The sequence below is a fragment of the Nicotiana sylvestris genome, chromosome 3, assembly GCF_000393655.2.
Source record: "Nicotiana sylvestris chromosome 3, ASM39365v2, whole genome shotgun sequence".
In the NCBI taxonomy this organism is placed as follows: domain Eukaryota; kingdom Viridiplantae; phylum Streptophyta; class Magnoliopsida; order Solanales; family Solanaceae; genus Nicotiana; species Nicotiana sylvestris.
In genome coordinates, this window is record NC_091059.1 from 199,931,440 (window position 1) to 200,003,528 (window position 72,089).

General features: G+C 39.9%; 2 protein-coding genes, 1 non-coding gene and 1 pseudogene across 4 annotated transcripts; 3 read left to right on the top strand and 1 right to left on the bottom strand.

Annotated features, from left to right (window-relative positions):
• Positions 1 to 16,105: 16,105 nt before the first annotated feature.
• On the top strand, positions 16,106 to 21,238 carry LOC104223766 (G-type lectin S-receptor-like serine/threonine-protein kinase CES101). Of its 2 annotated transcripts, XM_009775264.2 has the most exons (8): positions 16,106 to 17,435; positions 17,882 to 17,989; positions 18,076 to 18,263; positions 18,339 to 18,549; positions 19,069 to 19,306; positions 19,386 to 19,536; positions 20,014 to 20,097; positions 20,765 to 21,238. In XM_009775264.2, exons 1-8 carry the CDS (start codon positions 16,307 to 16,309, stop codon positions 20,774 to 20,776), a joined length of 2,121 nt encoding a protein of 706 aa, XP_009773566.1. In that variant the 5' UTR covers positions 16,106 to 16,306; the 3' UTR covers positions 20,777 to 21,238. The 2 variants fall into 2 exon arrangements, with proteins under 2 accessions (XP_009773566.1, XP_009773565.1); XM_009775263.2 differs by lacking the exon at positions 20,765 to 21,238 and having other exon boundaries at positions 20,014 to 20,421.
• Positions 21,239 to 22,626: 1,388 nt separating this feature from the next.
• On the bottom strand, positions 22,627 to 22,733 carry LOC138888798 (small nucleolar RNA R71). Its single transcript, XR_011406377.1, has one exon. It is a non-coding gene; the product is annotated as a small nucleolar RNA R71 (small nucleolar RNA).
• Positions 22,734 to 49,262: 26,529 nt separating this feature from the next.
• On the top strand, positions 49,263 to 50,963 carry LOC104211258 (mitochondrial arginine transporter BAC2-like). The gene is made up of 2 exons (XM_009760285.2): positions 49,263 to 49,725; positions 50,110 to 50,963. The coding sequence occupies exons 1-2, from the start codon at positions 49,492 to 49,494 to the stop codon at positions 50,815 to 50,817; spliced, it is 942 nt and encodes a 313-aa protein (XP_009758587.1). The 5' UTR covers positions 49,263 to 49,491; the 3' UTR covers positions 50,818 to 50,963.
• Positions 50,964 to 71,632: 20,669 nt separating this feature from the next.
• The window catches only part of LOC104242735 (mitochondrial arginine transporter BAC2-like), an 884-nt pseudogene continuing 427 nt past the window's right edge, over positions 71,633 to 72,089 (top strand).

A 72,089-nucleotide genomic window follows, 5' to 3' on the forward strand; every position in this document is an offset into this window, starting at 1 on the left:
TCCACTTCCGAGGGCCTATAGAAATCCTCCAGGGTCAGGTTTCCGGGGGAATCAAGCTTTTAAGAATGAGAGGAAGCAGAAATATACTCCGCTGGGAGAATCCTATACTACCGTGTTCCACAAATTGAGGCAGTTAGGCCTATTGAATCCTATTGAGCCCAAATTACCAAATCCCCTTCCTGAAAATCTTGACCCTTTAGCAAGTTGTGAATATTGTTCGGGGGCTCCCGGACACGATACCGAGAGATGTTGGAAGTTGAAGAATGCCGTGCAAGAGCTCATCAACACAAATAGGATCGAGGTTCAGGTTCCAGAGCCGCCAAACATTAATGACGATCCGTGCCGGTGAAAATAGTTCCAAAAAAAAAAAAAAAAAAAACAACAACAATTGGACGGCTACTCCTCTTCCTATCCGAAGGGAGTCTTGGTAGTGGGCTCTGATTTTTCTTTCTTGTTTTGGATTATTGCAGAGTTGTAATCCAGTTTTGTTTTAGTGTGAAACTCTGTTATCCCGTATTTTTGTAAAGCTTCTCTTCTTATTTTGTTTTGAGTTTATTTTTTTTCCTCTTTTCTTTCTAAACAATGCTCTTTATACTGATTCCAATGACATGACATGCATAACGGATCTTCAACTTAGTCTAAAAATCAATCTGGTTTCGAACTGGTTATACAAAAGGTCAATCACGATGACGAATTGGGATACGATGATAATAAAGCCTTCAAAGAGACAAACAGAGAGTTAAGCTAGTTGGAAGAGAAATCCAAGCCCAACTTAAATGACGCATAAGACATCAATTTAGGGGATGCAGACGATATCAGGAAATTTAAAGATGGACAGCAAGTGTTGAAACGGATCCTCCCACATCAGGCCAAAGCAAAAATGGCAAATTTGTCCCGAATTGGCAGTGGCCATCTATTGTGACCAAGATGTTATCCAGTTGCGCTTTATGTCAGAGAGATGTCGAGGGAAGATGCATCGACATTGCTATTAATTGTTGTTTGTTTGTTTATACTTGGCATTCATCGGAGAATGAAATGACGGAGGCAATTTTTTCTTCTATCCAAACATTTTAACCTTTGCTTCCCCTTTTGAGCCTTATCTATTCTTTCATACCCCTCTTTTGGAATCAGTAATGAAAATGAGAAAAAAAAAGAGAAGAAAAATATAATAAAAACAAAAGAAAAAAAAGAAAAAAAAGAGAAAAAAGAAAAAAAAAAGGAGTAGTGAACTACGTTCGACCTGATTCCTCAAAGAGGATACGTAGGCGCCTCACGGCTCGGTCATAAGGTAATAAAATAAAAAAAAAAGAAAAAAAATCAAAAGAAAAATCCCCAAGTAAGAAAACTGGGGCAGAAATTATGTTTCTAAATTTTGAAAAAAAAGAAAGAAAAAAAGAGAGTTTGATTCCAAGAATTGTAATACTTTACCCATCAAAGTTATTTTGAATTTTATATCCTTTTCTTCTAAAACCTATATTGATATCCAAAAAAGACCTCCCGATCAGTATCCGAGAGGTGTTAAGATAGGCAAATGAAAACCAAGAATAAAACGTCGGTCCCTGACTGAATGAGGATCATGAATTGAAAGAATTTATAGCCAAAAGAATTCCCGGCAGAGATAAATCTTATCGGCAACACTCCAATCCCAAGCTAAGAAAATAAGATGAGAGAGTCTTATCGGCGAAAACCTTCACAGGCGCCATAAGGCGACGTAAGCTGAGAAATACAAAATGAGAGAGTCTTATTGGTGAAAACCTTCACAGGCACCATAAGGCGACGGGAGTTGTGAGAAATGAGAGAGCCTTGTTAGTGAAAACCCCGCGAAGGGCACTATGAGGCGACAAGATAGATTGACGGAAAAGATCCGCATTTTGCGAATAATTGGGCACCTATTTATCCCCAGCAAGTGAAGACATCAGAAAGTTTGATCGACACAAATAGACTGGGTTGATTAATCCGGAATGCACAACATGATCGTTGGAATCGGTTATATCACCCAGATAAGTTCATTTTTTTCCCCATCATTTGTTCGGAAAGATTTTCTCATTTTTCTATCTTTTCATTTCTTTGTTTAAAAGAATTTTTCTAGAAATTTATGTTTTAAGGAAGGTCTTTCAGAGCTTACTACCAGTTGCCAAAATGGTACAATATAAAAAGTAAAAAAGGCAGGCAAGAGACAAGGCAATAAGGCAAAAGACGTTGGTTGCTAGGCCGAATAATACTGTCCTAAAATGGCAAGGAAAGTATGGGGAAGAGCCGGAAAAAAAACATGTTGAGGAAATTGTGAGCCAAGTTCCAAGACGATCCCCAGAGTACTCCGACCGAATATCGACCAAGCTACGAGGTGGTCGGACAACACAGAAGGGGAAGGGAAGAAAGGAAAATTCATCTTCGGCAAAATAACCTCCAGAAATTTTTGAGATACAAAATGGTGAAGGGATAAATGGAAAAACCATCCCCAGCAGAATGTTATCCCCAGCAAATAACATCATCCCCAACAAGTTTTGAGAACGCCGAACAAGAATAAGGGAAAGGGAACAATCATCCCCATCAGGAGTGACATGACCACTCGCCATATTTCAAAAAAAAAAAAAAAAACTAACTAAATTTTCTTTGATTTGAACAGGAAAATAAAGTGTCGATGATGGCCTAAAGATACGCCATAAGAAAGATCGCCAGAATTGGGGCAGAAAATTTTCTGCCACAAGTGGAAATTTTCTCGGAGAATCGAGGAAACAAATTCAAATTATTCTTTACCAATTAGGCGCCCACCAGTATAATGCGGGAATACATTTCTGTCTTTTCATTTCATGTTCTAGGTCACCCACCAGTATAATGCGGGTATGCATTTATGTTTTCATTTCATGCTCTAGGTCGCCCACCAGTAAAATGCGGGAATACATTCCAGTTCTAGGTCGCCCACCAGTATAATGCGGGAATATTTTTCAGTTCTAGGTCGCCCACCAGTAAAATGCGGGAATACATTTAAGTTCTAGGTCGCCCACCAGTATAATGCGGGAATACTTTTAAGTTCTAGGTCGCCCACCAGTATAATGCGGGAATACATTTCAGTTCTAGGTCGTCCACCAGTAAAATGCGGGAATACTTTATGTTCTAGGTCGCCCACCAGTAAAATGCGGGAATACTTTTAAGTTCTAGGTCGCCCACCAGTATAATGCGGGAATACATTTCAGTTCTAGGTCGCCCACCAGTATAATGCGGGAATACTTTTCAGTTCTAGGTCGCCCACCAGTAAAATGCGGGAATACATTTAAGTTCTAGGTCGCCCACCAGTATAATGCGGGAATACTTTTAAGTTCTAGGTCACCCACCAGTAAAATGCGGGAATACATTTAAGTTCTAGGTCGCCCACCAGTATAATGCGGGAATACATTTCAGTTCTAGGTCGCCCACTAATATAATGAGGGAATACATTTTGTCTGTTCATTCCATATTCTAGGTCGCCCACCAGTATAATTCAGGCATACATTTCAGTTTTCCATTTCCAGGTCGCCCACCAGTATAATTTAGGCATACATTTCAGTTTTCCATTTCCAGGTCGCCCACCAGTATAAGGCGGGCATACATTTCATTTTTCCATTTCCAGGCACCCACCTGTATAACGAGAGGAATACTTTTCAGTCTTATACTGCAGATTTTGAAGTCAGTAACCCCACCGGAAGGCAGAAGGTTACAACAAGAATCCCCAGCAGGAAACAATAAAAATCCCAACACCGGAAGGCAGAAGGTGGCAACAAGAAGTCCCAGCGCAAATTCAAGCGCATGAGTCAAAAGAAAGAAAAGACGCGTCTTGATGAATCTGATGAAGATAATCGTGTCCCAAGAGGAACAGCCAAAAAGCTTAATGAAGAAAGCCATGTCCCCAGCGGACCGAACAAAATGACGAAAACTGGTATTAAAAAAAAAAAAAAAAAAAAGGGCCAGAAGTCTTGGTAAAAAGGCACCAGAGGAAACACAAACCGACAAAAAGCAAGGCAACCGGAGCAAGGGAAAAACAGATAAGATTCTGTAATTTCCAGATAAGATTCTGTAATTTCTAGCTTAGTCTAGCTTCTTATTTTTTTAAGCATGGTGTAATAAGGAGGTCAGCAAACAGTAAAAGTAGCATGCAACAGCAGTAACATTGCAGTCCCATGGTAGTCCCAGCTACCAAGACTTCCCGAACTACATTGACCTGATTCCTGTTTAGCCCAGGATATGTAGGAAACCTTTGAAGCAAAGGTTCGGTCAAATCTTTTTCAAAAAATGCTTCAACAGAGTACTCGGATGGGCAAAAATCGCTCGCTTTATCTTTGCACGAAAACCCTTCGTGTCTCCGGGCAAAGAGGGGCAGCTGTAAGCACGTGATTTTTGCCCTATATGAGAATTACTCCCAAAAATTCAAAAATAAAATGATTTTTCTTTGGTGTGCAATTTGGTGATATTTTGAATAATTATTTGTATTTGTCTGTGCGTGTTTATTTGTTAAATTAATAAAAAATACAAAAATATGTCGCATTTGCATGTAGGATTTAATTCTATAATTGTTACTAATTAAATTTGTTTACAAAAAATTAAAAATTACAAAAATAAGCATCGTTTGCATTTTTAGCATTTAATGTCCAAATATACAATTTTATGCTTAATTATTACTTAATTGTGCGTTAATTGTTATTGGGAGTTAATTTGCGCTTTTATAACTTAATTTAATTCTTAATAATAGTTTAAGTATTTTTATAATTTAGTTTTAGAGAAATAAAAGAAGAAAAAAGAGCGAAAATATAAAGAAAGTCGGAATTGGGCCTCTTCTTCAAATTTAAGCCACAAGCCTAAAAAATGGCCCAATCTTCCCTACGACCCAGTCCATTTCGAACTGGGTCGACCCAGTCCATAACCCAAAAGACCCAAACCCCCTTTTGTCTTTCATTTTTACAAAAACAAAAACAAAACAAAACAAAAGAAAAAAAAAACAAAAACCCTAAAAAACCTAAAGAACACATCCGCCCCCCCTCCCTTTGCTTCTTCTTCTCCAAGTTTTCCTCACACCCCATACATGGCTGCCTCCCATAGCTTCGCCTGTCGTCCTCAGTTGCGACCATGCCGTCCCCAGCTCCACCATAACACCATCGTTGTTTTGGCTTCATCATCTTCGTCGAGCTCTAACCATCGTTGCCTTTGCTTCATCGTCTTCGTTATGGTGTAACCCACGTTGCCGCTGCTTCTTCCTCACTTCATGCTGCTGCGATATCTGCTTTCATCTTCCCCGTCGCCACTGCTTCATCATCGACCAAGAAGACCATGCTGCTGCTTCTCCGTCGCAGCTGCTGCCCGGACCCGCCATTGACGCAACCATTTTGCTCCCCGCTGCTTCTGCTTCAGCCTTCTTCTACTGCTGCTCGTCGAAGCTACTGCTGCTCGTTGAAGCTCCTGCTTCTCGTCGAAGCTCCAGCTGCCTCCGTTCATCACTGTTCATCGCCTTCTATCGCGTCTCCGTTGCTTCCATGGCCAAGTTCATCGTGGTCTGCTCATTTTATTCATCGTTGGTTCGAGCTTTGGTCGAGGCTCGTCAAGATTCATTGTTTGTTTGGTCGTTGTTTGTCGTTTCAATCCGGTTAGTAGTTTTTAAATTTTATTTCGTCTGTTATTTTGTTTTGATATTTTTCGAATCTAAAATCGGCGAATGTTTGCTTTGTTCATGTCTATGGTTAGATATTTGATTTTTTTGGTTTTGTTCATGTTCATGTTGTTTGTTAAATTAATTTTCAGATTTCAAAATAAAAGTTTAATTAGTTGTTTTCATGTTTATTTCATGTTTGTATTATTGTTTAAGTAAGTATTTGTTAGTTTGATGTTTGTTAGATTCAAATTGAAATTTAATCAACTATTTCTTCAATTTATTTCATGTGTTTATGTATTGTTAGAAATTGTTAATATTGTTAAGTTCAAGTTTAAGTTCATAATTGTTTCTTCGTCGATCTTGTTATTTGTTTAAAGAATTTAGTTGTATTAAAGGAATATATTGTTTTAATCGTTTAATCCGTCATGTTTTGTTGTCTTAAAATAGATTCATTCATGTTCATACTTTGTTTTGATGATCTTGAATCCGAATTTTTGTATAGTTTGATTTCTTGTTTACCATTTATGATTATTGCTTGAATTGTTCTCATAATCTTGTTTAAAGTTTAATATAAGAATTGTTTGTTGTAATGTTGTTAGAGTTGATTTTAAGTTCAATATGATTGAATTTAGAAATCTTCATACTTTGTTTGTTGTTGTTGAATCCGAAAATAGGATTGTTTGTTGCTAAAATATTGTTCAATCAAATTTTAGTTGTTCTTTGTTGTTCAATTTGTGTTCATGTGATTTGTTGTTGAAATGTTGTTAAAATCATGTTCATGTGATATTGTTGTTATGATGTTCATCCGTGTTCATATTGTTGTTTGAACATTGTTAGAAATTGATCATATTGTCTATATTTTGGTTAGGTTTGATTAATTGATGTGTTATAGCTGATGGGTAGTTTGGTAAATTTGTAATACGTTCAGGGGTAGTTTGGTAATTTCAGTAAGGTCGGAAGGGGTAGTTTAGGAATTGTACATTTTGAAATTGTTTATTTGAAGCATGGGGGACAAAATGAAATGGGGTGGGTTGTGATATGATTATTTAATATAAAGGGGGGACAAGATTTAAATTAAAGGGGAATCTTGCATTATTTTAAATAAAGCATGGGGGACAAAATATAATGGGGTGGTGTGATATATTTATTTAATGTAATGGGGATGAGTGGGAAGATAATGGGTTTGGTAGAGAAAGGGATTGATTTTAATTGATTTATGGGATGGGATATATATATGTGAAGTCTTGAACACAAGAAGAGGAGGGAGAAATACACAGACAGAAAAAAAAACGGGAGAGAGAAACAAATCTGAAAATAAGAGAGAGAAAATGGCTGAACATTTAAGAGATAGAAAATTCCGAAAAATATTTACATTTTCAAATAAAAAAAAACTAAAAAAAATTCTGTTTTCTTTTGTTGTTTGAAATCAGAATTGATTGTTGTTTCATAAAAGCTGAAGCTTTTTTTTTTTTTTGGATTACTACTCCACCGGTCTGTTACTGGGTTGTTACTGTTGCTGGGCTATTGTTGCTGTGTTGTACTGATTTTACTGCTGTTGCTGATTCTCATATTCATTTTCTTTTGCTTCCAATATCAGGTACACAACTGAAAAGCTGTTTATTGTAATCCGAAATATGAAGCGTGAATACATATGAAGAATGAAAATTTGAAGTTTTAATTTCGTTTTTTATTTCTTTGTTCCTTTTGTTGATTGTATTTAAGCTATTTCATGAATTACTAAATAATAACTGGAATAAGAAAATAATATCATAAGTTATTCTGTAATAAATCAGTTCGGCAAAATAGGTTAATTCACTAGTTATGAAGGCTTCAAGATTATAGGTTGATCATGAACAAGTAGCTAAATTTAGCTAAGACACGAATTTAAATTAAACATCGTAAATTAGGCATTAAGGCATGACTTGAGCTTAAGCAAGATTAAGAGAACGTTTAAGTCTAATAAACTTTCTAATAAGCTTTAGTAATTATGGTTAAATCTAGTTTCAAATGATTGTGAATAATTAATCTCAATAATTTTTTTTTTAAAAAAAAAAACAATGCTGAGTTTTAATCTAGCTATATTTGTTTATTTTGAATATTAGTTGTTGAATTTTTATTTTATTTATAATTTCGAAATTAAGAGTGAAATTCCTTTTTCATCAATATTTGTATTAATCAAGCAATTAGCATGTCATGTCTTCTTAAAATAATAAAAGCTAGTAATAAATTAGGATTTTCTTTCTTTATTTTAGAGACTCATTTTTATAGAAAAATGTAGTCGTTTTAAGATTTGTCCAAATAAATGAGATGAGCCTCGCTTAATGAAATGTATAGATTGCGGGGCCCTCAATAAATGTACATTTAATCGCTTAGAATTAGGGAGGAGCCGTTTTAGCAAATTTCACGGCCCTACCCAAAATAATGATACGCTAGACTCTTTAGGCGCGATTTAATTAATTTTACCTTCTTAAACTCGGATGCGCATTTCATGCGACCCAAATCTAAATCCTAAAACATTGAATAAAAATGTGTTCCGGATTGCGGGTGCATTTCATGTGACGTAATCCAAAGACATGTTTTAAACGATGTTCACAATTTTTTTTTTTAAAAAATAATAATAATAATAAAGTGGTAAAGAGTTAAAATTGGCACATCGGTTCATAATTGTATTAAAATCAGATAAATAAGCCAAATATGACAATTGAGCGACCGTGCTAGAACCACGGAACTCGGGAATGCCTAACACCTTCTCCCGGGTTAACAGAATTCCTTATCCGGATTTCTGGTTCGCGGACTGTAATATGGAGTCATTCTTTTCCTCGATTCGGGATTAAACTGGTGACTTGGGACACCCTAAATCTCCCAAGTGGCGACTCTGAAATAAATAAACAAATCCCGTTTCGACTGTCCTTTAATTGGAAAAAACTCCTTCGCCCTTCGCGGGGTCGGAAAAAGGAGGTGTGACAAATACAAAAAATAATTATAAGAAAATTCAATAAAATTGAAACAACAAAAGAACTTATGTATTAATTTTAGGCTAATTAAAAATTATATTTTTAAATAAACGTGATATTATTTGAGAGTCGGCCAAAAACATTCGGGTAAAAGCTAATTAAAATTTTTTAGTAGGGAAGATAATGTATAAAGAGGAAAATATAGATAGTGTGATGATGCTTTTATTTTAAATTTATTTAAAATATAGGAAGCAAATTATTAAATAATACTCAAAAATTTTATTGGTAAATTTGAACGATGAAAGAGTTCTGAGTAAGAGAATAACAATGTAAGAATACACTAAATTTTAAGCATAATTTTTATAAATTTATTGATGATTATTATTAGGGCCATAAGCAAGACATTAAGTCAATTTATAAGCTAATATAAAATTACATTACAATATAACAATTAAGTAATAAATAATGCAATAATTATAGGTAAAGAACAAAAAGAAAAAAAATTGTCTAAAAATATAGAAGGATAAGACTTATTTGAACTTGAGATGTAACACAAAGCGGTAGTAAGAATTTTGCTAAACTAATATGATTTATTGTGTTCAAACAAGATAGATCACAATGTTATATGTTTAATATTCTTTAATATTGTCCGTAAAATAAAATACAAAGTACCAAAATTAAGGGGTTGGATTATTATGGTATAGAAAAAGATAGTATGTTCTCCAGTACGAGACTTGAAAAATGATTTCATGTCTGCTTCTTAATTAATATCTAATAATTGTTTATAATTTCTATATAGAAGGTTTAATTTTAAGGTTATTTGCACATAATTCAAATTATTCAAATCACAATTTGACGTTGTTTATGTCCGCGCATCGCGCGGGTACTAATACTAGTTATATTAAAAGGAGAGTAGTATGTATTGTGGTTAAGCCAAGTGTCAAGCTAAAATGAAGCCACTTGGCAATTTTAAGACAACATTAATAATTAAAAATTATAAATAGAAACATAATTAATGGAAGTAGTTGATTTAATCTTATATATAATCTAAATAGATCTTAAACAAATCTAATCTATATATCTATATTTATATGTATATTGGTATCTACATCTATATTTATATTTTATATCTATATATTGACCCACTCATAGATTTTCTTATATATTAACTAGAAATATGGAGGTGAAAAATTAATTAAAAAGCTATAATAGAAACAAAATAAAAAATATAAAAAGACGTAAAGTGAGATAACATATGACTATTTATATTTTGGAGTGAGTTAAAATATAAAATAAAGTGGCGTCTTAAGAATAAGACACATAGCAAAGTAAGACAAAATAAATAAGAATTTAGGAAAGACTTAGGATAAAGTTAAAAGAATAAGAAGAAAATATAATGTATTAATTTGTATCACATTCGAAGATTTGAAAAATCTTCATTTTTAATTGGACTAATAAATGCCTAAAGTTATGGGATATTGTAAATCCTATTTAAAATTACTTTGCCGCTTTAATTTTAGGCATTTAAAAAAGGTTATTTGCAAGAAATATATATTTGAAAGGGTAACATTGAAAGAATTTTCTTGGAAGCCTACGTCCTTTTTCCTAATTTAACATTGAGTTTTTTTAATATTGTTAAGTTCTCGAAAAATCGAAAAATTTATAAGCCAAATTCCAAGAGAATATGTGTGTGCGCATATATATATATCTGTGTGTGTATAAATTATTACAAGAAAAAAACCACATTAATCTATAATGTATTGTAATGAAAGTAGCGGACAAGGATGCGAATAATTTTAAGTTATGGGTAATGTAATACATACAAGAAATTAAAAGAAAAAGAGAATATATATATATATATATATATATATATATATATATATATATATATATATATATATAATATAAATATAAAATTTGCATTGATATTAAGCCAAGTAACAAACTATTATAAAGCCACTTGGCAATTTAGGATAATTAATACTAATACTTAATTTAAATTAATTTTTTTTTCGAATCCGAATGAAAAAAAAGTGAATATTTTTGTAAAGATATTGTCTTCCCTATTTTAATTAATAAGATTTTAAAAAATTTATATTGAAAGATAAAAACAACGCCTCTATCTTAATTAATTATAAAGATAAAAATATAGGTATTATAAAAAAATACGATAAATTTAAACATTAATATGATAAGTAGAATTAAAAAATTAAAAGAAAAAGAGAATATATATTTATATATATATAAATAATTTCAATGTAGAAATATTTGGAAGGATAAGACTTATTTGATTTTTGAGAAGAGAAAGTATTTTAAATAATAACGAATAAAATTTGCATTGTGGTTAAGTCAAGTGACAAACTACTGTAAAACCACTTGAATATTTAGAATAATGTTAATACTAATACTTAATTTAATTTTTTTTAATTTGTATGAAAAGACGATGAATATTTTTGTAAAGATATCGTCTGCCTTATCTTAATTAATAAGATTTAAAAAAATAAATAAATTGAAAGATAAAAATAATGCCTCTATCTTAATTAATTATAAAGATAAGAATATAGGTATTATAAAAAATATGATAAATTTAAACATTAACATGAACAATAGACTAAAAGAATAAAGGTAAATAAAAAAATTTACTACAAGAAAAAAAACATATTTTTATTTATATTGTATTACAGTCTGACCTCTCTATAACATCATCCCTATTTAACAACACTTTACTATAAAAGTAAGCTTTTTTCGGAACCAATTTTCATGTTATGATATAATATATGTACTCTATAACAACACTTCTCTATAACATCCAAAAATATTCGGAACAAACGAGGCTGTTATAGAGAGGTTTGACTGTATAATGGAAGTTAACGGACAAGAATATAATAATTTTAAGTTATGGGTAATGCAGTATGGACAAGAAATTATGGGTAATTTTAAGAGATTTGAGAAATTTTTGTTTTTTTATTAATATTTATTTAATGATTATATATAACTTTTATCTGAAAGGTTAATATTTTAAAGTTATTTGCACATAAATCAAATAACTCAAATTAGAGATTTGTGTCCGTGCATCGCGCGGGTACTAATACTAGTTCATATATTAATATGATTTTCAGAATGGTTATATTCTTCTAATTTTATTTAATGTATCCAAAGGAAAATTAGAAAATAAATTTTATTATTTATTGTTTACTCTATCGTCGAATCATCAATAAAAGAAAGATTTTTCATATGTAAAATATTCAGTATTTTTTGGAGGAGCCTTTGAGATTCGTTCGTAGTATTAAGGTTTAGAAAATTAAAGTGCTACAGTTTCAAAACAAGCCCCGTACATAGTGATATTTCTTGCAAATATTAGCCAAGGAAGTACAAGAGAGGTTGCTTAGATGATCAGCACCTTGCACTCCCACCTGCAACTCCAGGATTGCGGATTTGAGTCACCAAAGGATTAATACAAAGGTGATCAAAGGAAAGAGGAATTAAAAAAAAATTAGCCACGGAAGATAAGCACAGGGTTCTTAATTTACAACCTTCTATTTGAAGGTGATAAGCTGTTATTATCATTTCTCTTGTTTATGATTCACAAATTAAAACAAGAGTTGATAGGAAACAGTGATGATTCAATATATTAGTGTGTTTGATCATAAGAGGCAAAAAACATGATATCCATTGTTGATGGACACAGTTTTTTTCTGGTCAATTAGTCAACTTGTAATTTTACTTTATTCAAAATTCAGCCTTCATTCCCTACACTACACGCATCGCTTGTTTTATGGTTAGTAGATATCCATGTGCATTACCTGTTCACTTAATTAATGAAGATTTAAGAAGTATTATCAGCATGGATTAGGGAATCTTCTTAACTATATAAGCCCCAATCTATTCCTTAAACTCCACCGTTTCTTCTGTTGCTAAAGTAATGATTCTAGCTTTTTCTGCATTATAGAAATATATATTAATATTATCACGGTTGGCAACCATCAACCTTAAGGACGAAAGCAAATTAAAATATAGAATTAAGTAGGGTCCTCTTCTCCCTAAGGATATATTCTCAGTATTCATATTTTCCAATCTCAAATATATTGTATTTTTCTAGTTGATGCTAATCATACTTTGAGATCTACCTAAATTCTCCACCATACCCGTTTAACAAAATTCACTTACTACATTAAATCTCGACAAAAAAAAAAAAAAAAGTAACTAAAGAGCCCAATTTATTCCTTCAACGCCAACTCTTCCTAGTGCGTGCTAAAGTGATGATTCTCTTCCCACGATAGAATTCTATATCTCTTAGGATTGGCAAATGGTAACCATCAAACTTTAAGCACAAAAGCTAATTAAAATATATTGTAACAGGGTGCCAACTAATGAGAGGCGGAGACACAGAATCGATTACCGGTTCAGCCAAAACTCAATAGCTTTGGTTCAAATTTTTATTAAATATGTATAAATTATTAATTTAGAAACCAGTAATTTAAAAAGATTAAAATCCTAAACCCAAAAACTTGAAATATTGTCTCTGTTTCTGTAATTAATTTAAGTTTGCACGCATATTAAGGAAAAAATATTTCATACTAAATATTTTTTTATTATCAGAGTTCGAACTCGAGACTTCTAATTTAATTCAACTATTATCCATGAACTAATGGATGGGTAGCGGATATGAAATTTAGCTCCCGTTGACCATACATTTTGGCTAATCTTTTTCAAAAAATAAATAAATTTGAGAACATTATTTGTTCATGAAATATGATCAGTTTTTAAATAACTTTCGAATTTTTTTTTAAGTTCCCACAAACTAGTTTAGGGTAGTTTTGGGTGAAATTTTTTTTCCACTCGCAAAACTTTAATTTTTTTTTTCAAATGCAATGCATGTCCAAACACAACTTCAATTTTTAAAAATTATTTTTCTAACATAACTTTTAAAACTCTTTTTTCGAGTTTCAACTAAATATATGCACAAATACCAGCTTAGTTAGTACTTAGTAATTGATAATCGTCTTCTCGGTCGATTTTTAAAGACACCATTGGCCTTTTGGCGACCCATGTGAATTATGGTGGCTGCCCCTTAATGCAACATCCATACTCTGTCACGTGCCCTCTTTTCCTTCTATTTAGCACAATCATTTGTACTCAACTATAATGTCGTGTCCTTTTAGTGATTGCTAATAATGATTTGAGATTTGCCTAATTAACCAAAGCACATGCTTTGAAATTATAACAAAATAAATAACGAAAGCGATAAAGAATCATCTGAGTCCACAAAAAGTATAAAGACAGAAAAAAGAAAAATAACTAAAAAGGCCATGAGATTCTTTTTTAATAGTACCAATTCCAAAATCTTTGCTTGCCTTCTTTTTTCTTTTTTTTTTTCTTTTCCAGAGAAAACAAGACTAAAAGTAAAAAAGTTGATTTCCTTTCGCGAAAATAAAAATGGAAGTTGAATTTGACATATCCCTGAAATAGTAATAAACGAGAAATTATGTTTTGGTATGACTTCATATTGTATTAATGCCACTGTACATATCTGTGCGAAGAATATAGTGATACTTCAACTTAATATCATTAATTTGGGAAAATGGAAGAAATTAACGTCGATAATAATCATCGCGAATCTGCATTAGTCGAAAAAGTAAATTTCAAATACAAAATATTTTAAAGAAAAGTATAATATTAGTTTAGCTTGTTATTTCTCCTATTAAAATCCATGTTATAGTGGGGCCAATGGGTAATGGAGAGGTTAAACCAGTTTCATCTACTAGGAATATGATTTTTGGGAGACAAATAAAGTACACCGACGTTTTGGGTTTTCTACTGAAACCAAGTCAAAGGCAATAATGCATATGATGGATGCATTGGTTAACTGTAGGTGAAAGAAATGACACATTTCTGGTGGATTTGGCCACATAATTTGTTCATGTCTTGAATAAGGTTCACAGAGTTGTTAACCTGAATTCTCTCTAAAGTATAGGATTTTAAGAAACAAACAAAGAAGATGGTACTTACAGAACAAATGAGTAGTAACATTGTCATATCAATTAGCTAAAGCTGTGACCTTAAGCGCTGTTCAAAGTAATTCTGGTCACTCTGTTGTCGATTGTGGATGTCCACAACTAAAATTAAAGAGTATTATCACTTTTAACCCGCGTCAAAAACTATTCACATTTAGTAGCTCAAAAAGTGTATAATTTTTGTATATAACATACAAAATGTATATATATAGAAAGAATATACAAATTCTATATATTTTTCGGCTATTATTTTTACAGTGGCTATACAGTGTTATTTTTCCTAAAATGAAGTTGGATTGAAAACTTACACCAAAGTGATGTGAAATTATAACAAGTTGTAAGTTGCACTTCAATTCTACACCTAGTAGGTTGTAAACTGCGCCTTAGTTCCTCACATTGATTTCAAATTGTCAATAAGCTAATCGTTTTCCCATTTTCTAAATGAATAGTGGCAAATTATTTGGGTAGCAAGTTGAACAAAGCACGAATTCTTGGGCCAAAACTGCTACTATGTCTTTGGTGAAAGTAGCCCAACTTGTAAAGAGAACTTCATATGTTGAAATGGGTTCCGATTGATTAAGGGGTCGCCGATCGTCATATTTTTCTTGTTTGAATTGAGCTTTAAGAGTATTAGGGTTAAGTTGGGCATGACATCACGTAGCCACTTTTAAGTATGTGGTTTAAAATATATCTATAATTTACAATGTATTTAAAGATTAGCCAATTTCGTTCAAACTTCACGACGCGATGTCCTAGAGTTTAAACCTCAAAATTCAAACTTCATGACATCATGTCCTAAAGTTAGAAAATTGTGTGCAGAAGTTCGAATCTTATGTCCTGAATTTTAAATTAGTACTTCAGAAATTCAGGATACTTGGTCCCGAATTTCAAATTAGCAGCTCAAAAATTCAGGGCACTTATAGCCTATTTGGCCAAGCTTCTCCAATCTTAGAAGCACTTTTTTTCAAAAAAAAAAAGAGTATTTTTTTTCAAAGTTAGAAGTGTTTGGCTGCTTTTGGGAGGAAAAAAAGTGTTTTTGAGGAGGAGCAAAAACAGAAAAAAGTAGTTTTTTCCAAAAGTACTTTTTTTTTTAAAGTACTTTTGAGAAAAATGCAGTTACAAACAGTTTTTAAAAACTTGGCCAAACACTAATTGCTGCTCAGAAGTGTTTTTCTAATTAATTAGCCAAACACAAACTGCTTCTCACCAAAAGTATTTTTGAGAAAAAGCACTTCTCAAAATAAGCTGATTTTTGCAGCTTGGCCAAACAAGCTATTAGTTCTGAAGTTTGGGTGAATTGACTAATCTTTAAATACATTGTTAATTGTTAATATATTTTAAATAGCGAGTTTAAAAGTGGCTATTGCTACACCAATTTTCAAGAATTTCTTTTTATAATCTCGGCGGCAAAAATTTGACCTTTGATTATTTGTGTTTTTTGAGCAATACACATATAGTTCAATTTACAAAAGATAGTTTTGTGATTTTACTATTATAGTGAACTTGAAGATTCATGCTTATTAATTAGGGTTGGCATACAAGAATTTAGTTTCCACTCGAAAAAATGGCAGGTGTGGAATTTTAAGCATACCTATAGAAAATCTGGTCGTCGATAGAAGTCAATGTCAACGCACATGTTGCTGAGTATGTTTTGGTGTGTCCATTATGAGTGCATTCATTAAGTGTAGATTAGAGAGCTGTGGACTGTAAGCTTTCCTTACATGGCTACCTACAAAATTCTGATAGTAATTTTCATCCTCGTGCTGTTCAGTCACTTCTCGCGTGCGGACTTGGCTGAAATCTCGAAGGAACAAAATCTAACAGATTACCAACAGTTATTCTCGGAAAGTAGATTGTTCAAAATGGAATTTTTCAGTCCCGGCAAGTCAAGAAACCGTTACTTAGGCATATTTGCTCGGCCAAGTCCTGATATGTACTCCGACGTTATCGAAGGGGGAGATGAAAAGGCTGTGTGGATAGCTAACAGAGACGATCCTCTAACTGATACATCTGCAAGTCTTATGATCGATCGCGATGGCAGATTAATGATTTCTCATAGTGAAGGAACTGTCATTTTGCTTAGTGCCACTCCAACAGCAGCAACTAACTTAACTGCTATCCTACTAGATAATGGTAATTTTGTGCTTAGGGACCTGTATTTCAATGGCTCCGGTCATAGAACACTATGGCAAAGCTTTGATTATCCAACCGATACACTTTTGCCTGGAATGAAGCTAGGGATTAACTTGAGAACTGGTCATAACTGGTCATTGACTTCATGGGCAACCGAGCAAGCACCTGCCTCAGGGTCTTTTACCTTTGGTCTTGACCCTAATGGTACAAATCAGCTGATAATCTTGTGGATGGGCAAGGTCTATTGGAAGAGTGGGCCTTTGCCTAACGGCCATTTTGGTTTTAAATATGTCTCAAACGCTGATGAGAAATACTTCATGTATACTGCTCATAATTCTGTTTATGGAAGGTACACGGTTAGTCCATCTGGATCAATTCAGGATGGTTTTGAAAGAAATAAAGTGTTTGGTAATTGTATCGATGGGATTCCTGATGCGGGCTGCGTGAAACAGGTATTGCCCCAGTGCAGGACAGCTAAAAAATATTGGTTTGAGCTTAGACAAGTTTACATGTTTGGAGATAGCTTTAAAATTGAGGAGAATTATACCTTGAGCCTCTCTGATTGTAAGGCCAAGTGTGAGAACGATTGCTCGTGTGTTGCCTATGCTTCAGTTGATAGTAACGATGGGACTGGCTGCCAAATTTGGGGAAACAGTTCGAGTTTTGTGACAGCATCTAACAGTCTAGCCAGAGGTGTTTTCTTTCTTACAAGAAAAGGTAATTCTTGTTTCTTGAGACCAAAATTATTCAATAGACTAATAGACTTAGAAAAACTTGTTGATTCTTATCCTGCATCGAACAGACATGATGCAACAATATTGCAACTCATATTAGGATTGCTTTATTCAGCTCAAGATAAATCGTTTTGAAAGGGAACCACACTAATATCACCAATCATCATTGTCTCATTTGCTCGTCGTTCCAAAATTTACTAACACTAGAACCAAGCTATTTTGTTCCAATCATGATGCTGCAGGATTTAATATCTTTGATTCCATCTTCATTTCAAATATGGCTCGTGCAAATGAACAACCACTCCTTACAAAATCTTGATTTTGAGGCTATTGGAAATTTGGATTTTCTAGAGTACCAACCATTATGATAGCATCATAGTATATATATTCCAAGAAAAATTATGTTGAGTGTTTACAATTTTTTGACAGATGAGAAGCGAAAATGGTGGATATGGCTGACAATAGCAGTGCCAATATTGGTATTGGTTTTCGCTTTCTCCTTATGCTATCTGATACAAAGAAAACTCATAGCAAGAGGTGAGCAATACATTCACCCTAGCACTAGTCCACGATGATATACTTATTTGTCTCTGAAATCTTCTACTTTTGCAATGGACAACTAGGCAAAGCCAGAGAAGTAGAGAAAGTGTTATACGAGCTAGCAGGTCCTAACGCGATTCCTGGCCAGTACAACGACAAGAAGTTGAGGCATGATATACAAATTTTCAGCCTTGAAACTATACATGTGGCCACAAACAATTTCTGGTCTGCCAATAAGTTAGGCGAGGGCGGCTATGGACCCGTTTATAAGGTAACAAGTTAAGAAGAAGCTTTTTGGCTTAAGCTGATCATTTTTAGATTTGCTAACTAGTGGCCAAAATTACAGGGGATGTTGGTAGATGGGCAAGAGGTAGCCATAAAGAGACTTTCAACAAGTTCAGGACAAGGATTGGTTGAGTTCCAAAATGAGATTAAGCTGATTGCTAAACTCCAGCACACTAATCTTGTTAGGCTTTTAGGATGTTGTGTTGAAGGGGAAGAGAAGATATTAGTTTATGAATACATGATGAACAAAAGCTTAGATTTCTTCCTATTTGGTATGGATTTCCAATTTCATGCCCTATTTTTTGCTTAATAAACCTTACTGTTAGGGTTGACAATTTGAGCCTAAACCCATTTGACCCGCCCAAGATTTGGCTGGTCATTGACCTGCACATTTGTTGAACTCAGTCCATGTTGATCCAATCCATTTCAACTCATCTAAAATTGGGCTGATTTTTAGCCCAAATTGATTCATGAATAACTTTGCTAAAATATCTTTTAAATAAACTTATTTTGTTTGATATATTATACATGACCATAACAAAAGAAAATAATACATATTAATTAAAACTTGGTAAGAATTGGGCAGGTTGGGTTATGACCCAAATTTTAGCCCAACTCGACCCAACCCATCTCAGCCTAAGTTACTTTTGGGAGAGTCAATGATCTGTCCATTTATTGACTCGGTCCATTTTGACCCGCCCAAAATCAGTCCAACGCTCCCATTTCACACCCCTACTTACTGTATATGAGTATATGATAACTAATAACCCGTTTCAATTTTGTATGAACAGATGCTAGCAGAAGAGATACACTAAAGTGGAATATCCGTTTGAACATTATTGAAGGAGTTGCTCAAGGAATACTTTATCTCCATAAGTATTCAAGGCTGAGGGTGATTCACAGAGATCTAAAAGCCAGCAATATTTTACTTGATGACAATATGAACCCCAAAATCTCAGATTTTGGTTTGGCCAGGATATTTGGAAAGCAAGAATTTGAAGCAAACACGGAACGAATTGTTGGTACCTAGTAAGTCCGTAATATATACTATAATTATCTAACAATGGAGCGAATTCATTTCTTATGTACTAAGTTGCTTTGTTTTCAGTGGCTACATGTCTCCAGAATATGCCATGAATGGCATTGTATCAATGAAGGCAGATGTATTCAGTTTTGGAGTGCTAGTACTCGAGATTTTGAATGGCAAAAGAAACAACAGCTGCTATCACTTGGAACGCCCACTAAACCTCATAGGATATGTAAGTTTCTCTCATTAAAAATCAATAATGTAGCACGATCCAGAGACAGATGGAGGGTACTCAATTGAAAAATCACTAAACTTTCAACGGATTTTAAAACTCAAAACCCATAATTCCAGAGTACAATGACTCCAGTGCTAAAAACTTAAAATGTACAACTTGTCAAGTTTACATTGTGGATCCGCCTCTGGCATGATCAGAATGTAAACTTGACAAGCTGAACAAGCTTTGGCGTAACTGGTAAAATTGCTGCCATGTGACCTGAAGGTCACAGGTTCGAGTCGTAAAAGCAGTCTCTTGCAGAAATGCAAGGTATGGTTGTGTTCAGTAGACCCTTATGGTCCAGCCCTTCCCCGGACGCCGCACATTGTGGGAGCTTACTGCTTAGTGCACCGGATTATCCATCCACCTCCGGCATAGTGGCATGATCACTCCCGACAGTGAAACTTGATACTTTGCTATATCAAATTGTCTCAGGCATGGGAGCTGTGGAAAACAGGCAGAGTATTTGAAGAACTAACGGATCCAATGTTGTCGAATGAATCAACACCAATAAACGAGGTAATGAGATGCATTCATGTAGGATTACTGTGTGTTCAAGCCAACCCTATGGACAGGCCATCCATGTCAAATGTGGTTACGATGCTCACAAGTGAAAGCTCGCAACTACCCATTCCCAAGCAACCAGCATTCTTCATTGAGACGCCTAGAGCAGAGACTGAAATTCGTGAACAACTTGTAAATTGTTCCACAAATGAGTTAACAATTTCAGATATGATCGCTAGATGACTTGTATCCCTCAAAATTGTCAATTTTATCAAGATTGAACTTGTTAGATTCGTTGCTAGCTGCATCAAGGGATGATGATTTGATTTTGTTTGTTTACTCTTCTTTAGCTAATATTGTTACTACTTATTAGGCTACACAGTACCTCTTTATAACAACATCGCTATATAACAATCATTCACTGTAAAAGCCAAGTTTTTTATGGAACCAATTTTCATAATATGTTTGTTATATTATATGTTCTCTATAACAACACTTCGCTATAATAGCCAAAAATCCGGAACAAATGAGGTTGTTATAAAGAAGTTTAACTGAATTTTAATTGCGGGTTGATATTAGGCTATATAGATGATATTTACAGCTTAATATTACCATGCTTTATTGTTGTTTTATAGGCGAATTGATAACAAAATGCTCTAATTGGTGTTCTTCTGCTTCGCAGGGAATAATCTAAGTAAGGAAGCACCACAGAATGTGTTGGAGGCAATAATGTGAAGAAAACACCCAATCAAGAAGTACCCGGGCACAAAGAAACAAAAATGGACTGAGTGAAATTCACCGCGACTGCGGTGGAACCGCGACAGATCAAGTAATCGAGGCAGAATGTTCAGCGTTCACCGCGGTCCTGCCGCGACCACGGTGAACTGTTCACGCGCCAGAAAGTTTGGGGACCAAAGTGTAATTCGGGGAAAACTTGTTCCAAACCCTTTTAAACTTTAGAAGCTCGCCCAAGACAAAAAAAAAGGCTGGTTTTTAGACTACTTTGGAGGCAAGAACAAGTGTGAGAACAACAATCAAACATTAGGGTTCTTCTATCTTCTCTTTGTTATTGCAATTACCCATTATGAATAATTTAGTAATTTTATCTTGTTTTGTTATGAGTAACTTATTTCTTAGTCTAGGGTTTTGATGGAACCTATTGAAGGATGAACTTCTTGTTATGTTAATATAGTTTGCCCAGTTTAATCTCTATTTGTTCAGCTATGTGCTTGTTGTAGTTAATTGACAGGATCCTCAATTAGTTGTGCCTATTTAGTGTGCATATCTTGGGAGAGAATACATATCTAGGTAATTATTGAACACCACCACTCTCAAAGTATATGAGGGATCAATAACCGAGGGTTTAAAGGCGGGATTAGGGATAACGAAGCCTTGAGTGCAATCTAAAGTGAGCTGTAATAAATAAAGCTAGCTAGCGTAACTTGGGAGAGTGCGTTTAGTAAATTGTCGTGATTACTCGGGAGAGATTTACGGTAATAAGAGTGCTCATGATTGATAGAGACTATTTGGTGAATCTATGTGAAACATAACCGGAAGGGATTCCATCAACATGGGAAATCATAACCTTAGAGCCTTCTCTTAATTGTTTACAACTTAATCATAGCTAGTTTTCAATTACTTATTTACTTTCTTTCGTAGTTAGTAGAAATATCATCAAATGTTATTCACAACGTTTGGGAAGTTGATTCCGTGGAAATTAGTAAGTCTAACAAGAGTAATTGATAAGTTAATTCCTTGTGGGTTCGACTCTTGGCTAAATACTCAGGTTATATTTGCAACGTCCGAGTATCCTTTTTATAAGGCATAGTTGGGCGTGATCAAATTTTGGTGCCGTTGTCGGGGAATTAACAGTGTTATCAATTACAATTGAAAGAAGTACAAAAACTCTTAGTGTAGTCAATTTTCTCTATACCCAATCTTTACATTGAAATTTTAACGTTTGTTGACTTGGTGTACAAGTGCATGCCTAGAAACTCATCGAGAACTGGTGAAGTATTTGAAGCATTATCAGATTTCGAGAAAGTTTTCAAGGCCTTGAATCGGGCCAACCGGAAAAGAAAACAACAACAAACAACTGAACAATTCGAATCAGACATGGGGGATCACATAGTAGAGCCAGCTACGCTGGTAGAGCTAGTGGCACCTCTTGTGCCAAAGGCTGCGCTTTATGACTGGGCACAACCCACAACTGAAAATCTGGCCACAACAATTTTAGTCCCGCAGATACAGGCTGAATCATTCCAAATCACGAACAACATGCTGCACTTGTTGCAAAACAAAGGACTATTTTCGGGGTCACAAGTCGAAGATCCTCAACAACACTTGAAGAATTTCCTGTCAATCTGCAAAACTCAAAGGCAGCCCAACGTAACTCAGGAAGCAATCAAGTTGTTATTGTTTCCGTTCTCAGTGACAAGAGCTGCCCAGACCTGGCTAAACTCACTCCCCATTAATTCCATAACAACTTGGGAGGAGTTAGTCAAGCAATTCGTGAACAAGTTCCACCCACCCAACAAGACTGCTCAACAAATTGATGAAATTTTGAGTTTCAAACAGAGACCAATAGAGACACTACATGAAACATGGGAACGATTCAAAGGGATGCTGATTATATGTCCGCACCATGGTATTCCAAATCTGATGTTGGGGCCGCGTTTTACATGGGATTGTCAGATAGCGTGAAGGGCAATGTTGATGCTTCAGCTGGTAGAGCATTTTTGAGCAAAACATGGAGAAGGCCAGAGTCTTCTTGACAAGATGACACAGAATTCGGGATGGACAACCAGGAATGCACCTATCACTCTAGTGATTCACTAAGTGCCCTTAGATCCATCAAACTCTATGGCTGAAAATATGGCCACCTTATTGACACAGATGAGTATACTCACCAAAAAGGTGGAAGAGTCAGGGCAGAAGCAACAGGTACACATCGTAGATACTACCAATGAGGGCTTGTGCACATCTTGCATTAGACAACCAATTGGTAACTGATAAGTAGGGATTTTAACGAGTTTCATGCTCCTTCTTGCCTATGCTTTGATTACAAATCGTTACAAAATAGTCCCAAAAGGCTTATAAGTTGTGCTTGATTGTATGTTTGATCGACAAAGTGACGAAATGTTAAAGATCGGCTCAAAAGGAGTGAAACCTGCTCAAGTATCAAAGACAAAGTAAACTGAGGGCAAACAGGCCTAGTGCGGACCCACAAATTCGAATGCGGCCGCACTAGGTGATTCAGAGAGATGGCAAAACCAGGCTTCAGGCAACGCGGCCACAGTCCACATTGCGCGGTCCGCAGTGAAGGTTCCGTAGCTGCACTGCCTTTTTGTGCGGTCCGCGGAAGAGAGATTCAGAGAGATGACAAAAACCAAGCTTCAGGAAACACGGCCGCAGTACACATTGCGCGGTCCACGATGAAAGTTCCGCGACCGCACTACCTTTTTGTGCGGTCCGCGGAAGAGATATTCTGAGAGATGGAAAATGCCAATGCGGTCCGCATTCATGGTTGTGCGGACCGCGACAGCTACCTCCGCGGCTGCGGTCCATTCTATGCGGATAGCAGAGCCCAAGTCAGAGAGCCCAGAATTGAAGTCCAAGAGCTTAGCGCGGCCGTGGTCCATTTTATGCGGCCCGCGCTGACCCCGCAGTGGTATTTTTGTCCAGTTTTTCCAGCCTAGTATAAATAGAACATTTTACCATTTTTAGGTCATCAGATATATCCAGAACTTAGCTGCGCTCGTGGGAACTTCATCTGTAGCCATTTTTGGCATCTTACAAATTAACGATAGATTCTTGTATTTTAATTTAGCATTTAATTAATATGCCTTGTTCTTAATCTATTTCTCTATTTTCTCCTTCAAGCATGAGTAGCTAAACCCATTAGCTAGGGTTGTGGCTCAACCCTAGTGTGGGTAATTGATGGGTGTTCCCATCTATTGTTAGATTGACTATGGGTGTTTGTTATTTGGGTCAATTTTATGGTTTAATCTATGAATTGGTGGTTGCAAACACTGGTTTGTGCTAAGTTAAGTTGCCTTTTCTTGAGAAAGAGAGCCTAAGTCTCCAAAATTGACCCAACACGGAATTGGGACGGACTCAAGAGAATTGATAGTCCCAATTAAAGGGTTAAGCCTCGAGAGAGTAATTACCCAACTTGAACCCTAGTTGCTTGAGCTAATTTGCCTACCCATTTGGTCTCAAGAGAGTCAATTGGGCAAAATCACTCTCTCTACCGAGAGGTGTGAGAGTGAGTAAAATTGTGCAACGGTTATAGCATAAGCCCCAATTATGTCAATCGAACCTTAGTAACATCTACTCGTCAATTAGCCACCTAGGTAATGTCATGACCCTAGTGCCCTTCTTCCCATTAGATACAACTTAGCAATTATCTCATAGCATAATCTAGTTTCAATTAATAGTTTGATAATAGTAGTTTATAATCAAAAACCCAAAAATGTATGGAAGTGACATTAGGAACAAATACACAACTCTAGTCTAGATAGATACTCGACTCCATTCCTAGCTTCCTGTGGAAATCGATCCCGACCCTTATATCGGGTAAAAGCTATTGCGACCCTTTCTTCCTACCTTTTAGTAGTGTGGAGTTGGCAGCGATCACTTTTTGGCGCCGTTGCCGGGGAGCTAACGGTTTTGGCTATCTATTTAGTTAGTTTTATGTATTGTTCTTCTTTCCTTCTTTGTTACTTACTTGTTTGTGTCATTACTCAGGTACCAACATGGCTTTAAACAACGCTAATGATCCTCTTGGAAACATGATAGCGGGGGAGGAGGTAGATGATCTTGAGCAAGATGAGGTGCCTCTTGCACCTCAAGGTCAACGGAGAGGCCGGAATACCAATGCTAATCCAAATGACAATATTCCAGACCTCCCCTGGTTCCTCCAAGAGTGGCTCCCAGAGTATTACCGAATCAGGGTTACGCAAGTGCTATTATCCCACACCGAATCTGGGCGGGCAAATTTCAGATAACCAATGTGATGTTGACCTTACTTGAGCAACGTGGGTACTTCACGAGCGCTGCAAATCAAAATGCTTACAAACATCTCAAGAGGTTCGTAGATACATGCTGGGGGAGCAAACAGACGAATGTGTCCGAGGATGCGTTGAGATTGAGACTTTTCCCGTTCTCACTTCGGGGAAAGGCATTGGATTGGCTCGAGAGACTTCCCAACCATTACATCACAACTTGGGATGAGTTAGCGGATAAGTTCATTGCCAAATTCTTCTCTCCTAGTCATATGGCGACACTTCGAGATGAAATATTAGCCTTCAAGCAAGAGCCAATGAAACCTTTGCATGAGATTTGGGATCGGTATAGAACGATGGTGAATGAGTGCCCAAATAATGATATGACCGAGGCCATGATCCAACAAACCTTCTACCGGGGCATAAATACTACAAATCAATGCATTGTTAACCAATTGGCCGGGGACAATTTTATGAAACTTTCTTATGAGGAGTCATGTGATGTACTTGATGAAATGACAGACACTTCTTCAGCATGGTAGAGTAGAGCAAATGTGCCTCAAGTTGACCCTACGGTTATCCATTTGTACAAGGAATTACATGATCACGGGCAAGCGATAACTGAACTTACCACTACAATAAATCAATTGGCTAAGGCACAGTTGCAACAAGTTCAGAATCCTCGCCAAGTGAATGCCATGGAGGGTGTTAGTATGCTTGTCAACAAGAGAAGGCAAAGGAGGCAACAAAATCAAGGAAATTCTGAGTAGTTTGTTGATGAATATGATGGGTGTCAAAATGATGGTTATGATGAACAAAGTGAAGAGGTACAATATGTAAACAACTATCAAGGCAATAGAGGCAACTCTTCAAACCAACAATGGCGACCCCAAGGAAATTGGGGCAATCAACAACAAAGTGGTGGCAATTGGAACAACAATCAAAACAACAATTGGGGTAATCAGAACAACAACCAAGGCAACTAGAATGAAAATAACAACAACTGGGGCAACAACAACAATCAAGGCGGGTGGAACAACAATGGAAACCAAGGCAACCGGGGGCAAGGCTTTCAAAGGCTCCCAATGTACCAACAACCGAACAATCCACCCCCTTTCCCTTCTCAAGGTCCTAGTTCTTCTGGTAATGATTTGGGTAGAATTGAAATGATGTTCGAGCAGATGATGAAGAGGAATGCGGATTCGGATGCACAGTTAGCTTCTCACAACTCCTTTATCCAAAACTTGGAGGTGCAATTAGGCCAAATCTCTCAGTCATTGAATACTCGCCCGAATGGTGCTCTACCAAGTGATACGGTAGTGAACCTGAAGGGTGGAAATAACAATCATGTGATGGCGGTTACAACAAAAAGTGGGAGAGGCGGTGATGTGAATGCCTCAAAGCAAAAACAAGTTGTGGATGAAGATGTTGAGTTGCGGGATGATGATGTACCTTGATTGTTGAAGATGTGGTTGAAGAGAATGTGAACAATGATGTGAGGATTGATATTGGTGAGGCCGAGGTAGAAACTCAAGATGCCATGAACCCGTCTAGGGAACACGTGATTGACATGCCCGAGCCGGTTGTGCCAAAAGCCAAGGCTCCTCTGCCAAGGCCACCTCCACCTTATCCTTAAAGGCTCGCAAAGCAGAAGAATGATAATCAGTTTAAAAAGTTCATTGACATGATGAAAAGCTTATCTATTAATATGCCTCTGGTGGAGGCACTTGAACAAATGACGGGTTATGCAAAATTCATGAAGGACTTGGTTACAAAGAAGCATTCTATGGACTGTGAAACTATAAAGATGACTCACCAAGTTAGTGCTATAGTGCATTCAATGGCCCCGAAGCTTGAAGATCCCGGTGCTTTCACCATTCCTTGCACCATTGGAAGTGTGGATTTTGCCAAAACTCTTTGTGACTTGGGAGCTAGTATCAATTTGATTCCCTACTCGATTTTCAAAACTTTGGGTATGGGGCAACCTAGGCTAACTTCAATGAGACTTCAAATGGCGGATCGATTGATGAAGCGACCTTTGGGCATTATTGATGATGTGCTTGTCCAGGTGGACAAATTTATATTGCCGACCGACTTTGTGATTTTGGATTGTGAGGTGGACTATGATGTTCCTATTATCTTGGGCAGACCTTTCCTTGCAACAGGGAAGACATTGGTTGATGTTGAGGCGGGTGAGCTCACTTTCTGAGTGGGAGGTGAAAAGGTCATTTTCCACGTTTGCAAATCTATGAAGCAACCCAATAGCACCGAGGTGTGCTCATTTATGGACCTTGTCACAACAGTGATTGTGGATAATACCAGTGCTATGATCAACGTGGAAGATCCTCTTGAAGCAGTGCTCTTGAACATGGATGTCAATGATGATGCTAGTAAAGTGGAATGTGTCAATGCCCTACATGGGATGGGCTCTTATTCTTATGAGCCACGGAAGCTATCTTTGGATCTTGATAATCAGAAAACTCCACCAACAAAGCCATCAATTGAGGAGCCACCGGTGTTGGAGTTGAAGCCACTTCCTCCATACCTCAGGTATGAATTCTTGGGTTCAAATTCTACTTTACCAGTTATTCTTTCTTCTTGCCTTACTAACATGCAGGTTGAGGCCACTTTGGCGATGCTTCAAAAGCGAAAAAGGGCAATTAGATGGACTCTAGCTGACATTTGGGAAATAAGCCCCGCATTTTGCATGCACAAAATAATCTTGGAGAAGTATGCAAAGCCATCCTTGGAGCATCAAAGAAAATTAAATGAGGCGATGCAAGAAGTGGTGAAGAAAGAGGTTATCAAGTGGTTAGACGCTAGTGTGGTTTATCCTATTTCTGACAGTTCTTGGACTTTTCTGGTACAATGTGTGCCGAAGAAGGGTGGTATGACTGTGGTGACTAATGACAACAATGAACTCATCCCTACTCACACGGTCACCGGGTGGAGAGTATGTATGGATTACCGGAAGCTAAACAAGGTGACCCGAAAAGATCATTTCCCATTGCCATTCCTTGACTAAATGCTAGATCGTCTTGTGGGGCATGCTTTCTATTGCTTCTTGGATGGTTACTCGGGGTACAATCAAATTTTAATTGCCCCAGAGGACCAAGAGAAGACAACTTTTACATGTCCTTACGGCACATTCGCTTTCTCTCGAATGCCGTTCGGATTGTGTAATGATCCGGCAACCTTCCAACGTTGCATGATGGCTATTTTCACCGACATGGTGGAAGATATCTTGGAGGTTTTCATGGATGATTTCAGCGTGGTTGAGGATTCTTTTGATGAGTGTCTGAAAAATTTGGATAGAGTATTGGCCCGGTGTGAAGACACAAACCTCGTACTCAATTGGAAAAAATGTCATTTCATGGTTGAAGAGGGTATAGTGTTGGGTCACAAAATCTTGAAGCGAGGAATTGAGGTTGACAAAGCCAAGATAGAGGTGATTTCAATGCTTCCTCCCCCTATTTCTGTCAAAGGGGTGAGGAGTTTTCTTGGGCACGCGGGTTTTTACCGGAGGTTCATAAAAGATTTTTCCAAAGTGGTACACCCTTTGTGCAAGTTGCTAGAGAAAGATGAAAAGTTCTTGTTCGATGAGAGTTGTATGCAAGCATTCGAGCTTCTCAAGCTCAAGTTGACTTCTACCCCCATCATTACTGCACCAAATTGGAGCTTGCCTTTCGAGATCATGTGTGATACTAGTGACGTTGCGGTTTGGGCTGTTTTGGGCCAAAGAATCAACAAGATGTTTCATCTGATGTACTACGCAAGCAAGACCATGAATGAGGCTCAAAGGAACTATACAGTTACCGAGAAAGAGTTGTTGGCTATTGTGTTTGCTACAGAAAAGTTTCAACCTTACCTTATGGGAGCCAAAGTTATAGTACACACCGATCGTGCTGCCCTTAGGTATTTGATGACCAAGAAAGACTCCAAGGCAAGATTGATGAGATGGGTGTTACTTCTTCAAGAGTTTGATCTAAAAATTGTTGACCGAAAAGGTAGTGAGAATCAAGTGGCGGACCACTTGTCCTGTTTGGAGGAGGAGGAGAGGCCTTGTGACGGCTTTGAGATCAATGATTCATTTCCCGACGAACAACTCCTTGCGGTGTCAATGAAGGATATGCCATGGTTTGCCGATGTTTCCAATTACCTTGTGACCGGAATAATCCCGTGTGGGCTCTCTTCTAACCAAAGGAAGAAGCTTAAGCGGGATAGTTTGGATTTCTATTGGGATGAGCCATACTTGTTCAAGATTTGCACGGATGGTGTGATTCGTAGATGTGTCCCGGAGAAAGAACAATTGAGTATCTTAGAGGCTTGCTATTCTTCACCCTATGGTGGCCATCATGGTGGGCTGAGGACCGCCTCGAAAGTTCTTAGTTGTGGATTCTATTGGCCCACCGTGTTCAAAGATGCAGGCGATGTGGTGAAGAGGTGTGATGAGTGCCAAAGAGCGGGCGGAATTTCAAAAATGGATGAGATACCTTTCAATACGATTCTAGAAGTGGATATCTTTGATGTTTGGGGCATCAATTTCATGGGTCCATTTGTTAGCTCTTGTGGGAATACTTGCATTCTCGTGGCGGTTGACTATGTCTCAAAATGGGTTGAAGCCGTGACTTTGCCTAATAATGAAGCCCGAAGTGTTGTGGCATTTATAAAAAGAACATCTTCACAAGGTTTGGCACTCCTCGTGCGATTATTAGTGATGGGGGGTCTCACTTTTGCAACAAGGCTTTTGACACGTTGCTTTCCAAGTACGGTGTCAATCATAAGGTTTCTACCCCCTATCATCCTCAAGATAGTGGTCAAGTGGAAGTCTCCAACAGAGAAATTAAGAGCATCTTGTCAAAAACTGTCAATGCTAATAGGACCGATTGGTCGAAAAAGTTGGATGACGCTCTATGGGATTATTGGACGGCTTACAAAACTCCGATTGGTATGTCTCCGTATCGGTTGGTGTTTGGAAAAGCTTGTCATCTTACGGTTGAGTTAGAGCACAAGACCATGTGGGCTTTGAGGAAGTTGAATTTGGAATGGGATGTTGCGACAAATCTTCGTGTTGAACAACTCAATGAGCTCGATGAGTTTAGATTCCATGCCTACTCAAGTTCATCCTTGTATAAGGACAAAATGAAGTACCTTCACGAAAAATATGCTTGGGGTAAGGAGTTCAAGGTTGGAGATATGTTTCTCTTGTTCAATTCCCGGTTATGTCTGTTTCCGGGTAAGGTCAAGTCAAAGTGGAGTGGGCCATTTGAAGTTGTGTTTGTGACCCTATTTGGTGCTCTTGATCTAAGGAACAAAAATGGTGAAGTTTTCAGAGTTAATGGGCACCGGGTCAAGCATTATCTTGGAAAATTTGATGACAGCCACGTGGTGACACTTCTTCATCTAAAGTGATGTGATGGTAACATGCGTCGTGCCACGACGTTAAATCAGGCGCTTCTTGTGAGGCAACCCATGTCTTTTTCTTCTTGTTTTCTTTGAGTTTCTTTGTAGTGTAGGATTGATTTTTGAGCTAATTGGTTGTGAGATGTTGCAGGGATTGTGTTGATACAGTGCAAAATATTTTGAAAAAATTGAACAGTCTCTGAAGTTGCCAGTGCGGCCGCATTGCACTTTGTGCGGTCCGCACTGGTGAAGGCCAAGTGAGGTACTCTCTGAAGATTGCCACCGCAGCCGCATTCCATTTAGTGTGCATCGCGGTGGACCTCCGCGGCCGCGGTCTATTTTGTGCGGACCGCGGAGGTTGCCTTCTCAAGCTTCTTCTAAACAAACCCAGCGCGGCCCGCGGTCCGTTTTGTGCGGCCGCGCTGGTAGGTATGACTGGTCCCACATGTTTTTCTATAAATAGACCACAGGGGTCACTGATTACCCTTTTCGAAAAATTATTTCTCAGATGCCTAAAAATTACTGTTCATCTTCCCTCTTCTTCGTACTAGCTTGTTTGCAATGTGTTTCTTCACTTCTTCTCAATATCTGGTAACAATTCAACCACTTCTTGTTATTTGAAGTATTTAATTTCATTTTATGTCATTTTCTATTAATTGTGTAGACTTCTTCCCCCCCTCCCCCCCGTAATTCTTCAATTTTGATGTTAGTTTAGTTTAACTGTTAAGTTTTGTGTGCCTGAGGAGTATTATTAACTGGGTAAATTGAGTAGGGACAAAGTTAGGTGAAAACTTGAACAAAAGGCAAAACCCATGAACCCTAACTCAGTGCCTTGGCTAAGCACCCTCCGCGGACCGCGATCCCTTTTGTGCGGTTCGCAGTGCTCTAATGCGGTCCACGGTACCACTTTGTGCAGACCGCAATGCTTATGTTCTGAAAGATTGACTTGTTGCCCAGCGCGGCCGCACTACATTTTGTGCGGTCCGCACTGGCCCACCGCGGCCGCGATGCCACTTTGTGCGGACCGCGGTGGTGAGATTCAGAGGATGAATTTTTAGCCCTTACTCCCAATACGGACCACAGTTGCTTTTATGCGGTACGTGGTGCCTTCAGTGCGACCACACTCCTTTTTGTGCGGTCTGCGGTACACTGTGTCTGCAACATCTTCTGCAACTTTTGGGATTCTATTCTGCAATTCATTTTCCACAACTGATTCACTGCCTGTGCTGATACTAACAAAGCTAGATGTTTGTGCTTGCAGACAATGGTTAAACAATGAGGCAAAGGCTTGAAACAACCCGACCTAGGTGATTCCTCCCGGGGAGGGAAGCAAAGGATGGTAAAACTCACTACCCAGGCTAGAAAAAACATCAAAGACATGAGGAAGGCCATAAAAGCGGCTGACAGAGCCATTGACAACTCGGGGAGTGAGTACGAGCCCTCCCAGGAGATTTCTTCAGATTCAGTCCCACTATACATCCCGTATCCGGAGAGGACCATACATAGAGACACTCTTCCCTCGTCCCCCGATGCTCAAGCTTCAATCAACATTTTTTCGGGTCTTCTGAGGGCTCAACAGCAGGTAGTGAGGATGGATACTCTACCTGTCCCACAGCTTCAATATCTGGAGAGGGTGCTAGAGGTGATGAAGGAGATGAGGAGTTACCTGGGTGTGGTGTGCCTCAGGTTGGGGGTATTGACTAGACTAGAAATCCCGTTGTTTGGGAAGATAGATTCGTCAGCCAGGTGGCGTTCCATAAGTTTAGGGAATGGTGGCCGGCACGAAAGTTGATTCTTGAGAGGAGCTTCATTGACAGAGACCTTCTACCCCTACACCCCAATATACATAGACAGTTTCGAGCTCGGGTGGGTTGGGAGCACTTTAAAGATAATTGTGTGAAGGCGAATGAGCACATGGTCAAGGAGTTTTATAGCAATGTGGCCCACATCTTGAAGGGCACTAAAGTGACCAAAGTGCGAAACAAAAATGTGGTATTTACCGGGAAGGCACTAAATGAATACCTGAGGTTCAATGAAGAAGATGAGTCCCTTTACAATGAAAAGTTGGCAATGGGCGAGGAGGTTCGTCCATGGTTAGCTTCATACCTGGAAATCCCAGGTACGGTTCCAGAGTGGTTGCAAGCAGGGGCCAAAATACTTCGGAGGACCTTCAACTTTGAGGCTAGGGGGTGGTTGACTTTTGTGTGCAGTCGGCTCGACCCCACTACCCATGATCAGACTATTCCACTTGCCCGGGCTGTTCTTATTGCATCTATTATGGCATGATACCCAATCAACATGGGCACTGTGATGTTCCGCGTCATTTCTGCGTGGGGGTTGAGCATGACCGGAACTACCCTTTTCCCAACACCCTCACTATGTATTTTCAGGACCTAGAGGTGGAGAAGAGACCTTTTGACATCAAGGTCAAACCTGTGGCTCCGTTTTCGTGGTATAGTTTGAAGGAGTCAGACAACCCCAAGGACAAGAATTACAAGCCGCTTGATTCTGCCCCAACTGGCCAGTCTGAAGAGCCGGTTGCGGTAGAGCCCTCCACTAAGCCTACCTCCACAGTTACCGACATGCCTCCCGGACTTTCCACTACTGCTGGCCCCTCTAATTCAGCTGGCCCGGGGATTCCATCTTCCCAGGCCCATCCTATCACCGCCCACCAACTGAGCCAGAAACTTCATAACTTGAACAACTGGATGGCGACTGCTTCGTCCAAGTTGTCTACATTAACCTCCACCATTGTGGCTTAGCCGGCACCACAGCCAGTGCAGGTGCCCCAGTCTATCGAGGATTCACTTAAGGAGATTCTTGCCAACCAGCAGAAGATCCTTGATTCTCAGGCTGCCTTGGCTAAGGTAGTGGATTCACATGGCAAGGCCCTGAAGGAGCTTGCCGGGGAGCACAAGAAGCTGCGCAAAACACGAGCTTCCAAGGAGTCTGTGAAGGAGCTTAGAGCGGATGTGGACAGATTGAAGGCAGACCAGCTGCCTTTAGATTTGCTATTTGAGGATCCAGCTCCAGCAGCAGTACCAGCAGCAGAGCCATAGCAGGAGCAGACACAGAGGCTTCCTAAGAAGAAGAGGAAGCTCCCTAGTGCAAATGAGGCGATCATCCAGTTGGCGAACCCATCGGAGGCTTCCTCCAGTCAGCCACAGGATGTTCTTGATATTCAGCCCGTCCAGGTCCAGGCCCCAGTCCCAGCAGCTGAGCAGCAGGAGACCGGGAACCAGTCTGAGGTTCCCGCGCATACAGAGGACCCGGGGACCATTGATGATCCCATGCATACGGACACGACTTAAGGAGTTCCCATATTCTTTCCTTATACTTTTTGGTGCTTATTTGTTTAGTTGGCATTGGGGACAATGCCAACTTTTATTTGAGGGGGTGCGCCCTACATTTTTGGATGATTGTATATATATTGTTATATTTTATGTCTTTTTGATATTCTATTGGTCTGTATATAACTTTACATTTAGCTACTTTAATTGCATTTTTTATCTTCCCTTTGGTCTATATATAAAGTTACATTATTGTATATATATTCATCCCCCGTTGTATATTCAAATTACCTATTGTACATATTCATTCTATTTTCTATTTTTGTAAAAATTCCTCGTTTTTAGCTTCTTAGATAGGCTCGTAGTTTTCTGTTTCATTTTTGGCGCATTAATAAACCTTTGGTTTTCTTAATGCGATGGTTCTTTCTAAAGGTGGAGTATTGTGTGAACCGGGTGACTCTTCCCGATGATGGATGGCGTGACAACCTTCTTAAGAGTTTGAGTCCATTTTTTTTTATTTTTGGTAGCTTATAGTTAAGGGTACCTCAAGCAAAGCTTCACTTAGGCCTAACACATTTGCCTTTGATCCCATGATCAAAGACAAGTTGTTGTGTTTAGGATGGTGAAAGTCGTGACCTTGAGACTCTTGTGTTGACCAAACAATCATCATGTGGTCTTTCGGGACTATTGTGTGCTCAATCGTGTCTAAGGTTGTTGTGGCCCCCCCAATCTATGTCTTTAGCAATCCTTGAGCTTGTGTGGTGAGAAATCGAACTGTGAGTCCAAGTCCCGAGCCAATGGTCTAGAACTTGCCCTGAATGTCTGTTGAGGCAAAATCTTGAGTGAAATTTGGCTTGAGAAGTGATTATAGGCTCTCCTTGATCCAAATGATAGTTGAACAATTCCATAGCCCACCAATGATATAATCCCCAGTTAACTCTTTTAAGCCTTAAACCTTTTTTTTAAGAACCAATACTATAAGCCTATATCCATTCTAAAATATACCCTCTTTTGGCACCTGATCTTCCCTTGAGGAATGACAAAAGTCTAAGTTTGGGGGGAGAGACGAGATATGGAACAAAGTGGTAAAAGGTACTAAAGCGAAGAAAAGACGGCAATGAAAAAGAAAAGAAAAGAAAAAGACAAAAAGAAAGCCCAATGTGAAAAAGAATAAAAAGGAATTCAAGAGAAAAAAACAAAAGAGAAAAAAGGGGGTATTGAAAAAGTTGAAAAAAGGAGAAACATTTTGAAGTGCATAAGAAAGAGTGACATTATGTCTCTCTAACCCCTTAAAAAGAAGTGAGATACTCAAAGAGTCAAGAGAATTGGGCCAAATGAATCAAAAGAAGTGCTTAAGGGAAGATGGAACCCATTTAGACCAAAAAACTTTTCCTACCCTGAACCAAAAGCCTTCATATTGACGCCTCAAAAGCCCTATATGATCTTGAGTTGAATGACGCTTACATTAGTGGATACTTACATGAGGGGCAAGCATATGGTACTTAGAGCCGGATTTGTGACCTTTCCTTGAGAGAGATGAGTGAATTCCCATTAACCTCGGTTTGTGTACTAATACTCTAAAAGGTAAGATTTACTTAGGGAGAGTTGATGATGTGTGAGTTTGGGTTCCACAATGACCAAAGTAATTGAGAGAGTTTTTTGATGTAATGAGTCAACTCTTGATGCTCTTGTGTCACACTTGATCCATAGTTTTTCAAAGTTTAAATGTTGTGAATGATTCATTCGTATTGAGGGCAATTGTTAGTCTCAATTAATGCTTGTTGAGGTTACTTTAGGATAGTTGGAAATACTTGGATTTTCCCTTAAGGGGTGGGTCTTATTTTGTTTGCTTGAGGACAAGAAAAGGCTTAAGTTTGGGGGAGTTGATAAGTAGGGATTTTAACGAGTTTCATGCTCCTTCTTGCCTATGTTTTGATTATAAATCGTTACAAAATAGTCTCAAAAGGCTCATAAGTTGTGCTTGATTGCAGGTTTGATCGACAAAGTGACGAAATGTCAAAGATCAGCTCAAAAGGAGTGAAACCTCAAGTATCAAAGACAAAGTAAACTGAAAGCAAATAGGCCTAGTGCGGACCGCACAAAGTCGAGTGCGGCCGCACTAGGTGATTCAGAGAGATGGCAAAACCAGGCTTCAGGCAACGCGGCCGCAATCCACATTGCGCGGTTTGCAGTGAAGTTGCGCGGCCGCACTGCCTTTTTGTGCGGTCCGCTGAAGAGAGATTCAAAGAGATGACAAAAACCAGGCTTCAGGCAACGCGGCCGCTATACACATTGCACGGTCCGCAGTGAAGGTTCCTCGACCACACTACCTTTTTGTGCGGTCCGCGGAAGAGATATTCAGAGAGATGGAAAATGCCAATGCGGTCCGCGTTCATGGTTGTGTGGACCGCGACAGTAGCCTCCACGGTCGCGGTCCATTCTATGCGGACCGCGGAGCCCAAGTCAGAGAGCCCAGAATTGAAGTCCAAGAGCCTAGCGTGGCCGCGGTCCATTTTATGCAGCCCGTGCTGACCCCGCAGGGGTATTTTTGTCCAGTTTTTCCAGCCTAGTATAAATAGAACATTTTACCATTTTTAGGTCATTAGATATATCCAGAACTTAGCTGCGCTCGTGGGAACTTCTTCTGTAGCCATTTTTGGCATCTTAGCTTCAAATTAACGATAGATTCTTGTATTTTAATTTAGCATTTAATTAATATGCCTTGTTCTTCATCTATTTCTCTATTTTCTCCTTCAAGCATGAGTAGCTAAACCCATTAGCTAGAGTTGTGGCTCAACCCTAGTGTGGGTAATTGATGGGTGTTGCCATCTATTGTTAGATTGACTATGGGTGTTTGTTATTTGGGTCAAATTTATGGTTTAATCTATGAATTGGTGGTTGCAAACACTGGTTTGTGTAAAGTAAGTTGGCTCTTCTTGAGAAAGAGAGCCTAAGTCTCCAAAATTGACCCAACAAGGAATTGGGATGGATTCAAGAGAATTAATAGTCCCAATTAAAGGGTTAAGCCTCGAGAGAGTAATTACCCAACTTGAACCCTAGTTGCTTGAGCTAATTTGCCTACCCATTTGGTCTCGAGAGAGTCAATTGGACAAAATCACTCTCTCTACCGGGAGGTGTGAGAGTGGGTAAAATTGTGCAACGGTTATAGCATAAGCCCCAATTATGTCAATCGAACTTTAGTAACATCTACCCATCAATTAGCCACCTAGATAATGTCATAACCCTAGTGCCCTTCTTCCCATTAGATACAACTTAGCAATTATCTCATAGCATAATCTAGTTTCAATTAATAGTTTGATAATAGTAGTTTATAATCAAAAACCTAAAAATGTATGGAAGTAACATTATGAACAAATACACAACTCTAGTCTAGATAGATACTTGACTCTATTTCTAGCTCCCTTTGGAAATCGATCCCGACCCTCATATCGGGTAAAAGCTATTGCGACCCTCTCTTCCTACCTTTTAGTAGTGTAGAGTTGGAAGCGATCAGTAACCAGTGGAATGCAGAACATAATCATCATCACTACCCTGAAGACATGAATTATGTGTCTAATTATAGAGGCCAGAGACACGGTGGTCAGAATTGGGGCCAGCAAAATCAGTCGTACAGGCCAGTCCAGCCACAATTCAACAATGGAAACATGGGAGGTATGAGACCTCCCAATAATATGGCACCTTATCCAAAGCCACATGGATATAATAATCAAAATCAGCAGCAGGGGTATCACCCTCCTCGACAGCACCATGATGGACGTATGAAGATGGGTTTGCTAGACTTGAGGCAATGATGCAGCATGTTATTGGGTCAAATGCGAAAATTAGTGAAAGAGTAGATGCACATGATTCAGCTATTAGGAGTATTGAAGTGCAGATGGGTCAGATTTCGATGTCTTTGAATAATCGTCCTCATGGGACATTACCTGCAGACACTCAAATAAATCCAAAAGATCAAGACCCCAAGCAGCTGATGGCAGTGAGTCTATGAAATGGCAGAGATTTAGACGTGGAGTAAGAGAGAGCTCGAGAAAGCAAACAGGCTGAGACACTTGCACAAGTTTCCATTGAGCTAGATGATACAACGAAGCTGACATAGGTGACAGTACAGCCTGCCTAGGAAGAACCTAACACCCAGAATGAAGCTGAGATAGAAATTGAGACAGCCCGGGAACCAGTAGTTGAAGTGGCGCTTGACAAAGAAAATACCCAAATCATTGGGAAGAAGAGACCTCCAGCACCATTCCCACAGAGGTTGGCCAAGTACCAAAAAGAGGAACAATACAAGAAAATCTTGGAGATGCTGAAACAAATCCAGGTGAATATTCCATTGATTGATGCCTTGAAGGAGATGCCTGGTTATTGAAAAATGATGAAGGACTTAATGTCCCGAAAATTCGATTTCCAAGACTTGGCCGTAGTGACTCTTACTTAGACCTGCAGTGCGGTGGTGACTTGACCAATTGCTGAGAAGCTGTCTGATCCGGGGAGTTTCACAATTCCCTACACCATTGGTAATTTTGCTTTTGCTAAGGCACTTTATGATCTAGGGGCCATTATAAATCTTATGCCCCTGGCGATTTATAAGAGGCTGGGTTTGGAAGAGCTAGACCCACTTCTATGTTGTTGCAGTTGGCTGACAAGATTGTAAAAAGACCCTCTGGTATCATGGATGATGTGTTGATTCAGGTAGGGAAATTTGTGTTCCCTGCAGATTTTGTGATCTTAGACTGCAAGGTGGATGAAGAAATTCCCATAATTTTGGGAAGGCTGTTCTTGGCCACTGGGAGAGCTCTCATTGATTGTGAAACTGGAGAGCTCAAGATGAGATTGAACGATGAAGAGATAACATTCAATGTGCAAAAATCTATGAGGCGACCAAGTGAATTCGTCAATTGCTCTCTTATTGATGCCGTGGACGTAATTGTAGAAACTGATGATGAGATGCTGACTATTGAGGACCCTCTTGCTGCATGTCTGATGAATTTAGATGAGGTGAATAGAGAAGAACTGGTAGAATGGGTGTTGGCATTAGAGAGCAGAGGGTTCTGGGATAGAACTCTTGAATTTGAGCCCTTGCACTTAGAAAATAGAGAAACTCCTCTAGCCAAGCCATCCATTGAAAAACCACCAAAGCTGGAATTGAATCCACTGCCCACCCATCTCAGGTATGAGTTCCTTGGACCTGACTCCACATTACCTGTTATTGTCTCATCTAGTTTGTTAGATATGCAGGCACACCAACTCTTGCAGGTACTCAAGGAGTGTAAGACTGCCATTGGGTGGACCATGACAGACATTAAGGGGATCAACCCCACCTACTGTATGCATAAGATTCTGCTGGAAGAGGGACACAAACCTTCCAGGGAACACCAAAGAAGGCTGAACCCCAACATGAAGGTAGTGGTGAAGAAAGAAGTGATAAAGTGGTTAGACACGGGAATCATTTTACCAATCTCTGACAGCAGCTGGGTTAGCCCGGTGCAAGTGTGCCTAAGAAGGTTGGCATGACGGTGATAAAAAATGATAACAATGAACTGATCTCAATACGAACCGTCACGGACTGGAGAATTTGCATGGACTACAGAAAGTTAAATCTAGCCACCCGGAAAGACCACTTCCCACTTCCCTTCATTGATCAGATGCTAGACAGGTTGGCAGGGAGGTCACACTTCTGTTTTCCGGATGGGTACTCAGGGTCAATTAGATCTCCATTGCACCAGAGGATAGCAAAAAGACCTCCTTCACTTGCCCATATGGCATTTATGCCTTTCGTAGGATGCCCTTTGGCCTATGCAATGCACCCGCCATATTCCAAAGGTGCATGATGGCCATATTCATTGACATGGTAGAGGACATAATGGAGGTATTCCTGGATGATTTCTCAGTGATGGGAACTCATTTGATGAGTGCCTTATAAATCTGACTCGTGTGTTGAAACGGTGTATTGAGACTAACCTGGTTCTTATTTGGGAGAAGTGCCATTTCATGGTACAAGAGGGTATAGTCTTGGGGAATCGGGTGTCAAGTAAAGGAATTGAGGTGGATCACGTTAAAGTTGATGTGATAGCAAAGCTTCCACCTCCAACTTCAGTCAAGGCAATCAGGAGCTTCCTCGGGCATGCCGGTTTTTACCGGAGATTCATAAGAGACTTTTCAAAAATTGTCAACCCTCTCTGTAAGTTGTTAGAAAAAGATCACCCTTTTTTGTTTTCTAATGATTGCAGGGTAGCATTCGAGGAGTTGAAAAGAGGCTATTCACAGCACCCATAATTGTTGCCCCTGACTAGGAGCAACCATTCGAACTCATGTGTGATGCCAATGACTATGCAGTAGGGGGCAGTACTGGGACAGCGGAAAGACAAGCTAATGCATCTAATCTACTATGCCAGTAGAACGCTGAGTGGAGCTCAGTTGAACTACACTGTGACTAAGAAGGAGATGTTGGTTGTGGTGTTTGCTTTCGACAAATTCAGATCGTACCTGATTGGCTCTAAGTTAATTGTATACACTGATCATGCAACTCTCAGGTACTTGATTGAGAAGAAGGATTCTAAGCCGCGCTTGATTCGTTGGGTGCTGCAACTACAAGAATTCGACCTCAAAATTTGTGACCGTAAGGGCACAGAAAACCAAGTCGCTGACCATCTATCACGACTTAAGGGTGCTGAAAACTCAGTTGAGGTTGAGGATATTCTGGAAACCTTTTTAGACGAGCAGCTGCTCTCTACTAGTCTTGAGGAAGTGCCATGGTATGTAGACTTTGCAAATTACCTGGCCAGCGGTATAGTTCCCTATGACCTTTCCTCTGTACAAAAGAAAAAGTTTTATCGTGACTGCCGCATGTATTATTAGGATGAACCTTACCTGTTTCGAATATGTGTTGACAATATGATCCGTAGGTGCGTCCCCGAGATAGAACAATCTTCTCTTTTGCAGGCATGTCATGCATCAGCGTATGAAGGGCATTTTGGAGGAGTCAGGACAGCTGCGAAAGTGCTAGAGGCCGGTTTCTTTTGGCCAATAGTGTTTAGAGATGCGCACCAATGTGTGAAGGGCTGCAATGAATGTCAGTGAACCGGAAACATTTCCCGTCGCCATGAGATGCCCATGAACCCGATTCAAGAGGTGGAAGTATTTGATAACTGGGGGATTGACTTCATGGGACCCTTCGTCAGCTCCTTTGGCAATAAGTACATACTTGCTGCTGTGGATTATGTGTCCAAATGGGTAGAAGCTGCAGCGTTTCCCACTAATGATGCAAGAGTGGTGGTGGGATTTTTGAAGAAGAACATATTCACTCGTTTTGGGACCCCGAGAGATTATCAGTGATGGAGGCACCCACTTATTTAATCGAGCCTTTGAGAAGTTGCTAGTAAAGTATGATGTACGCCACAAGGTGGCTACCCCTTATCACCCGCAGACTAGTGGACAGGTGGAAGTGTCTAATAGAGAGATAAAGAGTGTATTGACCAAAAACTATAAATGCCACAAGAACTGATTGGGCAAAAAAGCTAGATGATGTACTCTGGGCTTATAGAACTGCCTTTAAAACACCAATTGGTATGTCACCATATAAGTTGGTGTTTGGGAAGGCCTGACACTTGCTAGTGGAACTTGAACACAAAGCTTGGTGGGTATTGAAACAGCTGAACCTAGACATTGAGGCTGCAGGCACAACGAGAATCACTGAATTGCATGAGCTCGACGAGTTCAGATATCTGGATTTTGAGAGCACAAGGTTGTACATGGAAAGAATGAAGAGGTTGCATGATCAGAACATTGTTGAGCGACATTTCACCCCCAGGGACAAGGTATTGCTCTATAACTCATGATTAAGGCTATTCTCGGGAAAGCTCAAGTCACGATGGTCTGGTCCATTTCGGGTGGTCGAAGTATTCCCTTTAGGGGTTGTGGAGATTACCTCGGAGAAAGACTCTCACACATTTAGAGTCAATGAGCAGAGATTGAAGCTATATGTTGGAATGAGTGAACCAAAAAAGTGATAGAGATCACCTGACAGAACTTCAGAGGTCGAGCGAACCGTAAATGCACTTATCTGCATTATGTCGCGATGTTAAATCAGGCGATGTGTGGGAGGAAACCCACGAATGTTGTTGTTAGTGTTTTCTTATGTAACTCTCTATAAAAAATATAAAAAACTAGGCAAACCACCGTGACCGCGGTGGAACCTTGGCAGAACTGCAGTGCGAGGCGAGAATTCTGCCTCAAAACTGGGCAATCCACCGCGACCGCGGTAGGACCGCGGTGAAAGCTTAGTACACTATCTTCGAAATTCAACCCACCGCGACCGCGGTGGGACCACAGTAAGTCATAAAATCGCAACGCCTAGGTAAGTAATTCGAATTGTTTTTTATTTTGTTTGACTTTATGTTCAAAGACCCCCCTTCTTTATTTCCCCAAACTCCCAACCCCCCTCCTTTATTTCCCCAAACTCCCGACCTCCTCCCCTAATTCTCCATCCCTCTCTTTATCTCTCTAAACCCTAACTCCCCAAATCCCTCTCTTCTCCTTCTTTTTCTTCACTCATACTACTCCCCCATCTCCATTCCTCTCACCCCTTCTTCCATTAAGGTATGCAACTCACCTCCCCCTATCGGTTCTTTTTGTATTGTGTATAGTTATATGCTAGCCTAGTGTTTGTAATTGTGTAGTAATTTTTAGTGGAATTTTGTTAATTTTCTTCTTGTTTTCTTTTGAAATTCGTTATTAGACTTATTGGCAAAAGGGTTGTGTGTATAATGTGGTGGAAAGGTGTATGTTTGTGGGTGTTGAATGAAGTGTTGTGGGGTGTGATGGTGTAGTCTATCTTTGATTTGGGGGAAGCTTGGATGTATCCATATGGGCTATGTGTATGAAGAAATTGTCTTGCCCACAAGGTGTTTGGGAAATTGCCCCAATGGCGTTATAAGGGCTAATGTGACATGGTTGTGGTGAAGTCTGAGTAACCACCCATAGTCACACATTTCACACACTCACTGATAGGCATTTCTCTATTTGACAGGTACAATGAATCCATATAGGAAGAGACGCAACATCGGGTCCTCCGCTAGTGGACCGGGAAGCTCCTCGAGAGCTAGGGGCAAGCTAGTGCGTCACAGTTTGACAGCACTAGGTTTGTCGCCAAACAGGCGGAGGATAGGTGCAATGCAAAAGCGGCTAAGAAATTGCTACATGAGGTGCATATTGACCGAGAAGCCTTAGAGGTGGAATGCCCGAGTATCTTCAATGAGTTGAGGAGGTATCAGCTGGACATCTTCTTCGAGGTACCGGAGGAGGCCAATGTTCAGATGGTAAGGGAGTTCTATGCTAACTGCCCGGAACATGAGAATGGAGTTGTTACTGTACGCAATACACGGGTAAATGCGTCCATCGAGGCCATCCGTAGGGTGTACCGGCTGCTAGTGTTTTGGGGGGAATATGATGATTATCGTACTTTTATCCGAACAGGTGCCTTGTGGGGAAATCTTCTTGAGACTATCTGTGTGCCAGACAGAGCATACATATGGATAAAGCACTGGATCACACTTAACTCCCAGTTTCTCAATTGGGAGGCTAAGTGTTGGCTCACCATTATCAATAGTCGACTGTTGCCCTCCAGCAATACAAACAATGTCAATCTACCACGGGCGGCAACAATCTACTGTTTCTTGGCCCACAGGGATTTTGATGTGGCCCGGCTCCTCCATGACGAGATGCTAATTAGATCACCCGAGTTACTCAAACGCTCTACTTCCCTTCTCTAGTCACCAGGCTATGTCGCCTTGCTAGAGTCCCTGAAGACCCTAGAGTTGATGGGAAATTGCCACTGAAAGCCCCGTCCCTCGCAAGAAAAATCAGAATTGGGATAAAGCTGGTGGTGAACGTTGATGAATCGGATGATGAATCTGATGATGATGATGCTGAGTCTGCTGAGATCCTGCCACCTACAAGATTTGATGAGGCGGGCCCTTCGCAGCCCTGCCGTAGTACCCGTCTGACAGCCTTGGAGCAGGATATGGCTGGTCTCCGCACTTCTGTCACAGACTTGGGCACTAGAGTTGACACTCTGACCACTCAACAGGCGAAGTCGAAGAAGAAGATTATGGGATGGCTTCGAGCGCTAGGACGAGCATGTCACCTCGATCCTGGCACCGTCTCTGATCAGGATTGATCTTCAGAGAAGTCCCCCTCCTTACTCTACTCTTTATTTGTTGACATGGGGACATGCCATATTTTTAAGTGTGGGGTGGGGGATGGATGTCGTTGTATGATGTTGTTGTAAATAGATTGTGTAACTTTGTATGATGTTGCTTTATTTTTGTTGCATTATTTTTGATTCATTGGTAGGGTAGGATCATGTAATTAACTTCGACTTGGCCCAACAACTGACACCTTTCGACAGGTCTTCTTGAGGGACATAAGTTGAACAAATATATATATATATATATATATATATATATATATATATATATATATATATATATATATATATATATATATAGGATGCTTCCTGATGATGGAGATTTGAGACAGTTCTTGAGGGAAGTTAGTCTAGAGAAAATCCCAAAAAGATTTTGTATTTTATTTGTAGGTAGTGTAGTAACTCCCCCGTGGTTTTTCTGTGGGCCACAGTTCTTTCCCAAGGGTTTAGCTTGAACCGGGTGTAGGTAGTTTTTTGTTTATTTTGTTTTTTTAGTTTTAGTTAGCATTGATAGGCTACGAGCTGAAATAGAAAGAGAATCCCTTGGCATGAGTACACCTGAACACAATCGACACTAGAGTGTAACGCCTAGTTTCAATAGTTGACTCTTGCTAAAGTGCCTTAAAGTTGTATGTTTGTAGCTGACTTAATCACTCAAATGAGAATGTCTTGATAAATCAATCCTGAGTGAGTCATATGCCATGTGTGTGTGAGCTATACTGTATTCTATGTTTTACATTTGATGCCTAGAGCTTGCCCTGTGTGTTTGCAAAGCGAAATAGTAGTTTCATTCAGTCTTAGAAGTGATATAGGCATTTCTTTGTTAAGCCAGATATATATAACGTAAACCCACCTGAATGTAATACATCTTAGTTAACCCCGTTGAGTCTATAAGCCTGTTTCTTTGGCAACCAAATTGCGTACCTTACCCAATTGTTTGAATAGCCTTCTGTTTGAACACTTTTACCTCCCATGAGCACTTGAATGGGTTTTACATATGCAAAAGTTAAAGTGTGGGGTGGTGGTTTGGTTTTGAGTGGAGCCAATGAAATAGAGGAAAGGTGCAGTTTTGAAGAATAAAAGAAGCGCCACGAAAAAAAATAAAAATAAAAATAAAATAAAATAACAAATAAATAGATATAGTAGTTAATAAGTGGTGGCTTGATGCAAATGCACCTAAAGAAATGGGATGTTATAAATAAATTGTGGAAAATGTCTGGTTGACATAAGAATGATATGGAATGTTAATGTGTTTTGTATTAAAAGTGCTTAGAGAGGCTAGTCACTATATCCAAATATATCTTGCCCATCCCTTAGCCTACATTACAACCAAGTGAAGTCCTAATTGATCTTAGACTGGATAGGCTCGATTAGTAGAGTATTACACTACGGGCAAGCATATGGTGCATCTTTGTGGCATGTGAATGTTCTTTTGGAGAGTGAGTGAATGTTGTCCATCTGAGTTCCTAATTGTTTTCAATCATATTAATTGTGGAACTACTCTCTTGTGTGATGTGAGGTCATGTGATTCACGAAGGAAAGGTCTTGACTTCTGTATAGAGTAGTTTGAGTAAGTGCGAATATTGCATGGTACGAGAGATTCGACTTATGAGGCAAATGTTATTCACTACAAGGTGCAACCTTGGTAAATTGTTTAAGGTATGATTCGTTAAGGGAACAGCTTAAGGAAGGAACTTTGATAGAGTGTGGCGGATTGCTAGAGGACTAGCAATGACTTAAGCGTGGGGTGTTGATATTAGGCTATATAGATGATATTTACACCTTAATATTACCATGCTTTATTGTTGTTTTATAGGCGAATTGATAACAAAATGCTCTAATTGGTGTTCTTCTGCTTCGCAGGGAATAATCTATGTAAGGAAGCACCACAGAGTGTTTTGGAGGCAATAATGTGAAGAAAATGCCCAATCAAGAAGTACCTGAGCACAAAGAAGCAAAAATGGACTGAGTGAAATCCACCACAATCGCGGTGGAACCGCGACAGATCAAGTAATCGAGGCAGAACGTTCAGCGTTCACCGCGGTCCTGCCGAGACCGCGGTGAACTGTTCACGCGCCAGAAAGTTTGGGGACCAAAGTGTAATTCGGGGAAAACTTGTTCCAAACCATTATAAACTTTAGAAGCTTGCCCAAGACAAAAAAAGGGCTGGTTTTTAGACTACTTTGGAGGCAAGAACAAGTGTGAGAAGAGCAATCAAACATTAGAGTTCTTCTATCTTCTCTTTGTTATTGCAATTACCCACTATGAATAATTTAGTAGTTTTATCTTGTTTTGTTATGAGTAGCTAATTTCTTAGTCTAGGGTTTTGATGAAACCTATTGAAGGATGAACTTCTTGTTATATTAATATAGTTTGCCCAGTTTAATCTCTATTTGTTCAGCTATGTGCTTGTTGTAGTTAATTGATAAGATCTTCAATTAGCTGTGCCTATTTACTGTGCATATCTCGGGAGAGAGTTCATATCTAGGTAATTGTTGAACAACACCACTCCCAAAGTATATGAGGGATCAATAACCGAGGGTTTAAAGGAAGGATTAGGGATAACGAAGCCTGGGTGCAATCTAAAGTGAGCTGTAATAAATAAAGCTAGCTAGCGTAACTCGGGAGAGTGCGCTTAGTGAATTGTCATGATTACTCGGGAGAGATTTACGGTAATAAGAGTGCTCATGATTGATAGAGACTATTTAGTGAATCTATGTGAAACATAACTGGAAGGGATTTCATCAACAGGGGAAATCGTAACCTTAGAACCTTCTCTTAATTGTTTACAATTTAATCATAGCTAGTTTTCAGTTGCTTATTTACTTTCATTCGTAGTTAGTAGAAACATCATCAAATGTTATTCACAACGTTTGGGAAGTTGATTCCGTGAAAATTAGTAAGTCTAACAAGAGTAATTGATAGGTTAATTCCTTGTGGGTTCGACTCTGGGCTAAATACTCAGGTTATATTTGCAACGTCCGAGTGTCCTTTTTATAAGGCATAGTTGGACGTGATCACGGATAATGAGGTATGTATCTTGCATTAAGCATGAACAATTAACAAAAAAGAGTAAGGTTGTTGGGGTTGTTTTTTTAATGGAGTGTCGAATTTTTCTATTTTTTTTTTACCCATAAGCAACTTTATTCATGTTATATGTAGGTCAATTTTTTTATACATACAGTCAGATCTTTCTAAAACAACATTTCTATATAAAAGTCATTCACTATAAAAGTCATATTTTTCTCGGAACCAATTTTTATATTATGTTATAATATATAGCATTTTCTTTGGTAACTAACTTTTTGTATTAATCAGCAGTAATAACTGTACAAAGAGCCGTATCTAGCTAACTCAGCTAACTATTATATTTACAAATGAATCTCAGATCTTTTCCTAGACTTCCTTTAGAATCTATATCTATGTACTATCTCAGCTATTCTAGAGGAGCTCGCGCACAACATACACATGCAATCTCCTTTGTTATTCTTTCCCAGCCTACACCTGCCTTCTTAAATATTCCTTTGTTCCTCTCAATCCATATGCAATGTACTGCCTCTATGTATAACATCTTGAAGAGTTGGGCTTCTCGTGATTTCCCCTTAGTTCTCTTGATCACTTCCTGCACATGTTGCTCTCAATCCACTGCTGCTATGCTTTGGCTATGTGACCATTGCATTAGCTTGTTCATCACTGCCTTCATGTAGTCATATTCCACATAGAGATGGTCTCTAGATTCCTCTGCTTGGTGGCATAGGTTGCACTTTCTCTTTGTCTCCATACCCCAATTAGTCAGCCTATCTGATGTTAGTAGTCTATTCTGCATTTGTAGCCAAAGTGTAAATTGAGCTTTTGGTCTTCCAGCATTTCCAAACATCATACACTTCCATGGAATCCTTGGTTGTTCTCCCAGTAAATGTAGGTAGATTTGATTAATGACACTCTTTCCTGTGTAAATATGTATGGTTTCCAGCTCTAAGATATTCTTTGCTTCCGGGATTTTCCTCACCATCCAGCTTGCTTGTTTCGGCACTGTTACATGTTACATCTATTGCCCTTTTATATAGTATGTATGTATCCACATTATCCAAAGCTTGTCTTTTTTGCTTGCAAGATCCCGGTACAACTTTATTATAGCTGCCTTGTTCCATAACCTTAAATTTATCATGTTCCATCCTAAACTATTTTTTGGAGTACAAACTTTGTCCCAGGAGATGAGTGTTTTCCTTGTTATTACATTGTTGCCTGCCCATAAGTAGCTCCTGCAGAATCCTTCCACTGTTCTCATCACCTTTGCTGGAAGTACAAACAATTGTGCCCAATAGGATTGAACCCCAAATAACACACTTTTTATTAGTTGAGCTCTTCCTGCATAGGATAATAACAATATTTCACTATAGTAGCCAAAAAATATTATATATTAGATATTTATTCCTCTTGGCTAGTTCACATTTTATTTTTTATTTTTTTGGGTGGTAGTCCTGCCTACGCTGGTGCATACAAATGCTGCTTTTTGACACAATTGTTTAGGGCTAGGATGATGGGAAAATGGGAGAAATTCAAAAATAGCCATATTTACAACTGGTCATTCAAAAATAGCCCAGTTTCAAAAGTAATCGAAATTTAGCCACTTTTCATGTAAAGATAAATCTGAGCGAAAACACTGTTCAAAACTTGGAAAATACGCCAGTATATTATACTGGAGTTCCAGCATAAGTATGCTTGAACTCCAGCATATTATACTGGAGTTCCAGGATAAGTATGCTGGAACTCCAGCATAATATGATGGAGTTCCAACATAAGTACACTAGAACTCCAGCATAATATACTGGAATTCCAGCAAGTATAGTTGTCAAGTATAATATACTGGAGTCAGCAAAGTATACTGGTCCAGCATAATATGCTGGAGTTCATACACAGGTGCACTGAACTCCAGTATATTATGCTGGACCGGTCTCTGTTACAACAAAATAGTGATTATTTTTCATTGATTTCGTAAACGCTGACTATTTTTGAGTGATCAGTCCGATAACTGGCTATATCATGCTATTTTTACTAGAAAAACGGGCTGATAAAAGCAACCCACTAGACTATTACTAACTGCTAACCTTTGTTTGGTCCACGTGGCATATAGTGGGCTCCCCAGGAAAGAGGTGGCTGTCCGTTTCGTATTGTAGGCCTCTCCCAACCAAAACCAACAAAATAGCATTGTTGGCAAATAAAAGAAAAAACATTTTACAGTGTCGCACATTTTCAAGATTCAAGGCCGTGCACTCTTCCTCCTTTCTTTAGCTACCAAACAAAAGGTGCAGTGCTGGAGTTGGTCATTTTTCATAGCAGAGATACCTAAACGGGTCAATTTTTATTGCAGAAATATTTAAGCAAGTCATTTTTTATAACATCCACATGTATTGATGTTAAGGCAGGATTATTGAATAGATATTAACAAAAAGGTAATAAGGAATTTTCATTGGGGAATGAAGGGGGAATGGATTTTTGGCCAGAATTTCTAGCAAGCAGTTGGGGTAAAGAATTTGTGGCTGGTGGATTTGGAGGAATAGCTGGTGTCATTTCTGGCTATCCACTCGACAGCATTAGAGTTCGACAGCAGAATTCTAAGTGCGGTTCTGCTTTTCGAGTTTTTCGCAATGTTGTTGCCACAGAAGGTCCCCTGTCTCTCTACAGGGGAATGGCTGCACCTCTTGCCTCCGTCACATTTCAGGTCATTCTTCTTCCTCCTTTTGATAGTCTTTTTACGCGAAATTTGCCACACTTGAAGATAGAGTTGTTAAATGATATGGTTGTCAGTACAAATATTATTTTTATTGTATGTTTGTGCCTGAAGGGCGGTCTTGGCGTAACTGGTAAAGTTGTTGTCATGTAACCAGGAGGTTGGGAAACAGCCTCTTGCACAAATGCAGGTAAGACTGCGTACAAAAGACCATTGTGGTCAGGCCCTTTCTCGGACCCCGCGCATAGCGAGAGCTTAATGCACTGGGCTGCCAACCACTCCGTCTCTTCATTGTGCAAGAAGGAATTTGATTTTTGAATTTGAATTTGGCTTTATTCTTACAATATGAAAAAATTGCTCTCCTCCCTATTGCAGAATGCCATGGTATTTCAGATCTACGCAACGCTATCACGGGCATTCGACAGAGATATTCCAGCCAGCGACCCACCTTCGTACAAAGGAGTTGCGTTGGGTGGCACTGTGGCCGGAGCAATACAAAGCCTAATTATCAGCCCTGTGGAATTGGTTAAAATCCAACTACAATTGCAAAGCAAAAACCATAAATACAACAATCAAACAATTACTCTCAAGGGTCCAGTAGATGTCACAAGAAGAATATTCAGACAGGAAGGTTGGAGGGGGGTATACCGCGGGTTAGCCATTACTGTCCTCAGGGATGCACACTCTCACGGTTTGTATTTCTGGGCATACGAGTATACTAAAGAGCAACTTCACCCTGGCTGTCGCAAGAACGGTCAAGAGAGCTTTCAAACAATGCTCATAGCAGGTGGTCTAGCAGGAGCTGTTAGCTGGATAAGCTGCTATCCACTAGATGTTGTTAAGACCAGACTCCAAGCTCAATCACACTCTAAATCTGCAAAATACAACGGTATTGTTGATTGCTTTAGGCAAAGTGTGAGAGAAGACGGGCACGGTGTGCTCTGGCGAGGTGTGGGAACTACAGTTGGCAGAGCATTTTTAGTGAATGGGGCTATATTCACTGCCTATGAAACTGCCCTGAGGTTCCTTTTCAACAACAATAACAATAATCATACAAATGTTCCATCTGAAAATGCCTTATAAAACAGTATTAATAACTGTTATTTTACACTGCATCAACTCTTTGGTTGGCGTTACTTCACTAAAATACTCCTAGCTTTTCGAAAAGAAAACGCAAGATCCTAAGTAGGGCTGTGATATGATGATTGTTCACTACACACAGCAATAAACATGTAAATGAATTAACATACCTCCACAGTGTGACAGTCACAGTCGTTTCAAGTCACAAACGCCTGAAGTATAAGCATATATGCCTGAAGTTCAATCTCAAATATCACATGCCAACGACAAGTTGCAGTTGAAGCTGTTAGAGATACTACTGATGCAGATGATAGAGCAGTTGTCACGTGAAGGCTCATTGCCCAGTATACGGAGGAATTATCATGTATAGCTCACGTAGGAGTCCTAGTATGAGTTCCACAAATATTCTAGAAGCCAACTCTTATTAACCTTCCTGTGTATATCTAAAGACAATTGTACATCTAGAGTAGGAATCTGGAGCTACAACATGGTGTTTGATACCCAAATGTATTTCATCTCAATCATGTACAATCAGTAACAAGCAACATGAAAAGAGTCTCATCAGTTCTATTACTTCTTCAGAAACTACTAGTTGCCAAAATAAAGTGACTTCGGATCATTGCAACCTGGATACTGATCTGATTGCATCTTTATTTGTGAGTTGTTTGAAGGAAAAACCTAATAGTGCAGTGAGAAGTGTTATTGATCTTGTGAGATAGAAGTTTGAACATGTTATTTCATACAGAAAGGCTTGGAAACAAGCACTTCAAATGATTTAATGAACAAGTTTTTAATCCTTTGCGGAGTTAGTAAATGAATGCCATTCTACAACTTCAGATATGTAGTTAGGCTTTGACAAGTGAAACTTGCAAAAATTTATGAACTTCGGCTATGGGTCTTGAAATCGGGTATCTGTGCACTTGCCCCAATTAGCTAGCCCGACAAAAGGTGATACGCCATCTCCTAATGAAGCAAAATGAAGACTATTGCTTGTATCCTTCATCTGGATTTTACTTTATCAAGATGTTCCTCCTTTACCTCTTTCATGTCTTCCTCCTCATTATCCTCATTCCAGCTAATTATTACGCTGCCTAAATTTTAATTGTAGGTAAGTCTCTCTATTAAGTATGAGTTGTTAACAAAAGTAAGCAAGCTTATTAAGCCTCTAAAAAAGTTTTACGCCATCAGCAACTTAGTTCATTTTATATCATCTGATTTGAGTGCAAATGAAGATTCAGAAATCTTAGATGAGTAGTAAACTAGAGAATCAAATGAATATCAACTTCCTATTTACTCTCCCAAATTTAGTTGCGCAAAACAAGTTAGGAAACATATAGCATTAATTAAAATCATGATTCAAAGATGAGACATAGTTTGATTTAGAATTTCAAAGATGTATTTTGTGTTAATGATCAACTCACCTCAAGTGAAGGCTGGCCTCGTCACCCAGCACCTGTGGGCTGTGGGGTCACTAGAAAACAATGTATGGGCATATGATTGGTCGTTTCTTACATTAGCCCGCTCCCATCAAAATTGCATTATTAAGGTATGATTATTGAATAGATATAAGAAAAGGTAATAAGGCGGAGAGTTGAAGTAGAAGATAGGTGCTCTTGATTGGGGAATGCAGGGGGCATGGATTTTTGACCAGAGTTTCTGGCAAGCAGTTGTTTGTGGCGGGTGGATTCGGAGGAATAGCTGGTGTCATTTCTGGTTATCCACTCGACAGCAGAATGGTTCCGCTTTCTGCGTATCATGTCGTCGCCACAGAAGGTCCCCTGTCTCTTTACAGGGGAATGGCTGCTCCGTCGCCTTCCAGGTCATTCTTCTTCCTCCTTTCGATACTCCTTTTACACGAATTTTGTTACAGCATACGGATTATGATTTTCATTTAACATGTCAAATGCGACGAGTTATGAGGTTGTATTCATGACTTCAGCTAAACGTCAGTAAACAATGTAAGAGAGACTTGACTGCAGCCTGCATCGATTTTGCCTGCACGGAAATTATACCATAAATAATTTGCATATCCTAGTAAGACATTTTTTGATACGTCAATTTTGAGTATTTCCATAATCGTTTCCGCAAATGTCCGGTCATCTACTACCTAGCAAGTCACTACCAGTTCGTGTCTTGCACCTATTTTGCTGTCTCAGTCAGCAACTTTTTCGTGCTGACTCAGACACATTTAAAAGTGAAAAGATTTCATTAAAATTTTCTGATTTAAAAAAAAATGGAGTTCATATAATCTCTAATTCCAAAAAATAAATGTTATCTTAGTGATCTAATATGCATAAAGGTATATTTACAGGACAACTTTAAACCTACTCTCAAACTTAAGGGACCTTTTATGTCATTTCTTATGCTTCTCATGAAGGAGTTATTTTGTGTGATAAAGAGGAAAATGTGAGTGGATTTATTCGTATAAAGCAAACAAAAGTGAATATACTGAGTCATTTCTATAACTTTACTAAGCCATTTCAAAAGGTTATATGCCCTGTGCATCTTCGTAGAGGACATACTTGTTGGGAATAAACCCCTTACCAAAATAATATTCACGGTAATAAAGCGGAATAATAATGTAGCACCGAGATACGGTAATTAACAAGAATAAAAGAGTAACAATGACACCAAGATTTTTACGTGGAAAACCCTTCTGAATAAGGGAAAAAACCACGACCCCGAGAGGAGCAACTGATATCACTATAGTAAGGAATTTTACACTTTGTAGGTCGGAGATAAATACTCCAAAGACCACTACAACACTCAAAAGAAATAACCCTCTTTTGATATTCCCACCTCACTACAATATCGCTCACTCTCTATTTTCCTCACAGACTATTTTCTTATACCTTGTCTGTGAAACCTCACTCTTTCTTTCTCTCTTTGTTGGTGTGAAGAAATGAGAGTTGAAGCTCTCCTTTTATAGCCAAAGCTTCACCCTCTAAAGCCTACAATATTTGACAATTTACACACACTTTTCACAATTCAACAAAGTTGGCTACCAAACCAAAGAAATTCAACAAGGTTGGCTACCAACCAAACCAAGTCAACAAGGTTGGCTACCAAACCAAAGAAAACTCTTATTAGGCACATGCCTAATACTTCTTCAATGAGATGGACATCATCAATCTCCCCCTCCAGTCTCATTCATCCAGAGGAGGTAGCACTGTCTTCTAGTTTGAGTGCATGCCGACAAGTTCTTTGCATAGCTCGAACTTGTTCCTTGGTACCACCTTGGTCAGCATATCTGCGGGATTCTCATTTGTAGAAATCTTCAAGACTTTTAGAGATTCATCATCTACCATTTCTCGAATCCAATGATATCTCACATCAATGTGTTTGGTCCTTGCATGGTACATAGAGTTCTTGCTAAGGTCTATTGCACTTTGACTGTCACAATAGACGACATACTCCTTCTGATGCAATCCAAGCTCTTGAAGGAATCGCTTGAGCCATATCATCTCCTTGCCAGTTTCTGTAGCGGCAATGTACTCTGCTTCAGTTGTTGAAAGTGCAACGCACTTCTGCAACTTAGACTGCCATGATATAGCTCCCCCTGAAAATGTAAACAAATATCCAGTAGTGGATTTTCTGTTGTCAATGTCACCCGCCATATCAGCATCTGTATAGCCCTTCAAGATTGGATCAGATCCTCCAAAGCACAAACAATCTCCCGTGGTACCTCTCAGGTACCTGAGTATCCACTTGACTGCTTCCCAATGTTCCTTTCCAGGATTTTCAAGAAACCTGCTGACAACACCAACTGCGTGAGCAATATCAGGTCTAGTACATACCATTGCATACATCAAGCTTCCGACTGCTGAAGAATAAGGAACTTTAGCCATGTTCCCTTTCTCCTCCACTGTTGTAGGACACATCTTCTTACTCAACTTTAGATGACCAGCAAGAGGTGTGCTGACTGGCTTAGCATTCTTCATGTTGAAGCGTTCTAGTACACGTTCAATGTACTTCTCCTGAGATAGCCACAACTTTCTACTTGTTCTCTCTCGAACTATCTTCATCCCTAGAATTTGTTGTGCTGGGCCCAAGTCCTTCATATCAAATGACTTGGACAGATCTCCTTTCAACTTTGCTATCAACCCCTTGTCTTTTCCTACAATTAACATGTCATCCACATACAACAACAATATAATAAAGTTATTCTCAGAAAATCTTTTGAAGTATACACATGGATCAGAATAGGTCTTTAGGTATGTTTGACTTTTCATGAATGAGTCAAACTTCATGTACCACTGCCTTGGTGCCTGCTTCAATCCATAAAGACTCTTATTCAATTTGCACACCATGTGTTTCTTTCCAGCTACTTCAAATCCTTCTGGCTGCTCCATATAAATCTCCTCTTCCAAATCTCCATGAAGAAATGCAGTTTTCACATCCAACTGCTCCACTTCAAGATCTAGGCTAGCTGCTAAGCTCAAAATTGTTCGAATAGAAGTCATTTTGACAACAGGTGAGAAAATTTCGTCAAAATCAATACCTTTCTTTTGTTCGAAGCCTTTAACCACCAATCGAGCTTTGTATCTGACCAGCTTGCCATTTCCATCTTTCTTGAGTTTAAAGACCCATTTGCATTTGAGTGGTCTTTTACCCTTTGGAAGTTCAACCAGCTTGTATGTGCCATTTTTCTGTAGAGATTCCATCTCTTCTTGCATAGCTTTCATCCACTGGTTCTTTTCTGGATGGGACAACACCTCCTTAAGACTTTCTGGCTCCCCCTCATCACTGATGAGGACATACTCTGTGGAAGGGTACCTGCATGACTCTACCCTTGGCCTCTCTGATCTCCTCAGAGGTTGAGGTTGTCCTTCTCCCTGAGTGGGGTGCTCCACTTCCTCGACACCTTCATCAAGTTGCTCCCCCTGCTCAATAACCTCACCAGGTTGCTCCACCTGCTCGGCAACCTCGTCGGTTGTACTTTCTGCACTTGTGGGATTGTTAGAAGTAGAAGGAATAGTAACAAAGTTAGGAATTATACCATTCTTCGCCTTTTCTAACATATCAGCAGCAGTTCCAACTTCACTTTCTCGGAAGACTACATCTCTGCTTCTGATGACCTTCATCTTTACAGGATCCCACAGTCTGTACCCGAACTCTTCATCTCCATATCCGATAAATATACAGGGAACAGTTTTATCATCCAGCTTTGTTCTCTGCTCTTTTGGTACATGTGCAAAAGCTCTACAACTGAACACCTTCAGATGCGAGTAGGACACCTCCTTGTTGGTCCAAACTCTCTCTGGGATTTCAAACGCCAACGGAACTGATGGACTCCTATTGATCAGGTAACAGGCTGTCTGAACTGCTTCACCCCAGAATGACTTAGGCAGTTTAGCCATTCTGAGCATGCTTCTCACCTTCTCCACAATGGTGCGGTTCATCCTCTCGGCTACGCCATTGTGCTGTGGGGTTCCAGGAACTGTCTTTTCATGTCTGATCCCATGACTTGAACAATACTCTTCAAATTCCCTTGAAGTGTACTCACCTCCATTGTCACTTCGGAGGCGCTTTAGCTTTCGACCCGTCTCCCTTTCTACTAGAGCATGAAATTTCTGGAAAACTTGAAACACCTGATCTTTGGTTTTCAAAATATAAACCCATAATTTTCGTGAAGCATCATCAATAAAAGTAACAAAATATTTGTTACCGCCCATTGATTCAATTTCCATTGGGCCGCAAACATCAGAATATACTAAATCAAGTATATTCAATTTTCTTTCAGACGATGTCTGAAATGAGACTCTATGCTGCTTACCAAATAAACAGTAGTCACAAGGTTTTACAGTTGTACCTTTGGCATAAGAAATGAGTGATTTCTTGGCAAGAATCTGCAATCCCTTCTCGCTCATATGACCCATTCTTTTGTGCCATAAATCTACAGAAATCTCATCTTGTGCCGCGTTCAATTCACCTTGGCATATTTCTGCATTTGTCCTGTACAACGTGCCACGAGCAACTCCCTTTGCAATCACCAATGATCCCTTAGTGAGTCTCCACTTTTGATTTGCAAAATAACTCTCGTATCCATCTCGGTCTAAAGCAATTCCCGAGATCAAGTTCATCCGCAAATCAGGTACATGCCGCACATCCTTTAGAACCAATGTGCATCCGACATTTGTCTTGATACAAATGTCACCAATCCCCGCAATCTTTGAGTAACTTGTGTTACCCATTTTCACTGTGCCGAAATCACCTGCTACATATCTGCAAAAAAGATCTCTTACCGGTGTGGCATGGTGAGATGCCGCTGTGTCAACCACCCATTCCGACTCTGGACCTGACAGGTGCATGCATTCCTCTTCCTCATTTATAAAGAGGACAACATTATCATTATTTTGCACCATGGCGGCTGTGTTGTCGTCATTCTTCTGGCCACTGGTTTCACCTTTGCCCTTCCTTGGATTTGGGCAATCTCTTTTGAAGTGACCTGGTTGATTACAGTTGTAGCAATTTCTGACTCTTGATTTGGATCGGTTCTTTGACTTCCCACGAGCTCCGGATCTACCATAGTTGTTCGAACTCCTTTGATAACTCCTGCCTCTACCTTCTGTGATGAGAGCCTGTCCTTGATTTTCAGGCTTCTTTCTCATCTTCTCATTGAGTAGAAGAGCCGATGTGACATCTTTCAACTCAATAGTAGTCTTACCGTGCAGGATGGTTGTTGCCAAATTATCGTACGAAGATGGCAACGAGTTCAATAGCAAGATGGCTTTATCTTCTTCCTCGATTTTCACTCCGAGGTTGGCAAGCTGTGTGATTAGTCCGTTAAACACATTTAAATGTGACAAAAAATTCGTACCTTCACTCATGTGTAGGGCGTATAACTGCTTCTTCAGGTACAATTTATTTGTCAGCGTTTTGGACATGTATAGGCTTTCCAACCTTGTCCAAATTCCACGTGCAGTGTCTTCATCAATGATGTTATTTACCACATCATCTGATAAGTGCAACCTAATTGCACTAGCAGCTCTTTCATCTAAGTCAGCCCAATCCTCAGTTTTCATGGTATCAGGCTTTTTGGAATCAACATCTAGAACCTTGTGTAATCCTTGTTGGATGAGCAGATCTCTCATCCTTCTTTGCCATGTTGAGAAACCGTTATCTCCGTTGAATTTTGCTACCTCGTACTTTACTCCGGACATTTTTATTTTTCACCAAGTATAGTACTACCGACAGTGAATAGTATTTCAGTGAACGAGCAGAACCTGTGCTCTGATACCAGTTGTTGGGAATAAACCCCTTACCAAAATAATATTCACGGTAATAAAGCGGAATAATAATGTAGCACCGAGATACGGTAATTAACAAGAATAAAAGAGTAACAATGACACCAAGATTTTTACGTGGAAAACCCTTCTGAATAAGGGAAAAAACCACGACCCCGAGAGGAGCAACTGATATCACTATAGTAAGGAATTTTACACTTTGTAGGTCGGAGATAAATACTCCAAAGACCACTACAACACTCAAAAGAAATAACCCTCTTTTGATATTCCCACCTCACTACAATATCGCTCACTCTCTATTTTCCTCACAGACTATTTTCTTATACCTTGTCTGTGAAACCTCACTCTTTCTTTCTCTCTTTGTTGGTGTGAAGAAATGAGAGTTGAAGCTCTCCTTTTATAGCCAAAGCTTCACCCTCTAAAGCCTACAATATTTGACAATTTACACACATTTTTCACAATTCAACAAAGTTGGCTACCAAACCAAAGAAATTCAACAAGGTTGGCTACCAACCAAACCAAGTCAACAAGGTTGGCTACCAAACCAAAGAAAACTCTTATTAGGCACATGTCTAATACTTCTTCAATGAGATGGACATCATCAATACTAATCCATACTTCAGAAGGCTATTCTATTCATGCACAAAAACTATTTACCTTTAAAATGGTAATAATAATTAAATTTGATTTTGTGGTTCTAAAAATACGTAATTTATTTTTATGCTAGTTGTTAAGCAATAGATGCTAAGTGTGAGACTAGAAATTAAGATATGAGCTAGAATGCAGTGTGTTTAAGCAAACCGAGAGGCTGAGAATCGGGGCCTCGAGTCAGGTTATATGGGCCTCGGGGTCGTTCTAGACACTAGATTGTGACAGGACGATGAAGGTCTAACAATTCTAAGAACTTTGATCTGAGCTCTTTATGATCAATAATGAGAAACAAATGAAGAACAATTAATGAAACACGATGAATGTAAGCAATAAATGTAAATAATATAATCAAGAGAGAATGTGTTAGAGAGCACAGAATGTTCTTGTATTGAATGTTGTAAATGATATTATCTTTACAAAATGACAAGGGTCCCCTTTATATATGAGGGGGAATACCAACATAGTATAGACGCATTTATTACAAAGATTTGAGGCTGGTACAGCCATTTAATGCCACGGTACGGGCTTGAACTAGCCTAATAGATTTGGTCAGCTTTAGTCGCGTGCCTTGGGAACTTCCCGTTAATCCATTATAGTCGTTGATTTGCACTGTCTCGAAGTTGATCATTGAGAACCCTCGGGGTCGAACCCTGAGCTGAACTTCGAGCCTTCTGGGGAAAGTTTTTACGAGGTGCTTCAACGACATGAAATCGGACCCTCTGATTTTTACCATATACAGATAGTCCCCGCATTTCTTAGACTAAAATGATAAGAAACGATTTTGACGCCGATCTCCTCGAGCCTCTTGTGATGACATCATGATTATGACATAAGTCTTTGTGATAACTGAGACGTCCCATCGGTACATATTTCCAGAATCATTCAATATAGTGTCGGTTCATTTTCTCAAAGCGATAATATCGCTGCCAATCCGTCTCCCCAAAAGCATTGATTGCGCCTGTCGATACCTTTCCCAAAGGCATTGATTGTGTTGTCGGTTACGTTGCCGCCTTTCTATAAATGGAATCTTTCTCTAACCAAATCTTCATTCAGTCATTCTTCAACAACCTTTAATTCCTTTATTCTCCTCATCCTCATCCAACTCTATTTCCCATGTTTAAAGCCCATGACTGTAAGGTCACACGGCAATGTTCTCGCCAGTTATGTCATGGCTCTTTCTCAGAGCTTTCCCTTATTGAGTGGGATCGCACTGGTTTATTGTTGTTGTTGTTGTAGGCCCGAAATAATGAGAGAGGGGCTTCAAACTATTCCCGTATTAGAGGATATGTGGACCATGAACTTCTGCTCATCTCTCTTAATTTTAACTTAGTGTGGCGCTTCACTCCTTTTGCTTTCCATGGAGTGAGGTCGTACCATCTACTAACTTTTGCATCCCATATTAGTGCAATGTCTCAAGAAGTTACTTCCCGATAGTAGTGCTAGCGAGACCCATACTTACCAAATTTTTCACCCAGCCACTTCTTCATCTTTTCCTGCTTCTTCATCGTTTTATGCTTCTTCTTCATCATTTTCTGCTTCTTCTAGATCCTTGAAAACGCCGTTTGGAAGATTGAAATGGGGCCCCCAAGGGAATGGTTCTCAAAGATATTGCTTCCGAGGATGCACCTCCGAGAGTGGATTAGACTTTAGCTATTGTTATTTTTTTTTTTTTGCTACTTTGCTTCTTTGTAAGGACCCTTTGGGGGCTTTTGTAATCATGTGTAAGGACCCTTTGGAGGCTTTGTAATCATTGCTTATTAATACAAAAATGTTTCTTCAATTTGTCTTTAATTTGTGCTGGATTTACCTTTGTCTGCGTTTGTAAAGAATATGAACATGTGACTTTATCGATTGGTCTGAATATCGGACCCAGCCGAAGGTATCCCCTTGGTTCTTCGATTGGTTAATATGATATTCCCTGAAACCCTTTGTCGTTCCTTGGACTAAGTCCGGATTGACTTGATATAAACTTAGGCCGCCGGAACCTCTGACTTCAAATTGAGTGAGAGCGAGTGTCACGCCCGAACTTCGGGTGGCGCGACCGACGCTCAATCGAGTGAACCCAATTGAGCAAGCCTTATCAACCGCTATCTACCCAACTTGATAGGAATAAGGAAGCTATGCTTACCTTTATTTAAACTGGAAAAGATAGTACATTCAACATCTTAGTTCATTTTATATCACAACATTTAAAACGTGGTTAAACTTCCAAGGTTCCATACAAGTTATAGTGTAGAAGAAAGCAAGAGTACAAGGTTACAACATGGTCCATTGACCTATCAAATACCCATACATAACCCACACAAACGTCTACGGAGCCTCTAAGAATACAAAAGACGTGATAACAATGCCGACAACAAGGCCCCGGCTATACCTCAAAAGTGAAAGTCTAAAATAAGAAGATGTACAATATAACCCCTTGAAGGAGAAAGAGCCTCACCAAGACTTTGAGAAGAAGGTACTCCGCTATGCGCGATCGGCACTATCCGCAATGGAGCCATCTACATTCAAAAAAAATGTAGTGCCCCCGGCAAAAGGGACGTTAGTGACATTGAATAGCGCTAGTATGTATAACTAAACACCATTTTACTAGAAAGAACTATCAAGCAAGTACAAGTAAATCACATGAGTAAATCAAATATGTAATTCATTCAATCCTTCATATAATTTCCAAAACTTAGTTTGGGGCATTTCTTTCATATCTTAATCACTATTCTCAATACCACCGCTATCTTGAGCGGAGTCCGATCACGACCCGACCGGCTAGGTTGCCTCATTGGAGGCATATATCTCAATCACTATTTCATTTTCCTTATCCGTAATTCAATATCAGCACATTACCACCATGTGTGCGGCATGGTATCCGATCACGACCCGATCGGCTAGGCCGCCTTATCTAGGCGTTGTTCCTTTCTCATTAGTCATCACATCTGAATCTTTATTTCATATATATATCATATCAATTCCTTGGCACTCAGGGCCACCATTATCACATCGTTTTCCATTTTCAGTATTCATCTTGCAGGTTGTGATCATGGGCATATACAAAAGTAATTCAAGTTGCAGTACAGGTAAGTGGGCACATAGCTAGCATGAATAATTCTCAGTTTCTATCTTGGCTTATAACCTAAGCATTTCAACACATAATTGTATTCTTCATACTTCTCTAATTATCAAAAATGGTACATTACTCACATTGAGGCACATCCTTCACGTATATGTGTAGTTAATTGCAAATCAATTAATGCGCAATAACAATCAATACATTAACAAATTCAAATCTTACCACACTTTCGTAAACGCCAACGGAGCTCAATTTCTAATAAAAAGGGGTTTTAGCCATACATACCTCAAAGAGCTTTTCCTTAAGTTACTACAATGTTCCGAAAATTCTAGCAATGTCCATCTACTTCGAGACATAACAAAATTGAACACAAATTAGGAAGATATTCATAATTCTAGCTCATTTGAGCATTTTATCAAACACCATATGAGCGTTAAATCTTTATGGTCCTTTTATAGAGGATTTCATCAGCCCACAACCCATATTTTTTCATTTCTAGCTCAACCATGTTCCTACACCTTTTAAAAACACATGCAAACAAGATAACAACTCCAATACCCACAAACTTTCTTGATAAATACCCGCCTTTAGCTAAAACTCGAAATTAAGGGTTAGGGTATAGAATCTTACCTCAAGGATGAAGACCTAGTGTAGTTTTCCTTGTTAATCCTTCAAGATTTGAGCAAGAGTTGTAGAAGAATTGATGAGGAACATGTTCCCACTCTAGGGCATTCTCTCTCTCTAAAAGTATCTGATTTTTGCTCAAGAAATGGTCCCTTCCATCTATTTGACGAAATGAGGTTGTTTTATAACAAAAACCCCGATTTTGTATAGACGCGCCACGTGGGGCTCCACATGGGGTGTCGCGATTGTGAAAAAAGTGCTCAGAAAACGTTTTTGGATGCTCTCTGTACCTCCCCACAGGCGCGCCGCATGGGGCACCGCATAGGGCGCCGCGGTAGTGAAAAATTATGCGTTGCTTTTGGTAATTTAGTCATAACTTCTGGTATGAGTGTCCGAATGACAAATGGTTTAAAGAGTTGGAAACTAGACTCAAAGACCTTTCATTTGATAGGTAGTGCATCGCACAAAACCTTATATACATAGAGATATACTTGTCCAAATTGAGGTCTTGTGCGTACTCATTTACAACATTAGTCTATTTGGTAATTTTCCAACTTGTCTTAGACTTAGGCTTCTTCTTAGACCCCAAATCAATTATTATAAGACTTATACACTTACTACCATATTCAAATGATATCCATAATATCATTAATCCTCATTTGCACGTAAGATAAAATAATTAGCCTACCTTGGCACCACGAAATCTTAAATTACTAAGCAAAATTTTCTAGGGCTTTACAGCGAGGCCTCAAATTTTAGCGTAAAACTTAGCCTTTTAGGCCCCGTTGATAATCCTCGAGGGAGAATTTGATCGATCGTCTGAGAATAAAGATAGCCTTTAGGTTTTCACAGACAGTCCCCGAATGAGATTTTGCTTGAACTCGGGCGGCCTTAAAAACTTGATTTGAACTTAGAGTGAAGATATTCCTGAAGGCAAAGATAGCCCTGAGGCTTTATCAATAACTCTCGAGTGAGAATTGGCTCGGGCTCAAGTAGCCCGAGGACCAAGGAATCACGTAAATGACCCATACTTGTAATAGCAGAGACCCTCGATATCGGGTACTATCTCCAGGCTTAGGTTTATATGGATAGCTCCTTAGAGCTCATAGTTATAACAATGGAGATCTTTGAGATGGGGCACCATCTCGGGGCTAGGTTGACCCCCTTTTGAGGCCTGTTTTGTAGTACCAAAGGTCTTCGAGTCGGGTACCATCTTGAGGCTGAATTGGTGTCGACAGCTCCTTAAAACTTATATTCACTTTGACAGAGCTCCTCGAGGTCAGGCACCACCTCTAGACTTAAATTGATATTGATGGCTCCTTAGAGCCTATAGTTATGGTAGCAGAAAACATCAAAATTGGGCACCATCTCGAGGCTGGGTCGATACGGGAACCTCTAACCCCTCAAACATTGTTCGACAGCTTCACTTGTATGGCACGACCATGAAGCACCCGAGATAGTCTCGTCTGTATACTTTTCCAAAAGTGATAATTGATTTGTTAGAATCAATTGGCCTTTAGATTAGGCAGACAGCCGCCACTTGCTCTATATATGAGTTTGTTTCCTCCCTTTTTGAAGATTCTGCTATTTTGAGTTGCTATCCCTTTTCATAGAGTTCTTCTTCCTTGCGTCAACCTTTCCGCCATTTTACTTCAAAGTTTTCCCCTGAGTTTTCATTTTCCTTCTCTTGTTTTATCATAGCCATGGCTGCTACGCCTAAATCCGTTCACCAAGAAGAGGAGGGTTCCACCTCTTCTTCCCCCTCAATCGGTGGTACACCGCTGGCGTCCGGCGAGCCAATTTCAAGACGTTTTGTCTCGAGGAGGGACCTTTCATTAGAGAGGCCTCCTAATATTGAGGGCCTTTGGGATTATGCATCAAGGTTTACTTCATCAATAGGAGAGGAACACCTCGAAGCCGTGAGGAGAGGCTGCGGATGGGGAGAAAAGGTGGTACTGCAGGTACCCTCCCGGAAGAGAACATTACGGCTCATACGGAGGGGTTTTTACACGTACCCATTCACGTTGGGTCCTCTCGATAGAGTCGTGCTTGACTTCTGTCAAAGATATTGGGATACCCTAGCACAGTTCACCCGTCGTTCTGGAGGACAGTGCTGATGATGAGGTTCTTTATGGAAGAAGTCGGGCTCGAGTTCACCCTTAGCCATCTCATCAGATTGTACCGACCCTTTCATTGCCTAGGCCTGATAGCTTTATGATGCCAATCCACCAGGCCCTTCGTTATTGATGTTGAAGAAGACGGGGACTGAGGATGAATGAATCGATTTATCCGAGTAAGGACTATCGATGTTATCCCCGTGGAGTTCCTGCTGTTTCCTAAGAAATGGAATGTCACACGTAAGTGGTACACTTGTGTTTTTATCGATTTTGCTCATGGTGGAGACAAATTTGGTAAAGACGCTTTATTTTTCTTTTTGCAGCAACCCCGTGGATGCCATACGAGGTCCTTGACCTAACAAATTGGGCTTGGAAGCTGGCAACCCGCTCGACCTATGACGAGCGTAAGTGGTAAGATCTATCCAAGGGTAGATGGGAGGCAAAACACCATGGTACGTATTGTGTGGTTTGCTTTCTTTGGAGGGTACTCTGTGTGTACTAACTCCGTCATCGCATGTATTGGAGAATTTCTTGAGGTGAGATCATTCTCCCTCGGAGGCGATGAGGGGTCGTCGGCTTCAGGATTGCGGAATAATAACAAACGGAAGGAACCCTCGCATGGCAAAGGTGCTCATAGCGAGACAAGTCCTGCCCGGAGGCCCAAAGAAGATGTCTCGACTGAGCCTGCAACACTTGAGGCTTCCGGCCTTGGAAAAATGGTTCCTCCTTTGCCATCGTCTTCTTTTCCCGTCGAAGGTACTTCGAGGGACAAGGATTCTTTGCCGCCGTCTTCTCTTCCCGTCGAAGGTACTTTGAGGGGTGTTCGAGGACATGGTTCGCTTGATTCAAGCAAGTATCAAACGATCACATTTAACGGTTCTGCCGAGGCCATTAAAACTAGGCCGGTAGGTGTGCATTCGACCTTTGAGGAGGCTCAACGGCTCTGTTCCGTGGTGAATTTTGGCCGATCGTATAAGTTTTTCAGTTTTGCACTCCCACTTTCTTATTGAGCTCCTTTTTCATAGGCCTTTGACAAGCTCAAGTCTGAGCTGCTCCGCCATGAAGCCAGGCTGAGGAAAGCCTAGGATGGGGAGAAATCCCTCAGGTTTCTTTGTGATAAGAGGGGAGATGAGTTGGTATACCTGCGGTACGAGGCAAGTCGGAGCCTGAACTACGAAAGCCACCTTGAGAAACAGGTAACCTTTGCTTCGAGGGAATGCATGATTTTTCTTCTATCCTTGGAGACTAATGTTTTGATATTTCAGTTACAGAGCAAGACAGAGGATTTGGAACGCCTTTGGGGCGAGGTTGGCCAGGCCAAGTATGAGTGCAATGGGCTAAGGGCTCAGATAGATACCCATGTTGCGGCCAAGAAGAATGTTTTGGCCAAGGTTTCTTCCCTCAAAGTGCAGCTCCAGAACGCCCGGGAGAACAGCTCGGTTCAGACAAGCAGGATTGCGAGGCTCGAGTCCGAGCTTTTGGAGATGAAGGCTGAGGTTGTGGATGCTCGAGCAGAGGCTGAAGAGATTCGGGCTAAGGCCGACAAGAAAGTGGCCATCTATTTAAAAGACGCTACTGATGCTCGAGTTGAGTTGAGAGGTGCTTTCGATCGAGAAAGGAGAAGCAATGAATATGCCCGGTGCAAATCTCGGAGGGAAACCCTCGAAGAGATTCATGCTAGGGGATTCGATCTCTCGGAAGAGATAGCGCAGGCCAAGGCGGATGAATACGACACCAAGTTCTTTTTGTTCAAAGTCGAAGATAATGAGGAAGAGGCCGATGCGCCTCAGTCCCTGAGAGGGACGTAGATTAGGTTTTTCTATTTGATTCTTTGTATAGGGCTCTTCGAGAGCATTTGCAAATGTAGTCTTGTATTGTTTCATATGTGCATATATAAAGGAACCTTTCGGTTTTCTCCTTCCACGAATTTCTATTTGCTTGTGTGTGCCTTCCTTTGTCTTGAGTTTTGACGTTTTGTCAATGATTATCTAGACGAATCGACCTTTGAGTAAAAACCCTTAGGTTTGTAATTCGGCCCTAGGCTTGTTAGGCTGGCTCGTAGGCTCTTACGTATCTACCCTTAGGCATTTTTAGTTTATTGTTTCGGGCTCAATCTCCGAGTCGAATTTCGACACGAGCTCATTGACCCTTAAGTTTTGAATTTTAAGATGGCTCTTACGCGTAGGATCGGTACGACCTCTTAATATAGGCTGGCGACAGTGGCTCTTACGCGTTGGGTCTGTACGACCTTTAATGTGGGCTAGTGATAGTAGCTCTTACGCGTTGGGTCGGTACGACCTCTAAAGTAGGCTTTATTTTTCCCTTGCTAAAGACTTTTTGGAGTTTTGTGTTCGCCCGGCTCTTCAACGGCTCGATAAGAACCTCAATTGTAAGTCGTTATGTAGCGATGAATGAGCACCTCGGGAGGTTTCGCTCGATGGCTGAAATTGTTTCGAAGCCTGTTGTTTGGAGTTGATATGATCGAAGTTCTTTTGCTTATGCCGAGGGTAGCCTGATTAATCGGTTCTTTTCGAAGTATTTCGAAGTAATTTGAGGCCTGTAATTTTGTAGCGACGGTCGGGCGTCCCCGAGTCGCGTGAGTTTGGCTGGTACAGCCTTGTGACCGTAGTCATTGTATTTGGCCGGAGCCTTTTGCTCCCCGAGTGAAGTAGTTTCGACGTCTACATCGAGGGTATGACTTTTTAGGGGTCTTATAAGTTTGAATGTATAGCCTTAACTTTAAGATCGGGATTTATGCCTTTTGTAAGGTCTTACAAATTTGGTCACTTGGTACAAGTGTAACTCATGTCTTGCTTGAGGTCTTACAGTTTTGGTTACTTGGTACAAGTATAACTCATGTCTTGCTTGAGGTCTTACAGTTTTGGTGTTGCCTTATAGAGGTCTTATATTGTTGATAATGCCTCGTGAGGGTCTTATATTTTCTAGTGTTGCCGCATGGAGGGCTTTCGGGCTCGAGGTTGTCTGCTTGGGGTCTTACAGCGTTGAGTTTCTGATTGCTCGATGGGATGACAGTTGACGACAGTCCCCGAGACGTCGAATGTTTTTTGGGCTCTGGAGCCATTCTTCGTAAACTTGGTGTTGCCTCATTGAGGGCTTATGAGTTCGAAGTTTCAGACCCAGAGGTCATGTGGCCTCAAGTTTTTGGCGTCAGTCCCTGAGTGTTCAGGAAATTTCTGGCTTTGAGGCCTGTCTCTTGTAAAAGTAGCATACCTCTTTGAAGCGTAAAGTGTTTTGATGGAGGAGAAAATATGAAAATATTCTCTGATTACTTGGCACAAGTATGCATGTTTTTGCTGTCAAGGCCTCAATTATTTTATATGGACACGGTTCATTCGACCGTTTTGCCCGATACATCATTTTCCTATTGAGACCCTTTTTGGCTCATCTTGACTTCTTCGAGAAGGTGATCTTCCGGGATAATATCACTTGAAGAGAAGCCTTGAACACTTGTGAAATTCTCCTTAGATAGCATATAGATGTTGCCTCGTTAAAAACCTTGTCTGTAAAACCCTTCTTGGGATAAAACCCGATCGAAGGAAAAAAATGCAACGTATGCTTTGAAACCTCAAGGTCTTCGAGCTAGACAGTGCTTTGACTGTTCTGATCGGACATTTGCACAAAGGTTAGTGTAAGATGTAAATAAAAAGGGAGACGGTTATACCTTAGTGGTGATGGTGCTTTGAGCCTCGATATGCTTCAAACATTTGCTTCAGGGACACGGCACAGTCCTTCGCTTGTTTTATTCGGGTGTAGCCGAGAATATGTTTCGTGATTGCTACTTCATTGTTTGCTTATCCTTTGGCTCTTTCGATGTTGGAGGCATTAATGTCGATGCCACATCGTGCACCGCGAACATTTCCTCGCTGCATGTTGTTCCCCATACACGGTTTTTATTCCATCATTCATTAGGAACTTCACCTTTTGATGAAGGGTTGATGGTACTTCTCTCATGCAGTGTATACATGGCCTTCCAAGCAAGCCGTTATACCTCATGTCTCCTTCGATGACATGATTTGGCATTTTGGGTCGTGCCGGCCACATTGACCGAGAGGGTGATTTCCACTTTCGTTATTTCGCTCGCCATGTTGAATCCATTGAGGACTCGAGAGACGGATACGATTTGGTCAAGCAGTCCGAACTGCTCCACCACCCTCGACCTAATAATGTTGGTCGAGCTACCTGGATCCACAAGTACACGTTTAATTTGAAATGTATTCACGAGAAAAGAAATTACCAGTGCGTCGTTATGAGGCTGAGACAGGGTCTTGATGTCCTCATCGCTGAATGTGAGAGCATCCTCGGGTAAGTAGCCTCGAGTTTGCTTTTCCCTGGTGATGGATATTTTTGTTCTTTTGATGGTGGGCTACTGTGGGGTGTCGACTCCTCCAACAATCATGTGGATGACATGTTGCGGCTCTTCTGTTTCATTTTTCCTATTCTCCTCTCTTTCCCGAAATTGATTTTTGGCTCGGTCGCTGAGGAACTCTCGGAGGTTCCCTTTGCTAAGTAGTCGAGCTACTTCTTCTCGGAGCTATCTGCAATCTTCGGTTCTATGACCGTGTATACCATGGAATTCGCACATCAGGTTAGGGTTACTCTGTGATAGATCCGACTGTAGGGGCCTTGGCCATTTTGTGTCTCTGATTTTACCTATGGCCGACACGATATCCGAAACATCGACATTGAAGTTGTATTCAGACAACCGGGGTGCCTCGGTCAGCGTTGTGTACCTGTCAAATCTGTCTTTGTTTATGAGTCCCCGAGAATTCTGACATCGGTCTATCCTTCGGTCGCTCTGGGGTATGTTACGCCTTGGGGCGTTTCTTCGATCTTCAGTGTACTGTTGGTACCTTTCCTTTTTTGGTTTTGGCTCCTTTGCCAGAAGTCTGCATGGATATACCAAGCCCGTGGGGGCTCCTAATTGGTCGTCCTCGACCTTGATCTTTGATTGATATCGGTTGTGAACATCCGACCAAGTCACGGCAAGGGTATTCAACCCAAATTCTGCTTCAGCTACTTCGACGCCCCCGAGCTTTGTTCATTCAAGCCTTGGGTGAAGGCATGTACTTCCCAGTCATCAGAGACTGGTGGTAACTCCATTCACTCCATTTGAAAGCGAAATACGAACTCTCGCAACATCTCGTTTTCCCTTTGTTTGATTTTGAAGATGTCGGATTTCCTTGTAGCCCCCTTGATGGCATCGGCATGTGCCTTTATGAAAGAATCTGCCAGCATGGCAAATGAGTCTATTGAATTCGGAGCTAGGTTGTGATACCACATCATGGCCCTTTTTGAAAGTGTTTCTCCGAACTTCTTTAACAGAACGGATTCGGTCTCGTCGTCCTTCAGGTCATCTCCCTTTACGGCACAAGTGTAAGCCGTAACGTGCTCGTTGGGGTCCGAGGTCCCGTTGTACTTTGGAAGATAGGGCATTTTGAATTTCTTCGGGATGGGCTTCAGAGCCGCATTTGACGGGAATGGCTTTTGTACGAATTTCTTTGAGTTAACACCCTTCAGGATCAGGGGCGCAACCGGGATCTCGTCGACCCTCGAGTTGTAGGTCTCCATCTTTTTGTCGTTAGCTTCTATCATTTTTCGCCCGATTCAATCCTCTTAGTGAGGTCCTCGAGCATCTTCATAATAGAGGGGTCGGCTGCTGACCCGTTGTTACTCGATCTTTCCGGTACTTGTTCGGCTCGAGGAGCCGTTTCCGATGTTGTTGTTCATGGAGTTTTTTGGTGGCTTTGCAGTTGAGCAATCGCCAGTTGTTGTGCCTGTAACATCTCAAAAATAACGTGAAGGATAACCTCTTGTTCCCCCTGTGCTGGGATTTCCTGAGCTTCTTGTTGGTTTTCTTGGCGTGTGCTCATGTTGGTGTTGGAGCTGATGTCGACGTGTTGAGCATTGCGCGAGACCACGTCTACGGGAATTAGCTCTGAAGCATCTTCAGGGTTTCGTGGTGGTACTCCAACACCTGAAACAACTACATTATTATCTCCATGGTCCTCAAGGCCGTTGTTTTCATGTGCGTTTACTGAGTTAAACATTTTGACCTGAAATCAAAGATTCTTCGACAAGAAAAAACATGAAAGATAACTTGCATTATGTAGTAAACCAGCAAGAAAACAACCACTATTATTTTTAGCCCCACGGTGGGCGCTAAACTGTTTACCTTGAAAATAGTAATAACAATTATATTTGATGTTGTGGTTCTAAAAATACGTGATTTATTTTTATGCTAGTTGTTAGGCAATAGATGCTAAGTGTGAGACTAGAAATTAAGATAAGAGCTAGAATGCAGTGTGGCAAACCGAGAGGCTAAGAATCGGGGCCTCGAGCCAGGTTATACGAGCCTCGGGTCGAGCTAGACGATGGACTGTGACAGGCCGATGAAGGTCTAACAGTTCTAAGAACTTTGATTTGAGCTCTTTATGATTAATAATGAGCAATAAATGAAGAACAATTAATGAAACACGATGAATGTAAATAATAAATGTAAATAATATAATCAAGAGAGAATGTGTTAGAGAGCAGAGAATATTATTGTATTGAATGTTGTAAATGATATTATCTTTACAAAATGACAAGGGTCTCCTTTATATATGAATGAGAATCTCAACATAATACAGACACATTTATTACAAGGATTTGAGGCTGGTACAGCCATTTAATGTCACGGTACAAGCTTGAACTAGCCTAATAGATTTGGTCAGCTTTAGTCACGTGCCTTGGGAACTTCCCGTTAATCCATTATAACCGCTGATTTGCACTACCTCAAAATCGATCATTGAGAACCCTCGAGGTCGAATTCCGAGCAGAACTTCAAGCCTTATGGGGGCGGTTTTTACGAGGTGCTTCAACGATCATGAAAGCGGACCCTCTGATTTTTACCGTATACAAAAACCTATGTAAATTACTAGATATGCGTCCACTTGTTTTAAGATTCCCACGCTTCTTAACAAGGATAACCACCATAATGGGACGGTCTAAAAAAAACTAAGAAGATATAAAAATCACAAATAGCGTATGCATATAGATTCTGATCTCTTCGAACTGCAGCCATAGTGCCAAGAACCAGCTCAAGTGGTACATAATCTGGAACTCGCCAAACTTTTGCCTCGTGTACCTTTCGACACCACCCAGTCGAAGCATGCCCCCCTCATTCCATAACCCCAAGCCCCAACCCCCTGTCCCTCCCTTGCGCAAGAATAAATTTGATATCGAATTTGGGCAAATTAGTTTCCTCCCTACTGCAGAATGCCATGGTATTTCAGAGCTATGCAATTCTATATCGGACTGACAGAAACATCCCAGCCAGCGACCCATCCTCGTACAAAGGGGTGGCTTTGGGGGGGCATTGGAGCAGGAGCAATACAGAGCCTAATTATCAGCCCTGTGGAATTGGTGAAAATCAGAATTCAATTGCAAAGCAAAACCCATCAGCAGAACAAGCAAACAACTAGTCTCAAGAGTCCAAAAGATGCCACAAGAAGAAGAATCAAACAGGAAGGTTGGAGGGGAATCTACCGGGGATTAACCATTACTGTCCTA

Bases quoted from the DNA above. Each gene is read 5' to 3' on its own strand.
- LOC104223766 (XM_009775263.2), top strand. From the start codon at position 16,307: ATGGCTACCTACAAAATTCTGATAGTAATTTTCATCCTCGTGCTGTTC. The intron at 17,990-18,075 runs GTGAGCAATACA...ATGGACAACTAG, and splicing joins AAGAAAACTCATAGCAAGAG to GCAAAGCCAGAGAAGTAGAG. The intron at 18,264-18,338 runs GTAACAAGTTAA...CCAAAATTACAG, and splicing joins GCTATGGACCCGTTTATAAG to GGGATGTTGGTAGATGGGCA.
- LOC104211258 (XM_009760285.2), top strand. From the start codon at position 49,492: ATGGATTTTTGGCCAGAATTTCTAGCAAGCAGTTGGGGTAAAGAATTT. The intron at 49,726-50,109 runs GTCATTCTTCTT...TCCCTATTGCAG, and splicing joins TTGCCTCCGTCACATTTCAG to AATGCCATGGTATTTCAGAT.